The 62,010-nt window shown below is 39.7% G+C and overlaps 1 protein-coding gene and 1 long non-coding RNA gene across 2 annotated transcripts; one reads left to right on the forward strand and one right to left on the reverse strand.

The window, feature by feature from the left end:
* The first annotated feature begins 27,944 nt into the window (after positions 1-27,944).
* klhdc8a (kelch domain containing 8A) lies at positions 27,945-49,059 on the forward strand. The gene is made up of 7 exons (XM_022745502.1): positions 27,945-28,300; positions 29,117-29,327; positions 32,181-32,345; positions 32,488-32,706; positions 43,794-43,895; positions 46,465-46,613; positions 48,911-49,059. The coding sequence occupies exons 1-7, from the start codon at positions 28,136-28,138 to the stop codon at positions 48,962-48,964; spliced, it is 1,065 nt and encodes a 354-aa protein (XP_022601223.1). The 5' UTR covers positions 27,945-28,135; the 3' UTR covers positions 48,965-49,059.
* A 7,596-nt stretch (positions 49,060-56,655) lies between these two features.
* Positions 56,656-60,400, reverse strand: LOC111221796. The gene is made up of 3 exons (XR_002665099.1): positions 60,169-60,400; positions 58,810-58,935; positions 56,656-57,577 (listed from the first exon to the last, which is right to left on the reverse strand). It is a non-coding gene; the product is annotated as an uncharacterized LOC111221796 (long non-coding RNA).
* Between the last annotated feature and the right edge of the window lie 1,610 nt (positions 60,401-62,010).

Genomic DNA, 62,010 nt, shown 5'->3' on the forward strand with positions numbered 1-62,010 from the left:
TGTCTTGGTCCTGTTATTGTATGGTGATTGCCTGCCCCACCCTAATGTGTTTCACCTGTGTTCAATCACCCTTGCCTCCCTTGTGTCTATATAGTCTTTGTGCTCCCCTTTGTCTGTTTCGGTTCATCTGTTCATCTCTGGTTTTTCCTCGAGCTGTTCATGTTGCCTGGTCTGTCGGCTGTGGTATCCCCTGTGTCTCTGGTTGTTGTTCCTTGTGTGCCCTCGTGCTTCGGTTTCCTGTTCTGTTTGTAAGTTCTTCAGTTAATAAACATGTTTGCACCTCATTCCCCTGTGTTGGCTGCGTTTGGGTCCAGCCTTATCCACACCATGACAAAATTTGCTTTGACTTCCCTTGCTTTGACTTTAATATTAGGTTAGGCCTAATCCTATAACAGAGTTAAAACTAGACGTTTTAACCAAAAGGCTTTTGACATGCGACTACATTAGAGTGTTATTATTTTCTATAAAACTGTCCCATTAAGCCTACATTATTCAGGTTTTTGGCCACTTGGGGCAGCAGAAACAAGCTGCGACTCCAACACTGACAGTGTTATCACCTGAAGTTAACAGGTTCATAAAAACATTTTGCCGTTTTACATATTCATCAGACGAGGAGCAATATAAATATTTATTGGGAGTTTCTGGTAAGCTGAAAACTGTAAGTCCAATAGCTAAATGCTCCACTATGTTCACATTTATGTGGCTAACTGTGCCTGGTCACAATCAGTGGGTTTATCACATTTTTGCTGACAATAGCTGCTTCCTGTGCTGGGCAAAAAATGCTTTTGAGAGTGAAGAAAAACAATAAATTTCCATACCGTAAAACCAAAATAATGAGCTGAAAGTTCCATTTAAGACACAATTCACATGACATTTTTTTTCAGTTGTTAATAAAGATATTGATTTGTGCAGCTTTAAAGCAGCAATGATGAACGTACGTAGAAATCACATGAATTTGCAGCTCCAATCAACTTTATGGAGCTTTGTAGTGCAGAAGCAGGGTGGTAATCAGGAGGGTCTGGAGAATTCCCAGTGGGCCATTAGGGTTTGGAGGCTGGGCTGGGGCTGGGGCTGGGGCTGGGGCTGGAATGATTATGGTGTAGGCTATAACCATTGTGTTATACATTATAAAGGTGGGCTTCCTTGCTGCGCTATCCGGCCAGCCTAAACTAGGCGCTCGCATTATAGTGTCCCACTCTGCCCCTGTTGTAATGTGTTTCAGCTAATTGTTTGGCTGTCTGTCCCACAACTCTACTGTTTTGGTTCACCCTCGCTGCAGCTCACAGCGTTGTTTTCAGACACAGCAGACAGCAGTTTTCAGCAAAAAAGATGATGTACACTACCAGCTCAACTCCAAACAGCAGGCACATAATTAGAAACTAGCTGGTAAACATAATGGACCATATAATGTATTTCCTCAGGAGTTGGTAGAGACCAAAAACAGAGCTAAAAGAGTGTCAATATTATTCACCAGACTCTAAATGAATGGTTATACCTGCTGGATGTTTAAATAAGCAACTGTTAACCATATCCACTTAAAAGGTGATGATATGTTTCCGCTGCCCCCTAGTGGACAAAAATCATTTTAAGTATTTGAACATTCAGTTTAAACTATGTGCATGTTATGTGATTCTTTTGTTGTAACAATTATGACGGATGAGTAAGAGCAGCTGAAACCTCCTCACACGATATCTGAAAGAGGCTTCGACACCGAGGCGGCTGCTGTGTGATGGAGCACATCAGATCCCAGTCTGCCGTGTCTGTCAGTCCTCACAGGGACAGGCAGAGCAGTCTCAACTGTCAAATTACTTTCTCAAGTCAGATTGGAACAAAAGCTTTGTGACTCAGACTTGAAGGTCATAACTGAGGAATTTATTCTTTGTTTCATCACCGCCTGGGACAGAACAGTTACTCCTGTATATTCTAATCTTGCTATGCATCCATGTACACTTCTGGCAAACTTCAAAGTGTTCCTTTGAAAAACAACCCCCACCCCCCCCACCCCCCACCTCCATAACAAATTACCATACAAAAGTCTCCCAGCACACAACGCTACACTACACTGAATCTCTTCACAGACGGAGCTCCGCTGGATGATTGAAGTTGAGCTCTCCTGAATTTCCTCAGCTCGCCTGCGTGATCAAAGTGGATGAAGGCAGGCGGTTAGCAAGACGGGCCCAGAAGTGAAGCTCTGCCTGGGGCTCACTCTGTTCTGTGCATGGGGAAAGACTTCTCTGCCTTGTACCCTTCACTCTGCAGAATATGCATTGTCTACAGTTCACACATTGCACACCTCGCCTCTCTCCATCTTACTTTTACTGGTTGCTGCGCTCAGTATTAGTTGAACTTTTATTGGTGTTTTAATGCTGCCCACGCAGACAGATTATATAGTGTATGCTTCTATAATAAGAGTTTAAAATGCAGAAAGCGGCATTAAGATGCCCCCTCCTGTCTCATTGTGGCTCAGCAGTGGTCCCTCTGAGACATGTAATGTGACTACAACATTTTATATAGCCTGATCCATTCTGCAACTTTGCAAGATGTGGTTTTGGCCTCTTATTTACAGTTACACGTGACCTTTGCTAACTTCATTAGCCTAAGGGAAGAGTCCTGTTCTATGCAGCTGGATCTTTATGCTGTTGTGATCGTTACATTAAATGGCTAAATGTATGTTGACACCTGCACATTAAACCCACATGTCATAGTAGATATAGCCAGAGGCGCGCCGTGAGGAGAGGCAAACCAGGCAAATGTCTGGGGTCCCAAGGGGAAAACGGGCCCCTGATGGCCCCTCATCTTGGCATATTTGGCAATAGCAACTTTAATCCCCCTCAAACCTCCCATAAAGAGATTAAACAGTGCACTGCTGCTGCCCCCAAATACCCCCCCCTAACTAATAAAAGCTAATAAAAGCCAATTAACCCCTTTTCCACTGCCATGCCATGATCGGACTGAGGACACACAGTGCAAGAAGGGATGTCATCACATGCATTTACAGAGCACGCACACAGATGCAGTGGAGAGACAGAGAGCTGCTAGGTGCTGCGCAAACTTGTAAAACGGATCTGTCACGTCATCCACGGGTTGTAGCTCTTGTAAATGTGTCGGAGCCTCCGTGTGAGATGCCTCGATCTGTGATTGTGTGTTTTTAAAACCTATTTCGGAGCTGCGCTCACTCTTTCATCTTCAAGTGCAGTGTAGCCGCGGTTTAACAGCACCGTGCTGGACAGGTGACAGGTCTGTTTACGGTGTCTGTGATCTGAAAAACATCACAATGGGAAAAAGGACGAAAATTATCATGTTCACCCAGGTGTTGTTTTTACATCAATGTCGATTGGAGCTGATAAATACCTGCTTCTACTGCAGAGTCATTTGACCTAGGTGTGAATGCTCGCAAAAGCTTGATGTTAGTGGGTCTCAGCAGATATTTTGACAAGTGGAACAGGGGCTTACGTTGGGCCCCTGATGATGTGCGCTGTAGCTGCCCTCTACCGATTGCAATGCATGCGATGGGTTTAGGAAACATCAGTAAACTATCTACCGATGGCCTATGTGTGGGGTGGAATTCTTTGCCTGGGGCACAACTATAACAGCCTCTACCCTCCTGTTTTCAGGCTTTCCACCTGGCTGCAGGGATTTACTCCACATGAGCATTATAGCAAGGTCCAACACTGATGCTGGGTGATAAGACCCGGCTCACAGTTGGCATTACAGTTCATCCCGAAGGTGTTGGATGGGGTCAAGGTCAGGGCTCTGTGCAGGCAGGTCACTTTATACCAAACTTCTTTCTTCATGGTCCTGGCTTTGTGCATGGGAGCATTGTCATGTTGTCAACTAGCAATGACAATTTTATTTACATGCACATTTCATTACAAGTAAACTCAATGTGCTTTACATGGAAAGAGAGAATATAAAAAAAGGCATACACAACACTTAAAACCCCAAAACATTAACACAACCAAACTGAAACCACTGCTGCACATGTAACAAACATGTAACAATAGACAAGTGCTGTACAGCTACACACACACAACCACACACATATGCAAGGCACACACACACACACACACACACACACACACACATACACACACATATGCAAGCGCACACAGTAATTAACCATAAGCCCGAGAGAATAGGAAAGTTCTGTGTTTGCTTTTGAATGTGGAAAGACTTGTGATGGACCTCAGGTCAGCAGGCAGCTTGTTCCTTAGGGCAGGACCACAGTAACTGAAAGCACCCTCTGAAGACTTGGATCCAATTCTGGGTACAGCTTGTGGACCACTGCCTGCTGACCTGAGAGGCCTGATAGGGTTATAATAAGTGAGCAAGTCAGAGATGTAATTAGGAGCCGAACCATTAAGTGCTTTATGGACTATTAGAAGGATTTTGAAGGTGAGTCTGTATTGTACCGGGAGTCGTGTACATTTCCTGGAGGTGTAAGGACTCTGTCTGCTGCATTATGAATGAGCTGGAGCCGTCCTACTGATTGTTTGGATAATCCTGTAAATTGAGCGTTACAGCAGTCTAACCTGATGGAGATGAAGTAGTTAGTGAAACACACCAGTCATAACGTTGGAACTGATTTGATCCAGACAGTTTTTCCAGAACTGACCATCACTAGAGTGTTTTACTAAAGTGTCAGCACTGGAGCCAGTGATTTGTCACATAATTTTTTCTCTTTAGAGCTCATCATTTCAACAGGTCAGTTGACCAATAGAGCATAGACTCTAGAACTGAGTTTTCTGATGTTGAAGGTTTAGGAATTGATTTGCACAATCTGAAAAAAACACCTAGCCTCCATTACTGCTCCCGTCGACCTGGTATGAAACAAACCCCGGAGTAACAGTTCCTTGCAGAATTCATATCTGTGCCAAGTACTATAAGATGCAAGTTTTGCCAAGTAAAAACTGCTGGCTGTAGACAGTTTGAGTCTCAGTTGAATTATAGATGTAGCAGTGGATTCCTCTCACCAGGACCTGTGTTCTGCTCCAATGGAAACATCAGGGATAGAGAGTGACATGTCGACAGGCCAATTATGTGACTGGCTAGCTGTCATCGACAACAATATCTCCGCATTCATGTCTGTCTCAGGCTCGCATTCAGAGAGGCCGAAATGCAGTGACAGGAAGCCACACAAATTCAAGGCTCTAAGAAAATAATAATGCAGTTGAAAAGGCATATTCAATGAGCTGTAAAGTACAGATGTTCATCGGGAGAGCAGCGCCACAACTGTGTGTGTGTGTGTGTGTGTGTGTGTGTGTGAGATGTGTGTGTGTGTGTGTGTGTGTATGTGTGTGTCCAGGACTAAAAGAGCGAGAATGATGGTGCTGTAATCAGGCTAGGTCCCTGGAGGGCAGAAAGCAGTGCTGACAGCAAGTTGGTACCCATCTTCAGAGCTGGATTTCTGGGCCATATTCCCACTGTCTGGCTTTTAAAAACTAGCGGGGGGGGGGGGGGCAGGAGGATGTGGAAGCACAGAGAGGAGACAAAAAAAATGACCCAGGCAGAGAAAATAAGGCACTGACAGTAACACAAAAGCTGGACTGTCTATCAGACAAAATCACAGAGCCTAACTGACACAGTGCAGCTTCTGGACTCGGATGATGTGTATGGGGATGATAGTGGCCATTACTCAAAAGGCACAGAGCAGTAATTACAGAAACAGTGAAGTTGAGAAAAAAGGTTTGAAGTTGGACAAAGTGTAGAAAACTTAACTTTATGCCTTTTTAGGCTGATTATTAATCATTGTCACCGCTGTCACAAGATTAACACTGGAGACAGGATCACAGCACCCATGAGTAGTGAGAAGTCATTAATACATTATTACATGAGAACAGTGCTCATGGGTCAGACCACACCCCCCTTTGAACTCGGTTTTCATTTTGAGCTCAACTACGCATCTGTAAAGTTTTGTGACTGTATCTTGTGACGCTATTGAGCCGAAAAAATCTGTCCACAGTCTTGCAAATTTTACATGCTATTTCCCCCCAAGAATTACACATTTCTATAGCATAGTATTTTTATATGGTAAAACACTTCAAACATTCTGGTCTTAAAGGTCCCATATTTTCCTCTTTTCCAGTGTTTTGAAGTGTTGATCCATAAGAAGATATATTTATGGTTTTAAGAACCAAAAACCATCTCAATGTAGTTTTACACCTCCAGGCTTCTCTCACTCTTCTCTCTCACAATCCAAATTGTCCGAGGCTTGATTTCTGTTTTGACATTCTGACTATCCATAAACCGCCCAAAAACACTGAAAAAAACACTGTTTGTATTTGTAATTAATGAGTCCATTCAAATACCGTGCCAACTCAGTGATGAAGAGTTCAAGTGGCTACGTAAATCTAGAGATCTGAGTGCAGCGCTGCCACGCATGGATGGCCACAACAAGAGTAGACACAGAATTGTGTAATTAATGGAGATAGATGATCAGAAAATGGTCTGTAATGAGTCAAACAAACACACAACACTGACATATTTAAATTATCATTTGTATTTCAGGAACCTTAATGTATGGAAAAATAAAGTATAATCTGTGACACAAAAGTGAACAGTTTTTTAGAGCTCCCGCTAAACATCTCAGGGGAGGCTTTTAAGGGAGCTTGTGTCCTTTTCAGGGGAGCAGATCTCCCCTTAGCTCCCCTGTAATTCGAACCATGTCGGTGAGCCTGAACCTATAGCAGATTTCACACTCAGAGAAACCAAAGCTTGCAAGGTTGGATGGTGGGTCCAGGTGGGTGGGGCTTGGAGCGTGGCTGAGAGCTGTGACTACTTCTGCTTTACAGAAGTCCTTATGACTCGTTTTAAGGCTCAGTTTCTTTGGATGGTGGGTCCAGGTGGGTGGGGCTTGGAGCGTGGCTGAGAGCGGTGACTCCTTCTGCTTTACAGAAGTCCTGATGACTCGTTTTAAGGCTCAGTTTCTGAATACAGGCTGTGTGCATTTCTCTGTGGACTGAGCACTTGGATACTTTCACAGTATTAATATAGAACCTAGACCTGATCTATAATCAGAAAAGACACAGAACTCTACTTTTATACAATATGGGACCTTTAATTTAATTCGTTACAAAATATGTCACTTCTGGATTTTGGCTGTGGCTTTGAGTAATGTGTCAGTAATGTGGTCCTTGGTGGTGATTGTTACTGAACACAGCACAATCTGACCAATTTCTAATGAAATGTGTTGGCCTTGCACATTTATTAATCATTGCTTTTGTCTGTCTGTGAAGATTCTCAGTCCTCCAGGTCATAGTATTTCCAGTGCTTCAAGTGCTGTACAAAGGCAACTGGCCTCACTTGAGTTCTTAAGACTTCAGTCCCTTTTAAACAGAGATTCCACCATATCGCCATCAAGACCCTTCATTATGTGAGTCGTTAAATGAGTCCTGGTGTGATTGGGTGTTAAGCTGCCTGGGGAGGTCTATCAAGACTGCATTGTAAGTGGGCGAAAAAAAAAACAAGGATCTTTAACAAACACCGCATCCCTGTATGCTTCAAGCCCAGTAACACTGAGGCAGAAGCTTCTCTGCCCTGAGGACAAAACATCCAGACATAAGCAAACCAATGTAGCGTACACAGTTCAGTGCAGCGAGGAATGCACAGACTTGTACATTGGGGAAACAAAACAACCGCTTCACATGCACACGAGAGCCAGCTCTTCAGGTCAGGACTCAGCAGTCCACCTACATCTGCAGGACAAGGGAGACTGATTCCAGGACAGTAATTTCACATTTTAGCCAGAGAGGACCAGTGGTTTGTAAGAGGAGTGAGAGAACCTATCTACGTCAAACTGGAACAACCATGACGAAACAGAGGAGATGGTCTACAACACCACTTATCAGCTGCTTACAATACAGTCTTGACATCCCTCCCCACCCCTCCGTTTGAACTGAAGAAGCCTTCTGGATGAGAGGTGCTACATCTTCAAGAACCTCAAGCAGGTTCAGCTGCCTTTGTGTAACACTTAGAAACATTGCTTTTGTAATGTTGTAAATGAAGTGTTAATGAAGACTTACTTAATCTTCCCAGGAGCCGGTTTCACAAAGACAGACTTTGACTATGACTTTAGATAGACGTCTAAATTGATTCATTGAACAAAGCAGTTTAGTTCTTGACTATCTTAAGCCGGGTTGTGGTACAGTGAATTCTGGGTAAATTAAGACTGTTTTCAATATAAAAAATGGCCGACCATTCAACAGGTACGAGGACGTTTTTCTTGGGAAATTCAGCGAAGAGTAATCAATAGTAAAACAAAAATGTGAATTGGAAAAAAAAACTCTGCAATCTCTAAAAACTCTTTCCCCTCTCTTTGCTCTCTCCATAACAATGATAGCAAACCACAAATTATGAGCAATGTTTTCCTTTTTTTTTGTTGTTGGGTGCTACTGCTCAGCACAAGTTTCACTGATTACCATGTTACCATGGTAACATTGGTCTTAGACCTGAGTTAGCCTGGGGATAAGGTGTCTAATTTTTTGGCTTATAATTGGTCGCTCTTTATTTTTGTGAAATGGTCTGACTTCACTCAGACTAATCTATGAGCAAAATTAAGACTCATGTTAGTAACCTGGTTAAGATCTGATTTTTTGGATTATCCCTGAATGTTAATATGTTTTGTACATGTAAAACAGCACAAACTGGTTTCAGAAGCCTGGTTAGGCGTTTTTGCAAGATTTGAAAAACCTGAAGACTGCAGGATGGAGCATCAACAGAAACCAGGATACTGTGGCACATGAGCACCTCATTCATTTCACAGGTGTATCCACAACTGAGATTATTTTTAGGTAGGTTATTAGCAAAGGAAAGAATATGATAATAAATGATGTAATGATGATCTACACATCTCGCAGGCGTGCTCTGGACATGCAAATTTAGTTTACCAGTCTACCTTTAAAAGTCTTTCATACTGATCAATAAACCCACTGCTCATACTGGAGAACGTACTGTACAGGAGGGTTCTACAGGCTCTGTAAGAGGACTTTTATTAAGGGCAGACACTCATTTTCATATAAATGAAATGTCTGGCTGTCACCTCTTTTGTGATCCTGTGGTTCATTCACTCATACAGCTGTGTATGAATCATACAGAGATATGAAAGACTATGATTTCTTATCTGACATGTATTTATTTTGTCAATAAGAATAAAACCAGGAGACATAGACATAGCAGGGAAACAAGTGTGCATGTGAATGTAGTTTCAAGCAGACATTTTGTCTTATCACAGCAGGAAAAGCACAGTTGAAACTGGATCTGTCTAGTGAGCCAGCGTGTACCAAGGCCAAACCCTGCTTTTTCTGCTCAGACATATCAAAATGTCTGCTGTGAAAAATCTCTATTGACAGACTATGTGTCGTTGAGACCAAAAGATGAGTGATGTGAATAAAAATAATAATTGAGTAAAAATAAATGATTATAGTAGCCTATCATATCATCAGTGTGGGCCCATATCTGACCTATCATACCAAAATAATATAAACATAGAGCTTCTTTTTCACCTAGATTTAGGTTTAATTAATTTAATTATTCAGTCCTCCTAATGGATTTGTATACCTAATTTGTGTTGGTACTGTAACTTCAAATCAACAGAAAGACCCACTTTTAATCCATAGCATATCCTCTTCATACATGAAATAGTGTCAGTGGGCTCCCTTTTACTAAATATAGGTTATCACAACACACAGGCTCTCTCCATCTCTCTCCGGATCGTACCATCGCAGGGATGAATTTTAACTTGTGCGATGAAAGCCGGAGATGAATACTTCATCTCTGACCCACATAATGGCGATATATCAAGGCTCGGTAAAGCAACGGTGCCCTGTCGTGTTACAAGCCCGCTGCTCCGCTGAGCGCTCCCGGTGAGGCGGGAGCTTTTCTAGCAGCGCGCCTTGCCTCCCCATCTTCCTCCGCCTGGATCCGATTCACCTCCTCTCTCCATCTCTCTCTTTTCCAGAAAGAGGAGGAGAGGAAGAAGGAGAAGGAGAACAGCGCACACCGAGAGAAAAAGAGAGAGAGAAAGAGAGAGAGAGAGCGGCGACGGGAAACGGGAAAAGTAAGTAAGCTGGAAAGGGGACATTAATGGGGGATGTACGGCTGTCTGTAGTCACTTGAGCGGTTTACAAGACTCCTGGCTCAACTGAAAAGTAATGCTAGTACTTTAGCCGGCGGTATTTCGTTACTCGTTACATGAGGCTACACGGTGGAGGAGGAAACGTCGAGAAAGTTGGTGTTTTCTACTCTAACTTAAGCTAGTTGATGAGACTAACGGTCAGTTAAGCTAGCATTGTAATAAGGTTACTGCAGGCTAATGTTAAAACTATTTTTAGAGGAAGGTGACACTTTGTTTTACCTTCATTGCTAGCTGTGGTTTTAATTAAAATATTACACAAAGCCATGAGGCCAGAGGAGGTGTTATACAATGCAAATGTTACCTTCAATGTGAAGATAAACAACAATATGGAGTTGTCTGAATGGGTCTTCCCATCCTGAACTGCATGATGGTATTTCAATTAAACATTTCAGAGTGATGGAGATCAATGTTTCATGAGTATTAGCTATATAAACCACAAAGTGCCAGTGAGTAACACACACCACAGCTGCCATTTTATTATGTCCTCCTCTCTAAAACTAATGCAGTCCCTTCATGAAGGAGCTAACATTTAGTTTTTGGAGATATTTAGTACATCCTCATTGATATAAATGGGGTTGACAAAATATTAGAAACTACAGCACCACAAATTTCAATAACCATTGAGTTGAATCAGCACCTTTTTAAACCGTTTTAACAACAACAACAACAAAAACAACATTACAACCATCATGTGGGCAAGATTTATAGCAGGGCTGTTGTAATAGATTTCATTAGTTTAAACTCGGTCTTCCTCATAAACTGGCAATTGAGTTCAAGTCCCTGTTTGAATATGACCGCATTGTTTACAGCATTTGTCATAGTTGAGTCCTTCCTCGGCCCGTGGAATGATGATTGATGATGATGGATCTATTGTTAAAGTGCTCATGACAGGGAATATAAAGACCATCCAGGCCTTATCTGAAAGGTCACTTATTCAATATTCACCACACTTGTCTGTCTTGAGTCTGTCTAGGTTCAGGCTGAGCACAGACGTACAGGAGGAAGAATGACATTTCTTTCTCTTCCCTTCTCCCTCAAGGAGATTCTCTCTCTCGTCTACATTTCACACTTTTCTCAAAAGTTGGAAACTGTCAACCTTACCTGCAAGTACATAACGATAAAAGTGCTGCAGTGGTCCTCATCAGTAAAACCGGGGGGGGGGCATGAACCCCAAAATATGCAAACTGTAACAAAAGATTATATCGATGATATTTGGTAAACTTAGCTGACTATTAATATATAATTTGAGCAGCAAAGTGCAGTTTCATATTTTAAACCTGCATGAGTCAAATGTTGGTAGGAGGCATGAACTCCAAAACAAGATGACACACACACACACACACACACACACACACACACACACACACACACACAGCCAGTTGTTATGGCTAATGTGTAAGCAAACAATTGCCTAATTATACATGCACCAAACAAACAGCAACAACAACATTAGTATTCACTTGGAGTCACTACACGATTTGCCGTTTAGCTGCTAGATGTTTGACTTTCTTAAGTTTGCTAGTTGCTAACTTTGTTGCTGTGCATGTGGCATACAGTGGTTTTTATATTTTTAACTATTCATTTGTGTGTTTTTGTTGAAAACTGTTGCTAAAAATCAAAACTGGTTCCAGTACATTGCCCTAGTTCCTGTACCATTACAAATGTATACTTTGAGAAATATGAACACTTTTTTCTACAAAACCCTTTTTTCATTATTGCTGTAACACCAGCAGCTGTACAAGACTTACAGTCAAAATGAAATAGTCTTAAACAGGCAAAATTCGGATTTCCATGAGAAACACTCTGATCAAAGAAAGTAAGTAAATAATAAAACATCTGAGGAAACAGCTTTACTTGACAGATTTTGATACTCAGTGCTTTGTACACATTTTGTTCTGCCTTAGTCAAGTCTACAAGTGAAACATACATTAAAATTGGTGGCCACTGATCCTTAACAATGAGCTTAAAGGGGCTAAAAAGTATTAGTAATAGTCGGGTGATAATTCTTTTTGGTGTAGAGTTTTAATGCTGTCTTCTTGAATTCACAGGTAACTAAATCGCGGAGCAGGGTCTCTTGTCCAGGACTTCAGTCTAAAGGTACAGTAGTGTCATTAATTTTCTACTAGATGAAGAGCCTCAACTCCTCTCCTTACCCCACACTTTCCTTTCCACTGCCCCCCTTCTCATCTCTACTTCCCGCCCTCATCCTTTCTCGTTTCACCAAGCATTGATTACGTCCTTCCACATGCACTGATAAATACCATTTTAGTCAAATGCTATGCATTGTGTGCCGCGGTCATGTGAAATCAATGTGGTTCGATGCTGGCCTTAGTGAAATATTAGCTTGCTAGTTTACTCGTTAGACAAACAGGGGATGCAGCTCCTTCCTGTCAGAGTTAGGAGGAAGTTTGAAACTGATACATCGGTGTGTCTGTCAGTCAGTGCTGCTGGGATGATGGGCCATCTCTCCCTGACAAGGCGAATGACATTTTAAGATTTTGAACTGACAGCAGTACTGCAAACTAACGGCTTGATTGACTGATGGCACATGCTTTGTATTGTTTCGTCTTGGTACAAAACATTGACTAACTAACTAACTAACTAAAGGTGCACTGTTTACCTTTTAAATTCAAGCACATTTGCTTCAGCGTACTTCACCATAACAGATTTGTTTCTCACAAACACAAATACATGGCAAGTCTAACATAAATCATGTGCAAGAAAAAAAATATTACTTTCCTTCAACCATAAATGAAACGTCTGAAATGTCACTGCTTATTGTGCATGAATAAACTATAAATTACATAGTCTCATCTTGTAGTGCAACACAAAGCATATATTCACATATATGACATATGAATATTTCATTTTGCCCAATGAGACACTGTCATGAGCTGCTGTAACCCTGCAGTGGGCTGTAATCCTACTTAATTCTTCAGTAAAGTGAAAGAAACAAACAGAAAGTATTGAAATCATAAAGACCTAAAGACCTGTTCCACTGCACCTGCAAAATGCTGTTGTTCTGAAATAATGATAAAAGGTGATAGTTGGTACAGATAATTCATTGTCTAAAATTTTAATGGTTTAATGCCCCACAGTATGAGGATGATAATAACCTTGAATTCACTAAACTAAGCACATGAGTAGGAATAGTAGTAATGAGATTGCAATTAGTAGAAATATGGAAAATATGATGCAGATACTATATAATTTCCTGTTTTTCTATGAGGGACTGATTTTCATGTGTTTACAGAGAGCTGAAGGGTTGGAGCTTCTCTGCAGCTAAACATCATTGCATGGCTTTGAAATATTTCGTTGCTCAGCAGGTCCAAAAATAGGTCTGGCTAGATCAGCTATAACTAATAACAAAAAACAGGAACAAACTTTAATTTCTAAATGCTTGTTAGCATGCAGTACAGGAGCGAGTGATGCACAGGGGCACATAATGTTGGTGTTTATCTTAACAATGCGAATGTTTTCATACCAGACTGAAGGCGAGCGGCTTGGGTAGTGTGTATCTGTAGGACGGGTAGATAAAAGCAGCCTGCCTGCTGCGTTAAAGGCCCAGAATATACTGTCCAGACCTCCCGCTGTCTTATGATCCACACACAGAGGAGGGGAACACACATTTAATATATTCCTATATCCATATACTCATCTCCTAACCTTAAACTAACTCTTTTATAGACGTTTAAGCCTGGGAGGAAAATTTCCCTCACTATGCACAAATGCTCTCACTCTGAAAGTCAACCACTCAAATCTTAAAAGGGTAGGAGTACAGGAAACATGCACTCTCACACGCATAAAAGCGTGGTGCAATGAGGGAACCGTTAGGGAGTTAATTCCAATTCTGCTGACAGTAGATAGGTCGTACCATTTTCTCTCTCTATCACATAGTAATTACTTATAAGGCCACAGGGATTATGATGTCCCCAACTCCCCTCTGTAATAGAGCGCGTGCTCCATATAACCCTTTAGTTTTGCGACCCAGTCTCTATCACCCCCCTCATTAAGCTGTCCCTCCCACTCATTATCCCCTCCATGTAATATCCTCCATCCATTAATGTAGCCCACCCCCCCACCCCACCCCCCCGCTTCTCCTCCATCTTTCCTGCCTTTCCTTCTTCCTCCTCTGCTCTTTTCTCCTCTCCAGCCTTCACAGCACTGCCACACTGGATCAGCTCACTCTAATTTGACTCCTACACAGCAGTCAGTGAAAGGGAGCAGCACTATGCCCTGAATATATAAGTATTCGAGCTGGGGAGGTGGTGGTGGTGGGGGTGCTTCAGGGACACAATACAATACAGTGGAAATTGAATATACATTGTCCTTATGCAACTGGGCATGTTCTTTGGTGCAGGCACGACATGTTCGGGCATACATCAAGCTTCATTTTCTCAGCTCTGCTAATGTTTGCTTTTTCCTAAGCGCCAGTATCTATTTCCGTCTCGTCTCCATGGCTCCTGGCGCAGCAACATGCAAAATGTAACCACGGCTTCTGATTAGCTTTTCTGATGGCTACAACTGCTCCCAGCTCTCAGATAGGAAGTTAAGATGTTTGTGCATCTGTGCATCAAAGAGCAAATGTGTGTGTGTCGTGTAAATATGTGTAGATGTAGTTGTTTTTCAAAAGGAGGTTAAACTTTCACCTTAAGTCAGTGATCATCACGAGGGACTCTCAAAGAAAGGACATTAACCTCTATGAAAAAGAAGTAATTTGTGTTTTTCTTCTTAACCATTAGCACATGTAGGTATTACACACACCGCTGGAATCAGCACACTGAGATTCTCCACTGACCTTTGAGACCAATGTCCGTACATCTGTTTATCAACTAGTTGGTTTAGGTCAGTTTGGGAGCTAATCAGATTTCACAAAAAGTAAACAAATATTGTTAGTGTCCAATACCTGACTGCATATTTGCTGGAGCTTTCATGAACATCTCATAGTCTTCCTCAGTGGATGGATTTTGCTCAGTTGTCTGAGAGATATCACACTTGTCATCATGTTACTTAAGTATGGGATTTTTTTCTTCTTATCTTTCTCTGGCCGTCCATTGACTTCTGGTCGATGACCTTTGACCCCTTGCCAGTGGATGCTGTGAGCTGTTTTGACACAGCTGTCTGTTTCCACTTTTCATTCAGTCTCTTGTCCAGGATGCTTGCCGTTTCACTGATGTAGAGTCATCTGTTGCATGTGATGTTATGATGATGTCAGTCTTTCTCTCCAGGGGAGATCCTGGCTTTAGAGTGAACCAGCAGAGATCTTAAGGTTTCCAGGTTTCTCATCATCCACTGCTTGTACCTATTGGCCCACATTGCCAACACACCACAACATCCTCTCTATGTCAACCTCACTGACAGGATTTTGACAGGGTCCTCCCCTTTCACATCAACATAGCTGTCTGCAGCACCTCACCATCCTCTTCCTGTATGTTGCGTTCTCAAGCGTCATCAACTTTAATGCGGTGGGAACTAAACACAGTTCAGCTAAACTCATTTACAGTGACAGTGGAAGCACAAACTCCAAGGATAACACAATACTGTAAAACTGGAATGTTGACCAGGAAGTGTAAAAGAGTACCAGCTAGCAAAATATATGTGGGGTGGTAGCTGCACGTTGGCTCAGTCAAATGGTCCCTGGTTGGTACCTCCATCAGTATGCTGCTGAGAATGTCATCAAATCGTGAGGGTTTAATGGGGATGAATAAAAGTAAAATTGATTGGGGCAGTTGCCCGTGGATTTTACTCCTTTATTTTTTACTATTTTACAGAACAGAAAAGTTCATCTATTAAAACTGGACTGAATGGTTGAAAGATAAATAATAGCCTTTATTTTAATGGCATTTGATGATTAGATTTCAGCACTACAGGATCTCTTAGCAAAAGTGGTTAAGAACTGAAATCCTTGACGTAGCCTACATTACATTACTCATTACAGGTGAGATGACATCGCAGTAATGGTGGTTTACTTATATATAGGCTAAGAAAACAGGGCTGAGTTGTAGCTCACAGTTATCTGAGTAAGTCCATAGCAACATTACTCTTTCTGTTTTACATCACCCAATGCATGATGGGAAGTAGTGCTAAAATTGTAGTGCTAAAACGTAAGGCAAGCAATAGGAGTGACCGTATTGTACATTTTTTTAAACATAACACATAAAATGTCACCAACATTGACATTGTCCTTTACCACTTTTATAAAGGGATTAACTGTCTTGACCTACCTGTTGATAAAAACCCAAATTATTTTAAATTGTACAACAGTTTCACAATGTCTTTTCTTTTTTTTTTCAAGATGACAAATAATAATAAATTGTATGCGTAGCTGGAGACATGTGACTGTGCCATAAACCAATAAAAAAGAGAAAAACAGCCCAGGATTCAGAGGATTAAATAATGTCACACTTTCAGATAGTATCTGTGGAATTAACATCAAATTAATTTATGTCAGCTTTTAAAATATGATGAATCTTCTCAGATTATGTGTATTTTCCCTGTGTTACCCAGTGGAACATCTTTTTACAGGCTGTGAGATGGTCAGTGTGTTGATACAGTGACATGAAAACCAGAGCATGACAAAGAAATAGGCGTGCTCTTCTTTTCCTCTTTGACATGAGTTGCTACGGTGATAATGTTCTCACTTTTACAGCATCTGTCAGCAAAACACACAAATAAAAGACACACAAAAACACATAAGGACAAGCCAGAAGGGGGAAACAGAGTGAGTTGTTTGCCTTTTAAAGGCAGATAAGAGAAACGCCAACTGCTCCACAACAGCCTCAGCCAACAATCAGCCACAACCGATTTAGTCTCAGCTCTCTCATTATAGGACCTGGACCCTGTGCTGCCAGATTTAGCCCGCTAATTTACTTCATCAGTACCAACACAGACACAGGAACAGCTGGGCTGGAGCATTTTGCCATTTCAATCTTGTGTAAAATATGTAAATGACAACATTCGTAGTGAGGTGCCCTGCACCAGCTGAGCTAAAAGAAGCTCTGGTGACAGCAGCAGGTAAAAGTGGTGCTCCAGGGTTGTGGCAACATTATTAGTCTGCATTGTTACTTTTCCCAATAGAGTCTTTTTGTCTGCGGAGGGTGATTTATTATAGATAGCACACTGTGAGTTTATGTGTGCACAGTAGAGATAAGATTAGCAGAGAGAGCAGCCATTGGCTCCCTTTGCTCTCTGGAGGCTGAGGGATGCCGTCTCTCCCTCTGGCCTATTGATCCAGAGGTCAGCTCTGATTCAGAGGAGAGTCTTGGTTGAGCAACTTTCTGCAGCCCACAAACTGTCAGACTTTAGCTTTCTGCCCCGCTCTGTTAAGGTAGCATATTCACCTAATCCTGTCTGGACTGTTAGATCAACCCGAACTGGGCAGCCAGGTAACTCAGAGCTTCATTTAATCTTGGAGCTGACCAGCAGCAGGATGTCTGCGGCTGCTGGCGGGAACAAGGTTGCGATTCAGCTGGCTGAGAGGAGCCAAGCTGTAGATCTGTCAGCCAGAGAGGCTGAATGTGTTCACACTGGAATGTTCTATATGTTCACATGGTGAAGAAGAGCTCCTGTGCCTTGAGCTGCTACAGCTAAGAGGCTGTCTAAATGTCATGCACTGTGTATTGTAAAGCAGAGAACACAAGGGCTGCTGTCCTGTTAATCCTACCCAATAGCAATCCACAAGTTCCACCTCCATCTTTTGTGCTCAGCTCCCTTTGTTGTGGTATTGCTGCTCTGCACTTTGCTGAGATCACCTGTCAATAATACTGTGTGGGCAGTGCTTTTTTTCTTTGCATTTTCTTTTGGAGAAGTTTGAGTTTCTTTGGGTTTCTTTGGTTACTTTGTTCAGCCATGGTAAACTTCCCTCTCAGTTCTTCTATTAATTCCAAAGAAGCCAGACACCAAATGTACCTGTTTCGGCACTTAAGAAGAGCCCAACCTGACTCTACTTCTTTGGAATTACACTTAACGTCTAGAAGCTTTTAGCGACTGGCAATTGTGGTGCTGTAGCTGAATGACATGGAATCCATAACGTCAAGCTGCTTCATTCAGAGATACGTGACTGATAGTGTATGTAAGAGTTCTTTATGGTTTTACCCAGACAGGGCATGACGTTTACACAAAGAGACGATGATATTTGGCACCTCATGCATGAGAGGAGAAAACAGTGTTGTGGAAACACTGCAAAGTAACATAAAGCAACAAAAGTGTTTTCTGCTCTTTCACAGGATGCATCAGTGAGTGATTTGAAAAATAATTTTGCCGTTCAAGCATTAATTAATGAATGTCTTGAGCATAAGGGACGCTCCTGCTTTTCATAGTGAATCTAATCTATTTCCTCATCAGTTTCCTCACGTATTAGGTAGAGCTCTGCTGGTTACTTAATAATGTCATTACAGTGCATAAGCATTATATGACAAGATGTTAAGTTGGACCCTCATTTGATCTTATTCTGTATATGCAGAGTTCTGCTGGATATTCATTCATTCATGCATGCATCAGGCTTGCAGAAAAATTGAAAATACATGTATAAGGCAGGAGAAAGCTGTACTGATTACTACTGTGTTTGTATGAGGGTGTTGTGTTTTTTGACCTTTTTTACTGTGGGAAAAAAAGGAATAATTTTTATAAACTGAGCTGACAAGAAGATGATAATTCAGTGATAATTTACGGAGAGCTATTAGTAAGGTGAACAAGATACATTACATCTCTCTTGGCACATGTTTTACCTTGTCCAGCTGTAATCTGAGCATTAGTTTGAGGGCGTTCGATTCAGACTTTGGATAGGGAAGTGCTTCTAGGTCTGACCTAGTAAGATTACTGTTGTAACATTTACATAAATGTCACTCACACATTTAAGATGTGAGACCAAAATTTAAAATTTTCATCAACATTTACATAAAGATGTACACGTCTGAGAGTCAAAGTATAGTTCTGGTCTGTTTCATCCATCCATTAGCTGTCATTAGCATGCATCACGGTCCATGTAGATAAGATGTGCCGCCCTTGGTTTATATGAACCCGGTGCATTTCCCATAATACAGGCTCTCTGGGTCACGCTAACTTTGACACACTTCACACCTCCATTAAATAAATAAGACCTGTAGTGCAATCCACAGTGACAATAAGGTAGCTAGGTTCACATGAGATATGAAATGAGATTTTAAGAAATTATTGATATCTGTGGTGGTGTATAATACACTGCAGTGTGTCTTATGTTGAAAGGTTGCTGTGGGTTGTGTCACAGAAAGTAGTTTGAGTGGGACCACTGTCTGATAAGTTTACAGGGGATGCAGGAGTATGACAAGTGCAGTTGGTTTGGCGAGAGCAGGAGTCTGGAGAGCCATGCCCAGCAACGTACACACACACAGACAAACACAGACAGAGACAGACTGGGGACAAACAAGAAACAGAAGGATACTAACATAATTTAACACATTAAACTTTATTCAAATGTGCTAAATGCTAAATAATGTTGGACAGTTTTCTTTGTCACTTCAGCCATGTTATGCTCCTATGAAGCTTGCAGCAGCATAATATAGACCTTTTTCACAGCAGACATTTTGACTTTCCTAGCAGGAAAAGCACTGGTAAAGTTAATAACTACAATAATGGCTCATTTACTTTAATTTTACATTACATTACCTTCATTTGCAAGAGCTAGAGTTAGGTACCATTCACAGTTGTATATCCCTTCTGACATGTTCAGTGCTACAGTACAAAGCACTTAAAGACAGAGCCTTGACTAAGATGAGGGACCACAGGATTGTTCGTGTGTTTCACATACCTGGGCCAGACATGGCATCTGTTGGCACTGTGCAGTTGGAAATGGGATGTAGATGGAAATAAAGTAATGTTGATTCAGCACATGGTGTTGGAAAACCTAAGGAGATTACAAGTGCCTGGATGAGCGCACAGGCAGCCTCCCTGGTGAGGAAGGGATGTATCCTCCTGATATCCTGGTTTGTATCCTGATATGAATCAACTGCAGTGTTTGCTGAGAATGACAGTTTGCCATCCAGGGTCACTCCCAGGTTCCTCACTGTCCTAGCTGGCACCAATGAGGGAGTCCTTTCCCCTGCAGTACCAGAAACTCAGTCTTGTGTCCAAGCAAATTATACCAGTGAGCCATACACACATTACCAGGACCTCCTCCTTTAAGTGGAATGCAGCCATCGTTAATGTTATTAAATACACCTGTGTTAAGTCAAAGTGCTGTGAAAAAGGTCTATTTGCCATAGCATTAGTCACATTAGCTAATTAAGAGGCAGATGGGGCTGGCTGTGTTGGTTAAACCTGTTCTCATATCTATATAGCAGAGAGGTGAACATGTCAGCAGCTGCTAGTTATATTTACTGTATGGTTTCGTTTTCTTTTTTGACAGAGGAAAGTAATGAAACACATTTATTGATATGAAAATGTCATATTATTTACTCAGAAGTGATAAACAAGAACTGCTGCGCCTTCACTTTCCTGTGTATCTTTACTCTGCAAAGAGTTTCTGCCACTCTTGAAGTTAAATGGATCTGTATCAATAGCAGGTTGTTGCCAATGAATTAGCTGGCTTGTTCTGAACTTTAACCAGATAAGGCTTTTGTTTGAGCCAAAGCAGTAGTGATTGTATCAGACTCAGGGAGGTGGAACTGCTATTGAAGCTACAGGGCACAAATTCAGCATTGTTAAAACCAGGCCAGTGTGAAAAGCTGTTAGTCTGATAAAGCTCAGGCACCTTCTCCTGCATTTTTATACACTTCTCCACACAAACACACATTTAGATAAGTGCACACACACACACACATGTGCACGCACTAACAAATTTTGGCAACTTTGGTGGTGTACTGAAGTCAGCCACAGACTGCAGCACAGATGCGCTATTTGAATACTGCAGACTAATTAAATACAAGTCAATAAATGATTCCTTGGTGAACTGCCTGCACCCACAATAAGAGAGAGGGAGGGTCAGTTGTAGAGCAGAATAAAGCACACCAGGCATTTTATCTGACCTCTAAATAATGAAAAATAGGTTACTGCGCTAAAAACAACCTGGTGTAGGAGGTTATTAAAGCCTTTCCCCAAATCACAGCCAAACCTGTAAAACAGACTTGAAAGGAGGATTAAAGGATAGATAGAGGGAAGGAGGATGTTTCTAAAGAATTCAAAACCATCCAGCAGGTTAAAGATTGCTGCTATATTTGTAATGTGGTGATAAAAAGCAGATTATGGTCCTTTTCATCCTTAATATTGAAACCTTAGTGTGTTGTTGAAAACCATAATGTCCATGAATGCTGTTTACCGGCCATTTTCAGGATTTCTACTCCCAGATAATCCTGTAAAAACAAGCTCAAACAAACATGTTAATGCAGAGCGGGCATGGGAGCGGTGTAATTTTGGCACTTGTTTTGGCATCAAATTGGGTTTCCACATACTCAGACCACCTCTTATCGCAAACAAAAGTACAAACAGCAGTTTTTTTGGATTTTGCTGGCAGTAGTGTACTCACAGACCTTTCCAAAACACCCAAAGAAGCCTTTAATGTGCTGTATATTGAGTTTTTCTGCATTCTCATGGACAAATATTTTGTATTTGATGGGGTAGTGGAGCGTTTTTAGTATTGCCCTTCCATAAAGTTAAGAGTTTCACAAGAGACCAAATAAAAATAATGGTCAAAATAGAATCAGGAGGGCCAAAATACTGGATCCTACATTTCCCATAGTGCAACACAGTAGGGTCTTTCAGAGGTTATGATCGGCAGGGTTTTAAAAATTCCATCATAATCTATTATTTTCCATCATTTTCGTTTTCATTTTAAATGATAATGAAACATACTGTAGCCTATTTAATAGAATTACATATTTTTTAAAAACTGCTCACTATGCATCTATAAGGCCATAGAGAGAAAAGATAACCAGAGACACAGACTGTGCGGTCACTTTTCATGTCAACACAAAGCAGATGAATGAATTTTTTTTTTTTGTTCCTGCAGTGACAGCGGAGGGCAATAAAATGGCACGGCCATTGTGCCTACACAGGCAAATGTGAACAATGCATTTTTACAGAATTTGATTATTGCAATTAAAATATGAACAAACCATTGACATGAAATTAAATTGAACTCAAGTGACTTGCTTTACCTGAACCTTAACATAACCTTCCTCCATGGACTTAACTAACTAGGTGCTCATGAGCGTAATGAAATGCATCAAGGGAAGCTGCTGCAGAGGCGATTGTCATTAGGTTTTGTGTATTGGACTCAGACACATGATTCTCACAGTCATAATTTTTTCTGAAGGCAGAACCTGCGCTCTACGACATCACTGGAAACTGGAACTACCAGCACTTTTTTCCCCCATCGTTAAAAAGAATTCAGTCACTGACAGAGAATCTTCTGTTAACACAAGCTCTATAGTCTTTCATTAGACCCCTTCTGCCTGGTCTACATGTCCAGTTTCTAATGCAGGCTTTCCGTTATGACGTCTCTAAGCCCAAGCCAACATCAACAGGGTTTTTTTTTTTACTTGCAAAAATTAGTTGATCACACCTACGGGCTTCATAAGTGTTCACCAGTGATTACACAGTGGTGTTTTTGAAGGTGTGTCTCTCTAGACTGGTTGTTCAGGCATCATGTAACTATCTGCATTGGCTGCTGTGGTAATGACCTAGATATGTGTATGTGTGCTGACTGGTTGTGTAATTTTCTGACATAGAACAAAAACAACAAGCTGCTGTCTGTGTGGAAATGTGTCCTCTTAGTCTGTTTCACAGTGCAGGAGTCGTCCATTGAAACAGACAGCATCGGGGACTGAGGAGATTGGCACACTGTATTCAGCCATATTTGAGCAGTAATCGTGATAATCTAACTGCACTCTGAATGTTAACGTTGCTGTCTTTGTGTTGCAAGTGAAGGTTGAGTGGCCAGGCTGAGGGTGTTTTAATGCCTAACCTTTTGATTCAGTTCAGTCTTGTTTGCCTGTTTAGTACAGTTTGACACTCAAGAAAATGAGTCTTGGTCTTTTTATTTGTGTGGTTCGTTTGTGCTGTTAAAGCAACAGACCAGCCACAGGATTCATGATATGATATGTAGATATGTTCATTTAGCAAGATTTTAAAAGCTAAACTTTTGAAGTATAAGCACAGTATAGATTTATGGTAACCACTGTAACATCATTTCATCAACTGCTTCATTCATGCTTCTCAACCACTGGCTAGGACTGCTCGATTATGGCAAAAATCATAATCACGATTATTTTGATCAATATTGAGTTCATGTTTATTTAACATGATTACTCATTGACTTTGGAAACACTGCATTTATTGAACATTTATTTACATTTATTTAACAGTGGCCTTTCTTAAACTTTAAATACAATTCAACAAAAAAACAAATATAAAAATAAATTTAAAAGGTTTGATAGACAGATAGATTCTCCAGGCAAACTCGACTGGCAGTGTAAAAAGAGAAACCTGCTTATACCTGCTCATCTCTGTGGTAAAGGGTATAAGTTAAAGATATGAGTGTGTAGAAAGTCTCTGAAATGGCACAATAATTGCTAAATCTGGATCATCTTGTTTTCATAATTGTTGGAAGCTAAGATTGTAATTGAAAATTAAATAGCCCTACCACTGTCTCATTCATTAGCTGATAGGCTACCACCTGACAGATAAAAACAAAAGAAAACATTGATTCACCTAAGTACAGTCCTGAATCTATAATTATTTCACAATTTTCAGTGAGCTAGTGTAATAACAGCTAGCAGCTATTAGTTAGTCTGAGAGCTAGCCAGATTAGCCTGATAGCATCAGGTGGTGTGCACCAAAGAGCTGTTTGTTGGAATGGCGGCCAGAGGTCGTGAAGTGAATAAATCCTCATGTTTAATGGTGCAACTGACTGGTAATGGGGTCTGAAAAAGCTATAGGCTAGTTAGCCCTCGAATTTAATAAAATTTTAACTAAAGAACATGCATTTTGAAAATGTTATTCATGAAACATCTGAAAACAACACCATGAGAAATTAATAATATGAAACTATAAATGTGACAGTTAATTCAATCTGACTCCCTAATGTGAGTCTTTCCTGCGGAAGAGTAATGCTGGATTTCTTCCTTCCAGGTCTGATTAATAAGGGATTAACTCACATGGCAGTGCAGTTGGATCCAGTTAAGTCATCTCAAATATTCCAATTTGTTGTATCAAATGTTATTACTGGCTGGATTTGTGCCTTGGCTTCAGGTTAGCTTTTGCAATCTCAGTATTAGCATATTCATGTGTCTAAGGTCCATGAGCAGAAGAACCAACAGACTGAGTTCAGATGTTTCTCCTCCACTACAACCTGTTATTGTCATTTAGCCTTGGATGGAAGGTTGATAAGACACTTATCAGTGATAAGACATGATATGAAATTAACATTCATTTCATTATCATTTAATGACTTGAGCTTTCTATAGCTTTACATTTAAAGAGGGAGGTCCCTGAATGCAAGCAGCGATGGGGGGGAGTAACTACGCAACCTAATTAAAAGTTTCAAGTTGGAGGCTTGCTGATTGTAAATGACTTTAGATGATGCTGGTGGGCTTACTGTTGATCTCAAGCTGTTCATGCAGTTAATTAAAAAAAACGATGTGGCGAACCAAATCGGTTACAGATTGCAATTAATGCACTCTGTGAGCTGGGCCGGGGGAGACCTATCCTGCCTCGTTAGCAAGTGCACGCCTGCCGGGGTCAGCCTATCGGAGAGCAACTGCTTTTATTTGTTTTTCATCCTTTTTCATAAGCCATTATTATTAGCAAACCAAGCGATAAGCAATCATGTGCAAAAGAAAAAACAAAAAAAACAAAAGCCGCGCCTCTTGGGAAGAGCTTAACTGTTGCTTGGCAACCTACCCGTGCACATGTGAATGAGGGAGATTTTATTTTGAAGGACAGTCCTCTCTTTATCTTCACCCTCTGTCCTTTATTCCTCCGTCTGTGAGATGATCAAAGGTATGACAGGTAGCTAAAGCGTGGCGGTAAAATGGACGGAGAGGTGGGGAGAAAAAGGGAAAGGGGTGGAGGTTTGGAAGGCGGGAGGGCACGTATTGAAAAGAAATGTGAAGCTTTAAAGGATCAACTGCTGAGAGACTTTGTTAAATCACAGCTGGGTAATTTAACAGCAGTCACATTTTCATTTTAAATCTACTCTCTTTGACCTCAAAACACGCCTGACTTTGGCAGTAATGACTGGTATTATTCCTCCCCGTGTGACACATAAGGTTGTAGTACTGGGTGCGTTTAAGGTGATGTGGTCTGTGATATAGTCAGAATTAGGTTTGCAGTGCATCGTGTGTTTATTCTGGGTGCTTCCACCCCCGTACCTCGCTGGAAACCATACGCAGAGCAGGAGAAGTGGGTTACACGCAGGAAACAGAAAGCTCCTGAGGGAGAAAAACAGCGGCGCCTGACATCACAACGACGAGGAAGGAAACTGAAACATGAGAGATGCTGCATCAGTTCAGTCACACTACACCTGCTACTCATCTGAGGAGAGCATGGAGGAGGAGGATGTATACATCCAGTTGCACACACACACAGGCACAGTGATGTAATGTTGAAAGGAAAGGTGGGTAAACTGTATCTAAATGTCAGTGATCTCATACTGTAAAAGTCTTTGATGAGAAGCTTGTTACAGTTTGTCATTACACTGACATGACAGGACAATCCAGTATGTTCACCAGGTTAGCATGATTCTCTAAGTGAGAGGATAAGAAACCATAGCTGTAAGGCTGGATGACTCATTTTAATGATACACATGTGAACTTGTCAGATTTGTTTTTTCACTCTAGTTCAATAAATCTGAACAAACAAATGACATAAGAAGGGAGCGTTTCCATGTAATTGGGTGTGTGTTGTTATACACGGAATATTAGCAGGGTCGGCTGAACTTTTTTTGAGCAACTGATGTGTATTGGACTTTGATAATGATGATGATGGACAATTATCTCCCACAATTTATGAATGAATGAAACTAGGGCTGCACAATTAATTGAAATATAATTGAAATCGCAACATGGCAAAATGCAGAATCCAAATCGCAGGAGCTGCAAGTTTTCTGATAAAGATAAAATATGTCACAACAGACCATAAATTAAGCATTGTGGTGCGACAGAGATGCCTCGGCCTACAAATCATATTCACTAAATGTAAAAAGAACAGGCTTGTTTGATATAAACCCCTACAAAAGTCACATCACAAAATTTTTATATTGTTTTCAGGTAAAGTGAAATTCAAAAATTACCTTTCCAACGTACGAAATCGTAACTGCTATCAAAATAATCGCAATATTTTTTTATTTTATTTTATTTTTTTTTGCATATTCTTCAGCCCTAAATGAAATCATTACTTTGGTTTAGTTGCATGATAGTTCAGCTCTAAATTAAACATAAGCTAAAGTAGTAGTAGTATTGTTTTCTCAAATGAACTTAAATATGTTTATACTCTCATTTCGTTTTATTCTGGCTTTTTTGATCTGGCAAAAAAATTAGTACAGGAGTATTTTCAGCAAAATGTATGACAACAGTTAATAGCCGATTGTGATGATATGTAATCATGCAATTAAAATTTGTTGTACAGAGATAAGATCTCACCACCATCATATTCTTAAGGAACCAAATATATAATGTCTTGTTCATTTCACTGACATTTTTTGTAAACTCTTTCATAAAACTAGTGTTTTCACCAACATAAATAAAAAATGATCAATGATCATTCAAGTTTAAATAGTTTTGGCAAAGGGATCAGTTATGTAGTCATGAATGATCCAGTGCTTATTGTTATGAAGATCAGATCTACATCTGATTAGAAAAAAAGAAAGAAATGCACTTCTGGTGTGAACAGCCAGGCTACTGCTCGCATGACACAGAGTGGGACTGGCGTTAGACATCAGGCCAGGCCTAGCTCGCTCCTCAGCAGCAGACAGCTTGACCTCTTGACCTCATCTTGACCTTCTATGGGGCAGTGGGTGAGGCAGTAAGATGGTACCCAGGTCCCAGGATAGTTCACTAACTGTTCAAGTGACAGTATTAATCGGTCAAAATTCTTATTGTCAGTTAACTATAGGTCAGTTATGACCAACACTTATCTTCATGATTTCTTTTGTATTTGCAATCAGCAAAGAAACTAGTAAATATAGCTGTCAGATAAGGTTGCAACTTTATTTTCATTATCAAACAATCTCCCATTTATTTTCTTGAATAATAAATTTGTCGTTTACTCTATGAAATATAAAAAGACAACATATAGTCCACAAGCCAAAGACATTCAATTTATTATGATATAACAGAGGAGAACAGGAGAAACTGTAACCACATAATGTTTGGCAGTTAAAAATTTACTCAATACATTAATTGATTATCAAATTAGTTGCCATCTAATTTTTCTTTTAATCAACAAATTTACTACTTGTGTAGTAATTGTTGCAGCACTACAGATAATAGAAGTGCAGTTAAAAGTACAATATGTTAATGTGAATTGTAGTGAAGTAGAAATTTAAAGTAGCATACAATGAAAAGTATTGGAAACGGTACTGAAGTACTTGAGTATGTAGTTGTTATCTTATAGGCTACTGCAAATGTTCACCCTTGTAACTCAACAGAAAATGTGCTCACAGCTCTTCACTGAAGTTCTTAAAATTTGATTCACTTTTTCATGCTCTGCTCTGCGGCTAAATTCATTTCCACCTCGTATCCTTTCCAGGGCCCGGCTTGAGGCAGCAAACCATCCCATGGGAGGAAGAGTTCAGCTTGGTCTTTAACTGATCCGACACTCACACCGCTCGCCTCCGCTTTACCTTTCCAATGAAGAACTTCCTCTCCACCCTGGGGCCCTGACTCCACATTCTTCCAGCTCTTTTACATCTCCATCATCTCAGCTTCCCTTGATCAATCCACCTGCAAAACTTGCCAGACTCTCGACTTCCTCCTCCTCCTCCCTCTTCCCTCCCCTCCCCGGTGAGTCTCTCCCTGGGGTGCTGAAGCCATGGCGGTGCCTTCAGCCCATGAGTTTCACTGGCAGAACCTGGCACGACTGCCCAGTGGCCGCGTCTACCACACTCTGTCTGAGGTGGGGGGGCAGATGTACATGCTGGGGGGCTGCGACACCGCGGGGAGGCCGTGCCCCGGCATGGAGCTCTATTCTCCTGAGGTACCAAGCAAATCCAACCTCATCAGATACAACGAAACATCAGTTACAGTGTGTATCTGATGTTTCACTTTCCCCCAAGGAGCAGTAGGCAGTAGAGGAATGACAGTGCTGGTAGAAGTGATGTCAGTGCAATAATAAATTGGTTAAAATGTTAGTTTAAGCAGCAGTTTATGTTTTGTTTTTTTTAAAAGCCACAAAAAAATCTGAACTTGTGAACATTCACACATACAGTCAAATATGTACATTAACATATATGTTAATTTTCCCACTGCAGTGAGTACAATGAATGGTGGGTATAAAGCTGGAATATTAAGCTTCTAATTATCTTGGTAAATCAGCAACAAAGTACAATCTGTACAGTATCTGTGTTTCAATTTCCACCTTACGAATATATCATGACTTATTTGAATATAAATTACATTTGAGCCTCCTGAAGACACTGTCACAAATCGATTTAAAGTGGAAATATATCTTTATTTTGCTCTCTATATGAATCCCGGCACTGAAGAGTAAAAGAAGGAAAACTCGAAAACCTCTGAAACACAGAAAACCTCTGAAATGTTGCCTGACATACTGTATGAAGAACACTAAAAGTTTCAAGTATTTAAACTCATTGAAACATTGTTCTGTCCTTTATGTCGTTGTTATTATGTGTGTTATATATGTGAGATAGAGAATATGACCTGTACTTTGTATTATAACCTAACACTGTTTTCTCAACGAAGATGTAACCAGATGTTTTAACAGCTGACTTGTCCCTTGTTTGTTTGTATGCACGTGCTCTGCCTGAATGCATCTCCTTGTCCCTGTTTGCAGGGGGACCGATGGATAAGTTTGCCCCCGATGCCCACCCCTCGTGCTGGGGCAGCTGTGGCCGTTCTTGGGAAGCAGATCCTGGTGGTGGGAGGAGTGGGAGAGGACCAGAGCCCCCTGAAGGTGGTGGAGATGTACAACACAGATGAAGGGAGGTGGAGGAAGAGGACCTCTCTGCGGGAGGCCCTGATGGGTGTATCCATCACTGTGAAAGGTATGAATCACAACATATTAACTGTTCACAATAATGCCCAGGGCTAATAAGTTGTGTCTTAACAGGACACTAATACTGTTACACACAGCATAGACTTTAGGTGTCAAGTGTGTGGTGTGGTGCTGTGTGCAAAGCTGAGAGAAAAAGGTAGAGCTAATTAAAATGAAGCTGTGGTGGATAAATCTCTTATTAGTATAAAATAACTTATCCGTCAAATTAGTGAAAAACTATTACAGCTATAAAGCATCTTAAAAGAAGAAGATATGCCCACTACTCAGCCATAGTATCTTATTATGTAGCTCATTTAACAAATTCATATTTCATATGCATAAAAATACCAAACCTAAACATGAACTTTCTTATTGTTTTTTTCATAAAGGCAGCAGGGAATGTTTATATTATTTATCGGGACCGAATGAAACAAGAAAGCAGCACGTGGGAGGGAAACACTGTCACTTTCACAGTTTCCAGAACTCTAGAAGAACAAGGTTTTCCATAGATTCCCTGTAGATAACAGTGAAAAGACAAGGATCATGGAAGTCCCAGCAAATATAACATAACTACAGAGACACTGATTCAGATTTTTTTAGAAGTCTAACCAGCTGATTCCAGTTTTCTTTCTAAAAACATTTTTTTCTTTAATGGACAATTCAATTGCATGTTCATAATAAAACATTGACTATTACCTATTGAATAATGAGGTGAAGGTCTCTCTCTCTCTCTCTCTCGCTCTCATTCTGAACGAGGAAAAAAAAAATCACCTGACTGTTTTCTGGTTACTTCTCTTCACTTTTGCGACCGTTCATCAAAGATGGATGATTATTATTATCGGTGGGCTCTATCCAAGGCATCCACACATGCGTGCAAGCCACAGCAGTAGTTCACTGATGTAGCCTTAATGCACAGGTGACATAAGCAGTGTGGCACCAGCTTTAGCCACTTTGCCTTTGATAGCTTCTTGAAATGTTCAGCTGGGTGATGGTGTTTGAAGTATCAGGAGATTATGTTTGTTGTTCTGAATATTTTCACAGCTTACTTTGGCGTAAGGTTTTACAAGTTGCAGGCCCACGGTGAAACTTCCACACCAATGGCATGTCATGTGTGTGTGTGTGTGTGTGTAGCTGTGTCTGTGCTGTTGTGCGTGCAACGTGAACCAACGTGTGGCGCATGAGTGTAAATGTGACCGGCACAGAATCTGACATCTGAGACTGACCTGCTGGTCACTGATCACAGCCGATAACACTAAAAATCATGGCAACGTTTTCTGATCACCAGCCGATCGATCGATACATCTGTACTGATAATATCTAATCCTGCCCCCATGTGGAAAGAGGCATGTAAACCACAGCTGCTGTTCCTCGTTCCACTCCACGCTATTTAAACATCACATGGTACTGAAATTATGTTGGATATGCTAATCAGATGAATTACACAGATAAATAATTTAACATTTAATATATGTGTCATATAAAAGAAGCACCCGGAGAATTTAAACACAGCTTTGATTCCTCATTAGATTTTTGTCTCACACACAAATAGCTGACAGTGATTGAAAGAAATAAACAAACAAAACATATTGAGTAAATATAGGTGTGTGGTCTCTCCATGTCTCCACAATGCTGGACTCTTGGTAAAGTTTAAGTTTGAACATACTGTATGAGCAACACCTCAGTGCACTTAAAACTACGCAGCCTTTGAGGTAAGCTTTCCAGTTTGACTCCAGTGGTGCAGTTTTTTGGTCCCTGACGCTCAGATTTATTCTCAGTTTGGAATTCATCCAGTGGTCTATATAAAGAAACAGTCTTCTCGTCAGCCATGGATGAGTTTGTGTTCAGTCCACTGGTGCATTTGTCAGTGTCTGCAGGAACACAGATAGATGCTGTACACACACAGACTTATTGGCTGCATATAGGCTTCATCGTGCTACTCTCTCCATCTCCCTGACCAATCTTCGATCCTTGGCCTTTGCTTGCAGTTTCATCCCGACACTCATCCCCAGCAGCTGGAAAAGAGACAAATAGTCTGACAAAATGATCGATAGGGCCAAATTAAAACAAATATGGTATTTTTAAATGGATAGTCAGTCACAGAATTGACTAGATTATGCCATTTTTATTGACATTTTTGGGATCGTTATTTTCCAGATATTAGATGATGAACTTTAGGTAATGAGCTTTTCTTTTCCCTAGAATGAATGTAACCTGTTGGGAAAACTTTTTTTCCACTTTTGTTATTTATGTAACATTGATGCATGGAGGTTAAAATTTAAAATAAAAGGCTGAGTAATGAAAAACATGAAAAATTGATAAAGTAAAAACATAATAAAAATGCAGATTGTTTCCCTGCAGCTCTTTTTTCTCCAGTCTGATGATTAATGCTGTATTTTTTCTTTTGTTTTAGTGCTCTCACCCTCTCACCCACCTCAATTCTTATGCTAGAGGTGTCATACCAAAGTGCCAGACATGAACTCTGCATTTTTATTCTGCTGCTGCACACGCCCTGTGCTCCTCATGTCTGTCACAGTCTCTTGCTTCGTCACGAGCTAACTTCTCAGCCAGCTCCGTAGCCTGGCAGATTTTTAGCACTTCATAAAGTGCCAGTGAGGTGTTTCCACCAGCTGGGATTGTTGTTATTGTTGGAGTAACATTTTTGGAAAAATGTTGTGACGGCCAGATATTTCTCAGAATAAACTTAAATCCATAAAATGCATTTGATGAAAACGGTGGCCTAACTATGCTGTAAATTATAAATATATAAAATCCCTGTGCTGTGTGTGTGTGTGTGTGTGTGTGTGTGTGTGTGTGTGTGTGTGTGTGTGTGCGCGCGGGTGCGTGTGCGTGTGTGTGAGCGCAGATGGACGGGCTCTGGCTGTGGGTGGAATGGGTGCTGACCTGCTCCCTCGTAGCATCCTGCAGCAGTATGACCTTCGAAAGGATGTGTGGGCACAACTTCCTTCCATGCTGACCCCACGTTACGATGCCAACATTAATCTGCTTGGGAACAAGCTCTACGTGGCAGGTACAACTACCAGCGTGGCTGTGTTTATAAAACTGTTCTTTCACTTTGTGTGTTAAACAGCACAATCTTTATTTGCAGTTTCAGTTCACACTCTGAGAACATCGAAACAGCTGTATACTGTTTGTTTCACCTAATCTTTAAGGTGGACGGCAGTGTAAGAGACCGGTGAAGGCCTTCGAAGTGTACGATGCAGAGGCGCGTTCTTGGACTACACTACCCATGATGCCCTGTAAACGTTCATATGGTGGTGTGGTGTGGGACACAGCTGGGAGGCTGTGTCTGCTCGGAGGACTGCGTCAGGGAGGAGGACACCAGAGCTCCAAGTTCACCAAGAACGTCAACATTTTCGACACTAACCAAGGTACAAAAACATGCCACACACACTGCCAGACAGTTAGTGTTACTGTTTTTAATTTATTTTTTATTTTTTATTTTTATTTTTTTATTACCATGGTTAATTACCATGGTTAATTTAACTCATGTTAGGTACTGTAACGCATCGACCAATAACCAGTCTCCCAGACACATGCGAGGCAAGCAACATGGGTTTGTTTTGTGTCAGTCGAAACATAGCGGAGGCTGTGACATAGTGGAGGTGGTGACAGAGATCCTCCAGGGATTTTCAGCCTTCTAGCACCCTTTTTACAGAAAAATTACGGGGTATAAACAGGTTTTTTAAACGAGGGTGAACCCCTAGAAAAGGCAATTGACTCCTTTTACACTGCTGGACGAGTTTGCCTTTCTGTCCAGAGAGGATATGCACACAGAGCACACACACAGATGCACGGGAGAAAGAGTGAGCTGATAGGTGCTGTGCAGATTGATGCTGAGACACGGCTTATTATTTATTTGTGGTTTCCATTTTAAAACTTGCTGAAATTATTTCAGTTTGTGGGTTATTAACAATATAACACACACTCTGATAACTCTGATACATTTGTTCACTATAATAGATTTAGTTTTTGTACTGTTTCATTTCTTTTGTTTTTATAGCTTTCAATTTATTTTAATCTCACGATAATAGTTTTGATAATAGTTTAATAATGATATATGGAATTTTCTGACCTTGCTCATGGAGTCAGAGCAGAGACAAAAACTGATTTAATTCATAAATTAGAACACACACACACATGTACACACAACACGTGCTCTGTGTCAAAGGGTTGTTCAGAACTTCATTTTAAATTCGACGTTTCTGAAGATGCTAAATAGTCAGTTTTAATTGCACTGAAATGTATATTGAAGGATGTAGCTTCAGTGAAGAGCTGGAATGAGAACAAAATGTCAAGATGGCTGGAGGACTTTAAAGACATGTATACATAATGCTGCTGCTTATATGCAGCTCTGTGTCCAAAACTATAAATGTGTAGATTTGTTGACTTGGTGTAAAGGAGTAGTTTGCATATGCCAGAAAGGGTTTTAAAGGAATAATTGTATATTTTGAGAATCTTTATTTGCTTTCTTTCCAAGAGGGAGATGAGAAGATCGATATCAGTCTCATGTCTGTGCATTAAGTGGAGCATGAAGAGTGGAGGCAGGGGTAAACAGCTAGCCAGGCTTTTTCCAAAATTCAAAAGCACTTCTACTGATTTGTCTAGTCTTGTTTCACTCATACATAAACAGAAGTGTAAAAATAAACAAGACTTAGTGATTTTAGGAGGAGTCTTATGTTAGAACTATTTCTTGATGAGCAGTTTATTCATGGGGACAGTATGTCTGTGCAGCGCTAGTTGCCAGATACGGTTGGCTAGAATGTGATTTTGGTCTCTGCACAAGCACAAAGATATCAAACGTGGGAACATCACCACTGTGACCACAACCCTTTGGGAGGCATTGCACAGTCACTGGGCCTGGCTGAAAAAGTTCCAGCACATTATTCCCCATAAAAACCACACATGTACTCATTTACATGCAGTGTAAATACAAGTGGCATACACAACACTAAAGGTGCACCACATTCATTCTGCACATCAAAGTGTGTTTACAGGTATAAGGGGGTTCTAAATACACTTGAAAAAAATGTTGTTGATTAAGGCTAGCGGAGCAAGGCTGCTTTAGCCACAGGTTTAATACAACTGGATCTCTAACTGAACTGTCTGTGGTGGAGTTGCATTGTGGACAATGTAGGCACCAGGTTTCAACAAGAAAGCAGATTAAAAAAGACATTGTCTCTGGTTCTGCTGCATTGATTTTCCTATGCTTTCTGTAACTGTTCATTGTGAGTCCAGCAACATTATAGGAGTGAAATGCTGAATCCGTGGAGTCCTCCTTTAAGCAGTCAGATTTACAGCTAGCTAGCAAGGCAAGCTGTTTCTACATGCTTCCAGTCTTTATGCTAAGATACGCTAAGTACTTCTTGGCTTCAGCTCCAGACATAAACACAGACCTGAGACTGAAATATTTTTTCCTTCTCTTTCCTGAGATTGGTATTGATTTTCTAATCCCACTCTGATAAATGATGGTATGATATGATATGCATATTTCCCTAGTCTGAATGATTCCTTTAACATCTTTTAAGTAATAAAAGACTTGTCTATCAAGTCTGCAATTCAAAGTCATTATGTTAGAGTTGGTTAATTAAGAGATTGTAATCAGAAAACAGATTATGGGTATCCCACAGAGGCATTTTTGGTATCAGCAAATGTATCATCATCTTCTTTTCCACTGACGGCATCCATCTTCATTTTGACTTAACCCAAAGCAGCCATTTGCATCAGCCTCACCATGAAGAGAAATGGCTTTCTACTCAAACAGGCTCGTTCCTTTCTAAATTCTGTGCACACTCCGTGTCCCACAACACAGCAAGATGACTTATCCCTTTATCCCACAAAGACACCCTAGAGTAACAGGTGAGCAAATTGAGGAGGGACCGGAAGGAGAAATGAAGGAGCAAAAAATCGATAAGTCATTTAAGACACGTGGGATATATGGTCACACATCGGCGTCGGTCGGATGAAAGCCAAATAAAGCAGAACCCGGGAATGATAATGTTAATTTATGATAATGTGGACAAAGTTTGCCTTGTGCGTGTTTAAGAGAGATAAATGAAGAAAGAAGGGAAGAAAACGGCTGCCAATACACACAAACACAAGCGTTCATGTGCATATACTGTTGCATATCCACATGCATGTGCACGCGCACACACACACACACACACACACACACACACACACACACGGAGAAGGCAACCGTACACTGTTTCTCCAATCTAATTTTGGTGGAGATGAGATGGGAGATGAGCTGCAGAGGGAGGGCCGGGGATGAGCAGCGCTTTAAATTACAAGATCCAGAAACAGATTGCTTTATTATCCATCTGCAGCAATATCTCTCCACACACACGCGGCCATGCAATCTGCTGTCACACAGTGATATTCTATTACTGTTCCATTCCATATCGCCAGTATTGAGACGCATGACTGTTCGGGGATGTTTCAGTGTTGTTGACAAGCTGCAACAAGTACAACAGAAAACACAAAGAATCAAGTTGTGAAAGAAAATTAACATGAAGAATGAAAAACCGTGGCTTTAGAAAATTGCTTAAGGGGTCAGTTCACCCAAATTACTTGAAGATATTTTCTCTGTTTCCTGTAGAGGTATCAGTTTCCCAGATACCTGCCTCCACCACAATACAACAGAGATTTTAATGTAGTGGACAAACATAACCAAAACTAGTGCATGGTTCTAAGCTGTTTGAAAAAAATTCCAACATTTTGTTTTCACTTTGTCCTTATGGGATATTGAGTGCAGATTGATGAGGGAAAAAAATAATTTTAGCATTTTTAGCATGAAGGCTGCAACATAACAAAATGTGAAAAAAGTGAAGAGATCTGAACACTTTCAGAAAGCACTTTATTTTCATAGCTCAGAGCCATTGCTTGCATTTTGACCTGAGGAATCATTGTCTAAATTTAGTTTAAAATAAATCCCTGCTGTGGAGGTAGTATTTTTGAATGGCCCAGGGTTGTCTACATTGGTTAGATACAAGTCTCAGGCTGTTACAATTTATATACAACTTCATTCATACAGTAAGGAAGAACTGACATTAAAAACTAAATCAAAGGTCTAAAAATTACGATACAGAAAGAGCGTGAGTGAAGTCATGAGGGAACAAGAGTAGCAAAACTTAGTTTTCTATTTAAGTTCAGTTATGTATTAAGTTGCACTGAGTGCATGGCTTTACCTAATACCTCATGATAAGTAGCTTCCATCTTTATTCCTAGACTGCAACAACCTCCCCCAGTAAAATGGTGCACCCTTTATTGTGCCCGTGAGACGAAAACTGGGGCAAGGTTAATTGCTGAGCGCATGATAATAATTGAAGGGGCATAAATATTTAACAACTCCTAGATTCTCCCGTCTGGTTGATGTTGAGGCTCTGTGACACACCTGCATTGTGTTGCAAATTTACTGGGCCCATTATAAACAGCGGCTACTGCTGAATGACAGAGCAACAGCCCTAGTGACTGTGCTTGTGTTGCATCTCACCACATTTGTTTGTTACTCTGTTTTCAGACTAGTTTACCACAGACACTGTAGAAAGGATATTTTAGATTTTAGTTCTCGGTGCTCCTCAGTACCTGGTACTATTTGGTCAAAAAAGAGGCCTGTGTTTTTGTGATTTGGTTGAACCAACACACACAATTTTTAATTCAGTTGCTTTTCTGAATTAGAATAATGAATTCTGCTGCTGTTACTGCATCTAACAGAAACACTCATCAGTCCCTCATGACTGAGCATGTAGAGCCCAGGCAGACAGTAACAATAACCACAAATGATGCAGCCCTCCTGGGGCCAACTAGTAACAAACGTATTCTTGTGTTGTATATTTGATTCATGACATGCTTGAGATGGTAAAAACTGCCCAAAAAACAAAAATGGAATGAAGCAGAATTGGGAATGAAGCAAATGCGGTTGTCTTTCGGCCATTACTGTGGATCAATTTGTAATTATTAGAACGTAATGGTGAGATTCTGTCCTAAAGGATCATCTGTGTAGTCAGCGGTGTCTGAGACTTCACATGACAGACAGAATCCATCAAAGATGAAGAACCAATCAACATCCCTTTCTAGTTTTAATCATAGGGACAATTACAGAGGAGAGCTGTGGACCAAATTACCAACACAGACTACAAAGCCTGGTCTTCAGAGGATCATCTCATCTCTTTCATTCTATTGTCACTCCCTCTCTCTGTATTTTCACTGTCTCTCCGTCTCTTTATTCTCCTCTGCCATCTCCCACCAGAGTAGAATAATGCATGCTGGTGTTTTCCCTGCATCCCACAAAGAAAGTCTTGGCACAAAGTCTTGTGTAATCCCTCCAAAGCAAATATGAATCAGTCCTGCAGTCGCAGCTCAGTCTCAAAGGACTGAACCATAAGTCTGTAGTGTGATGTGTTGACACAACTGTAATTTAAAGAAGAAAATCCAGCCTGTAACACTGTAAGTGCTGTTTAAAAAAAGAATTACTACTGTTGTTGCTTGCATTCTGCTTTCGCTTTGTAGATAGATTTTGTATTTTATTTTCTATTGGTTGATAAATGGAAAAAAATAGATGACATCACACCTTGTTTCCTACATCTGGTACAAAGTGAAAAAAAGAAAGACAATAATGTTGGTGTCAGAATCAATTATGAGGATTTTTGTTCTTTTTTAGATCCATCATTTTTACACCAACAATCATCAACAGACAAATCAGTTGCAGTGAAGGAAGTTAATCTTATTTCTTAGTAGTAACCTCAGGTGACCAGAATGCAATGCAGCAACAGGACACATCCTAACCAAGAGATCCAGGTTTCATTTTGAACACATGTTTGCTATCCTTTGCTTGCATGTTAAAATGTGACTAACTGTCTACAGCCATGCTGTAACCATGGCCTGGACCAAGAGCTGGGTGATGTACTGAGTCAGGTTCATTCTTCATTGAAGAGTTGTCAACACATTTCACTCAACACCACATATGTCATCCTCGTGGTGGCGCTAGAGTAAAAGTCAGAGGATCACCAAAGTCAGTTGAATAAAAATCCAAGGCAATCCATCCAGCAGCTTTTGAGAGTTTTCTAATTTGAGATTTTACACATGACTAAATTATCGTCAGCACGCTAACATGCTACATAGAGATTAGTTGTTACTGAATATTTACACCTACTAAATGTCAGGTGGAACTGTTGGCATAGCTGACCAAACCAACTGAAAAAACTAGTTTGCTAATTTATATGACCCAGTGAGAGTGAAGAGATAGACTATGGTCAACATATCTAACCTGAGGCTTCATCAAAATTAGTTTAGTAATGTTGTGAAATGGGAGTTTTTATATTACATTTTACAATATTAAGATAATATTTCTAAAATTAAAAATTATGTAGGCCAGTAACAGTAGAAAGAAAAACTGTGTTCACAGATAGCGCCCCATTCATTCATATTAAACATGTTAAGTGGGCCCAAATGCTGAGTCAGGTTGCTCCCTGCACAAATGATTTGGATTAATTCGTTTAATGATAATGCTCTTCTGAACTAACCAGATTATATTGGACTGAATGGATCAAAATCTGATTATACAGAGTTCTTTCAGGGTATTTGTGATGGTCAATTAGTGATTAGTGATTATTTTACAGATGCTCTTTTAATAATGATTGTGTATGGGAAAACATCTTTTTCGGCAATTGTGCATCACATGATCCAGCAATACCCAGTGTTGGGGACTTTTACTTTGAAAGAATAACTTTGCAAGATACCAATTACTTTATACCGGAAGAAGTTGAGCTACAGCGAAGCACGAAATCTAGTTTAGTTAACTAGAGCTACTTAGAAGAAGTAGTTCAAACTACTTATAAAAAAATGACAATGTACATGTGATATGAAATTACAGATTTAAAAATTACAAATTATTTTAAAAATTACAAAAAAAGTCAAATGCCAGCAAAAAATTCCACTCAATGGAGTTTATTGCAAAAGGTGCCTAGTTGCTCACAGGTTCACATATATAAAGCAAAAAAACAAAATACCTCACTATGTTTGGGAAGGAGCTGGAATGTCAGCTTTGGTTTTTTTTTATACAACTACTGCTTAAGTATGGCCACGGCGATTCTTACTCAGGCTGGGATTGTGGAGGTTTATCCATGATGACGTTGTCGCTGTTTGATCACTGGCTTTTACACATGCACTACACAAAGGTCGAGTGTGTGGTGGTGACTGCCTGACAAATGCATTGTCTGGGTATGTCTTCACAGCAGTCGGGGCCGGACAGAGGGGGTTCAGTTACATTAGAGAAGCAATGGTTAAATAAAAGTGAGGGAGTTCTTTAAGAGATTTGCACAAATTTTAATGGTGCAACCCAGTTTAGTAAATCATCAGTTTGAAACTACTAAGAACTTAGGGAGTATTTTACACATGGATTTAAGGACAGCTGGCGGGACCCAATCAAAGGCAGTGGCTCACAGTACCTTGAAAGGCATTTTCCAGAAAGTAGAAGGACTTACAAGAGGCAGATTCAGTTAAACTAAATACCAATTCTATGTTACAGCTGGTATCATTTGAATTTTTTTGTACTAGTATCTGATAGCTGAGTTTTGGGTACTTTTTTTCTACATCTTATATAAAGAAAAATATGTATGAAATATGTATATTTTTCTGCAAAATCCTTTATCTAACAAAAGAAGATAAACTTTGCAAGCAGCTGACCAAAAACTGTGCCTGAAATATTGACATACAGTTTAAAATCCTTATTTAAATCAGTGACGTTTGACCAAAGACGATATGAAGAAGAACATGAGTCTGAGCGAGGATTTGATGCTTTCGATATCTGATGGTTTCAGGTCTTGAGGTTCAGTAGTCTTTTTCTTTTCCACAAAATAACTGCTGAGATTTATCGAACCTCACAGATTGATGAAACACAAGAGTGAAAAAAACACAAAGAGCATTTTCCTCTGAGGAGCGAACAGAGCAGAGTGGACGGCCAGCTGTGATCTCTACTGCGTTCTCCTCGCTGTAACTTAACCAGGCTGGAGAGGAAGACGCAGCTCTTCATCACACTGCTGCAACATGCAGGAAGCATCACCATCTGGCTACGTACCTTTGGGTTGCTCTGCCTCTATTTCTTTCTCTCAACCTTGTTGCCTCTGTCTCTTGTTTAAGAAACAGATTGAAAATAAATGAGGAAGAGGGAGGGAGAATGAAAAGAGGGTGAAGACGGCGAGGAAGAGGAGGCAGAGAAAGAAAATGGAAAAACAAGAAATAGTAAGAGAAATAGAGAGATTCAGAAAAAGGAGGTAGACAAAGACATAGAGCAAGACATTTTGTACTTGTTCTCTCTTGCTCTGGCTCTATCTTTCTCTCTAATTCTGTCTCCCTCCCTCCCTAATGAAGTTATCTTTCTTCCTCTGTCACAACTCTCTCCAGTCTGGGTTTGCTTCAGATAAACAAGACTTGGCAGCAGCAAAACCTCAAAGAAAAAAGAAAACTTCAGGAGAATCTGCTGGGGAAAGAGACACATTATTTTGATGGCTATGTTTTCATTTCCTCTACTCTCAAGTCCACTTTTTATCATCTGGAGTGCCACAGCTCTGAGTGTGAAGGAAATGTCACCTCTGCACTGTATAAGGTTTGTAGAAAACAGTCTTTATTGTCAGTGTTAAGTGTCAGCTAATTAGGGAGATTAAATTAAAACTAAAACGTCTTCCACACCTGCGGCTGGACAGATTTTTTCCTTATGTTTTTTTGAGGATTAAAGTTGCCAGTGGCTGCTTCAGTGGTAGATAAGAAAAAGCACTTGCTCACCACTGCACCTGCGTTTAATTCCCAGCAGTGAGGTTTGCATGTTGGCAGTAGCAGTGTTCTGGGTGGGAAGATGTTGATGGATCATGTATACCTCACTGCACTAGCAGGCCCTACAGGTTGGTCGGGATATCTGCACAGAGGAGTGAGATCTATGGGATGAGTGTGAACAACAGTGTGCGTTAACAAGCATTCAAACGGTGCAGGGAGCTGCGTCTGTGGGGTTGTTGTTACGTCCAGGAACACATGGATTGCGACATCTTAAAACACACTTACGTTATTGCTGCTTGCGCTTTCCGACAACCCAGCTGTAACATAACAACAACCTCCTTTACTGCAAAACTGCCGTAAAACTGCTGAGTGTCACAGAATCTACAGTCACAACAATTGTGGCTCATACACAACAGTCGTGTTGTCACTTGCCTGTCTTACAGAACAGACATATCTCCCTTTAATGTACACTGACTCTGTGGCCCTTGCATCACCCTGCACTCGTAAACATGATATCTCATTAACGCCTTGAAAGAATTTTTTCAAATCGGTGCAAACATTCACTTGGACTCAAGGATGAACAAGGGATGACGTATTTTTGTAAGCCAACCTGGAAGTTATCATCACCCTGGATCCTTCGACAAAAAGTCTATGGGATTTCTACACTGGCTTTTGGATTACTGCAGAAAATAAACTCTGTGACAAACAAAAGTTTATGATACTTACACATTTTGCACAGCAGGATGATCTTCACAAATGAACACACTTTTATGTTTTTTGAAGCCTAAACACAATCACCAAAAGTAAGAGGCTAATGTCAGGCTATAAACAAACTACACCACAGTCGCATGACCACTAAACTTCCAATGTGTCATTTGGTTTAGTTCACTCCCCTCTTCCACAAAAGCCTGTCCTCTTACAAAGTTAATGCTAGAGCACAACTATAAACACAGTGAAGCTGTAAGGGTGGACTGGTGAGTAGATCAGTTTTCGTGTTCAGTGTGATGACATAAACATCCCCGACAACTCTCATTTAGACACTTGAGACGTAAAAGAAAACATCAGTGGGATACTTACTGACTTATCTCAGGCATCTGACCAAAAACCCATAGACTTCAGGAGGGAACTAGAACTGCTAAAATGCCAATTTGTTTTTGGTTTGTAGGACGCATACCTGCAGCACTCTATAGGATAAAATGATAAAGTGATGACATTTTATATCCAAATGGTTAAAGGTCAACTTCACTGTGACATCATAATGTCTTCAAAAACACTTCACACACGCCATTATTCAACGCCGTAACTCAGGAAGAAGAGATTGTGACTATATTTCCTGCAACCTAAATGGTTGCTGGAGGCACTTAGGTAAGGATAATCTCCACAGACACACATCTCCTGCTCTTTATATGATATGAACTTATTACGGTTCTGCTGTCCAGTAAGTTTCTACTGTCAGTCAGCCCGGCGAAGGCAGTCTGGTCTCTGTCCTTTACAGCTCCTTACAGACAAGAAGTTGGTTCTGACAACAGAGACGGCTGAAAGGAGGTCAGAATCAGTGTGGATCGAACAGACTGAATGTTCCAGTAGCACTGATGAGCCACTGTGTCATATTGTAGACAAGGGCCATTCTTCCCATTCTTTATAACAAGACACCAGACATGGCAACAGCTGAACTTCTCTGCAAATTAGAGAAACTAAGGATCCACAGAGTCTTTCTTGTGCTTGTCTGTGTAATATCACAAACAGCTGCAGAAAGATGCACATCTCAGTCACAACAACAGCGTTACAAGCTAACAGCAGCACGACAAACTTCTCTCCTAATTAACAGATTCATGCATCAAAATAAATGTTTACCTCCAAAAGGTAAAAATATTGATACATGCACTTAAAGTAACTAAATGTCACATGTACAGCAGAAGCAGAAAGCAGTAAAAATACATTAAGATAAGGAAGTGTAGGAAAAGTAGGAAATATTGTATATTATTGGAAGTGTACCTTTCAAAATAAAGCTATTCACTAAATAAATATTTAGGGTTTTACAGGAATGTATATTGCCCTCTTAATTTAGCCCAACAACCTATACACTACTAAGCAGGCAGTCAGACTATAACCAGTTACCTGATGTCTCTGATGGTTCTCTGTAGCTTTGCAGGACGCCAGCTGAATTTTAATGCTACTGTACAAACCTCAGACTTCAGAGATCACAGTAGCTATCTTAGACCCAAGACCTAGTCCTTTCCATGCTAAATAGGAAGCAGTCTGAGAAACAGCCATTTGAAGTGATCCTGTCAACATTGGTGTCAGCGTTGTTGTGTCTCCCATTAGTCACCAATTCAAATGTTTCATCCTCACTTTCTCTCCCTACTAGTAGTCGTCTGACTCCAGCCTTCCTGTCCCGTCTTTGTTTGTTTCTAGTCAGTGTTTGTTATAACCTCTTGTGTGTCCTTGCCAGGCGTGTGTGTATATTTGTATGTCCGTGTCCTGAGTGCAGCTGCCTTGTGGATGACCTGTTTGTGCAGGTCACTCTGAAAACGAACTCAGACGCATCCTGTCCAGCTAAAGTCGGACTCCAGTGCCACTTGGCTACTGTAAAAGCTTGTGCTCACACATTTGCTCACTCCACTCCATGTTTCTGCTTCTTCTTCTTCTTCTTTTTCTTCTTCTTCTTCTTCTTCTTCTTCTTCTGTAGGTGCCTGGTTGAAGTCAGAGGAGACAGTGGCACTGAAAACAAAGAGAGCTGACTTTGCTGCTGGTTTCCTGCGAGGCCGGATGGTAGTAGCAGGAGGACTTGGTAAGACAGATGAGTGGTAAACTAAAATGTCTGCTGCTCAAACATGTTTGTGCTGCATTCATGTTGTATAATTCATGTCAGAATAGATACAGTCTAGAACAAATATCGCGATATACTATATTATTGCAGAGTGGGGGGTTATTTGAATAATATAAGATTGTATTTATTTTATGTTTCAGGTGTAAGAAATGCCCCAAGCCTTACGTCTTTGACATAATTTCAAAACTGTTATTTCCTCACATTCTGTTGATAATTTTGGTAAATGAATGGTTCAAACTAAAATACTTAGATATACGTAGCACCTTTAACCCCCTTTTGGGTGTGGATGTGCACATCAATAATAGAAATAGGCTTTTTTATGCTGTGTAAGTTAAATATAAAGTTTTCATCTATGCAGAAATAGGAGACAAGTTTCAGTAGTATACCACGCACTGTACATGCAGTGCTTTCAAAAATGACCACAATGACCAAAATCATTAACGTCATATATATTACATGTTCACATTCAAGTAACTTTTCATAGCACTAGTCTGTGAAAGTTCGACATGCTTGTGTCCCGCAGACAGAACTGTTGAAGAATAGGCTGAGTGTGAAATATCATGATATTCAATATTATCGAATATTGGCCCAATCCCATTAAAGTACAAAGAAGTGTCTACATGGCTCCTTTGAATCAGCCAAGAAAACATACTGTCAGAATAATACTTTTATGGCTTATGTGATCTCATTCCGTTGCAGGATCTTGTTACGGTACAGAGTGACATTATTTTAACAAACAGGTGTGTAATAGACTGCTGCATCTGAATAACCCCTCAGGCTGTGGTCACAAACCCCAGGGAAGACTCCTTTCCTGCTCCGGGGCAATGTGGTAGCAAACTTCAGGATTAATTCTTGTCATTTCACTCGACTGCTGGTCAGCAAAACTCAGTAACTCTTTCTTTCATTGGCTGCAGCCTTTATATTCTTGACTGTTACTGACTCCCTTCCATTATCCAGCTCATCTCCCTTTCCTGAGCACAACCATACATTCACCACACATACCACAGCCAGCATTTCCACAGAGGCTGCTCTACCAACAGTATTTACATTTAGCTTAATTTTGTCTGTATCGTGTTGAATGAAGGCAAAGTGACCTCACGTGACCGACGTGGCGTCTTTTCCTGTTCCAGCTCTTTCTCATCTGCACCGGCTCCCGGCTGCATCTCTGCAACATTTTGTATTTTCAAGTTACATTGGACACACATGGTTAATAACATCTCTGAAAACTGCTAAGTGGAAAAACGCCTCTTAGATTTATGAAGCCTATCGGGTTACATTTGTTGTTGTACTGTCAAGGGGTCGGTGACAGCCTCCATGAAGGAATGAATTTATTAAAAATACTGATGTGTGCGAGTAAAGGTAGGTCAGTTAAAGAGTCATAATGTTGGTTTTAGTAAGTTTTCAATTAATCAAGCAGCCGCACACTAGAAAAGAAACAGGGAATTATCAGACACATGATTTTACAATGAAGGGAAATGATGCATTTGTTTTTATCCGGGGTTAAATTGAGCTGGAGACCACGGGAGCTGAGGTCTGCCTTCTGAAATCAAATCTAACCCTCTCTCACACTTAAAACATCCATCCACTCTCAGACACTGTGCAAGCAAATGTTGAATTTCTCTGCTGTATCACAATAACAGGGTTGAGGCATGTTTCCAAACCGTTGTGAGACAGCGCTGTGTGCAACTTACACGTCAGAGCAACTGTAACTTTTTAAAAATACTGACTTAATACATACATACATGTGGCATTGTGAGTCCAGTACCATCAAAGCTGTGCATTTTTATTTTTAGCATGGCAAGTGTGTTTAGTTTAGGTCTTTACTGCTTAAATACAATAATATTTGCACTGGCATTACTGCAGACATGGAACTTAAAAATAAGGCATCAGAGAGTAATGAACCATAAATTCAATTCTCCTCCACTGATTAATTTATAGGGTCGCTTCACCCAAATACCTATAAATTTTTAATTCAATGAAATTTAGTTTTTTGTAAAACAAATGACATTTAACTCAACAGCAACATCTCTTTCCAGAAACAGGGCAACTGTTACTCTGGACAGTCAACATCAACGGAGCACGATGTCCGCAGTTTTAATCAAAACTACATTCTACTTAGGTGGTAATAAATCCCAATTGAACCACTGGTTGTATTTATATCACTGACTGCACTGGAACACAGGTATGATGATCATATTCAGCTAAATTCTGATGTAAATGTAAATCTGAGAGAAATCATATGAGTTTCCACCTGAAAAAACATCTGGATGGCAGCCTGTACAGTACAGAGCTGTCACTTTATACAAAATTCATTCATTTGTTGGAATGTGGGGGAAAGACTTCCATCCTATAAGCACAACAGACCTCTCTTCTCTGTTGACCTATCAGTTAACTAAGAAACTGGTAAATGTATGTTATACCTTTATTAAATTTGAATTCATTTGAATGAATTGCATGTTATTCAAATAGTATCACAAGTAGGAATATTCATAGACTTTTAAATGTTTAAATGTCTTCCTTCATTCTTCAGGTCATGAGCCCTCAGCACTGGACACAGTGGAGGCCTTTCATCCTCAGAGGAAGAAGTGGGAGAGGTTGGCGACCATGACCTTCCCCCGATGCTCCGCCTCCTCCATTGTCATCAGAGACCGCCTCCTGGTGGTGGGAGGAGTCAACCAGGTACATTAGGGCTTCATGCAGTATTTACAGTTAAACAGAAGATGATTACGGTAACTCATCAGATGAATGAACCAGTCTCTGCATTGGCAGATGCTCAGTGTTAAAAAAAGACAGTTTACTTGTTTATTTATACCCTCATTCGGAATGTGCAGTGCCCTCTACAGCTGCTCAGTCTGATTTCATGTGGAGCGAGCAGCTTGTAAGTGGGGATGTGTTAAGAAAAGGCCCTGAGCTGTCTGACTACCTGCTCGCTGCATGTCTGTCCATCAGGATCACGCCTACACAGACCTGTACCTGCGGTACACACTGACACTGACAGTGATGGACAGTAACGTCCTACTTTTCCCAGTAATGAGCAGCTTCATGAAATACTGTAAAAATAATTGCAGTCACAAAATGTGTGAGTGTGCCAGAATGAATGACCAATGGTAACCTCTCTACTATGCAGTCAGTTCACATCAAAATGAACCCTGATCATCCACAGCGTTTGAATGTGGGGATTTTACACATAAATATTCAGTTCACACCTGGCTTTAAACTGCGTCTCCACGTGTCTCATTTCTGAGCGGATCTCACTTCCCTGCTTTATATGCAAATAAACAGATATGCGTTGTTGTTGTTGTTTTTAGCCAATCGACAGCCGGGTTCATTGTCAGTGTGTTTGTGAGGGAGAGAGAGAGTGAGGTGGGGCTGAGCAAATCAATTTGCTGTGGACAGCTCTTCAGTGAAATAAAGTTTTATCCATTTGAAATAGTAAAATATTCTCAGTTCATTATAAACTGTTGGGACTAATCAGACTGTGTCAGAGGACGTCAGTAGAGTAGTTGCTCCTTCATTGTGGCCCAGGACTCATTCACGTTCACACTGCGCAAAGAATGTGGACACATGTGGTCCAGAGTCCAGACCACCTCTGAATGTGGTCTGAGTGATCGGATCTTAAATGTGTACGTTCACTGGGAAACGATAAGAAGAAATGTATTCGTTTAATGACCAAGTTCTCCTCAGGAGATTGAGTTTACTGAAATGCCAAGAATCTGCGGATGTTCAAGCTTTTTGTGGTGCTCAGAATCATGATTCAATCTCCTGACTGAGACTGTTAAATGCCGCTGAAAGGTCCAGAGCAAAAGAGTAAGTGAACCTTTAGTTGAAGTTTGTTTTGTCAACTGTTGTTTCCAATTTCAAGGATGAACTGTCAAGATCAACATATGGTAAAAAAAAAAGTTCAGTCTCCAGAGACCACTGTTACTACAGACAATTAATACTTGATCTGATGTCACCAGTCTCATGGTCGAGTACCTGAAATCCCTTGATATTAAGCTGAGTTTATAGATTAAAAAATAAATATATTAAAGATAGTTAATTCACACATTTTCCAAAACGCACATCTACAGACTCAGACTAAGTTGTATTTCTATTAGTTTATTTAAAGCCCCTAAACACTTGATTACAGATCTTGAGTATTCACTATAGCATCAAATATCCATCACTAAATTAGTGAAATGCACAGTTAAAGTTTGAGACAAACATTATTAGGTATTATTTGGTATTTATTTAAGAATAATTTAAGAGTTTAACACATTCAGTCGGTCTGCTTAATGAAGGCTGTCTGAATGTGGCAGCACCACACAACAGCATTCGCATGATGATTCCGTTAATTGAGTAACCAAATTCTTGGTGCACAGAAAAATGTGACACTTCAAAAAACAAAGATACAGAAATAATGAAACCTGCGTGAACTTAAGTCGGAAATATTGTAATAATTCAGTCCCATCCCTCGCTGATTAAGAAAATATGTTTTCAGGGGCCTTTGATATTCACTGATCATGTGACACAAGAATGTTGAAACCTTGAACCTTGAAACATGAGCACAAGGAAAGAAAAAACAAAAATGAACCTGCGACTTTAAAAATGCAGCACCTCTCACTTCCCTTACCTGTTGGTACTAACATGACTGAACAGCTTCCCCTTGTGGAGAATCTTCAGCCCACTGAAAGTGACTGTGTTTGCATGAGGTCCTCTGTATCTAATAATGGACAGTATTTAATATTGAGTGCATTGTCATTCTTATATCATGGCCACTATGAAAGGAGAGAAAATGAGACTGTGTCTAAATGATTGCGTTTTTACTTAGTCGTTGGTTGGTTAGTTTCTCTGTAATTTAACTGGTTATGTTTCGTAAAGTGCAGTGTTGTTAGTGGATATCTGACACACTGATTTAAAACAATGGTTCAACTGTTGACACAGACCATGTTGAGTCTTTCCAGACCGTGACTATCCATCCTTTCTCTCTCTCGCAGGTTCCCAGCTCAGCCCATGAGATTCTCTATGTGAAAGAAGAAGAGTATCTGTAGCCTGCGGCGACGGACACCAGATGAACACAGCAGATCAGAGTCCACTTCCTCTTCTCTGAACAACCCTCCTAAATGAGACTGTAGTGCAATATGTAGGAAGCAGTGAGAGCACTGAGAGAGATGGAGCCCGAGTCCCTGACTTTGTCATGCCATGTAACAGATAACGCTGCCCCCTGCTGGGCTGTACTGACACTGAGACCCACACGGAGGCACACACATGCACAATGGAGGAGCTGGCTCTTTCTTTATACCAACTTATGTGTCTTGATACTTTTAGTATGTGACACTTCTGCGTTGTATGTCGTAGTGCATACTTGGAGAAGAGGATATTTTGTAGCTTTCATGTTTAGTTAATGTAGACAGAAAATGTATGGAAGACCTATTTTATGGCATATTTGCATTTCATGTTTTGTGTCTTTGGTTGTGTGTTTATTTGTATGCAGCTTGCTAACAACTGAGCATAAGTAGATAGTTTGATTTCCACATAAGATTTTCATTTAGTCTGATAACATGACATGCAATATAACATAGCAAAAAAGTCATTAAAAACTGCATTTACACTCAAGCAGTTAACACTGAGTGCAAGTTGATATTACCATCAATAACTTCTAGTGTAATGTATTGTAGTAATTACACTAAGAATGCTGTGCTGTCACTCTTCTGTGCTGTAACAGTGCACTTTTGTGATTGTTGTCATAGATCTGTTTTAATACATTGCATATATGAAAAGAAAAGATGCATTAAATGACATTATGTTTGGGTAAGTGATCACCAAAGTGCTGGTGAAGGCAAAGAAGAGGATTCTGATTGATTCTGATTGTACACATTTTATTCCTGAAGCAATACAAAGTTCTCTTTTTTTCAGTGTTTCATTAGTGCAGCATGTGCTGTGTAGTAATAATCATCACTCAATAACGTTTCACTCAGGTTGTGATGTTACAGATTTGTTTTTGTGACTTCCTGTTTGCTGTCATTATAGCCAACGTCAGACTCTTGTCTCTTTGGCTCAGAGGAATAAGCTGTGTAATATTTTCCTTGTGTTAATCTCTGTTCTGCCCTTCACCCTGTCATAACATGTAATACTGAGGACATGAGTCGTCATATTCAGTGGAATAAATGGGATCTGTGGTTTGTATTGCACTTCTTTTGCACTAGATGGCAGTGATTACACGCAGCTTCAGCAGACTTACATAAGTGGGTATGATGTTGAAGTCAGTCGATTTCCTTTAATTATGTTTGAATAGAAATGACACAGTTTCATAAATGTAATATGTAAGTTATGATGCCAAGGGAGGGAAGGAGAAGAAAAGGCCTAATTTATTTTATGAAAATTCATTTTATGTACTTATAAGTGGCTGTAATGATAAATGACAGGAAATCCTAATATTTTAACACTATCACATACAACTGATGTGATGATGAGATGAAGAACACAAACCAGATTTATGAGGCTTATGAGGAGATCAGATGAACCATAATTTTTGTGCCTTAAACTGCACAAAACACAAAAGTAACACATGTAAAATGTTCAGTTTCCCATCCTAATAATGTACTCACACTCACTTAGCTCACAGTGCATAGTTAGCATGTAGCAATCTGGTCAGAACACTGGATTTTCATAAGGTAGTGAGTAGCCTAGCACAGAAACAGGTGGGGAAGAGACAGTGTGTGAGACAGATCACACTGTTTCAGTGTGGTTACTGGTGACGCTGGTGGCTTTGCATGGAAAATGCATCACAATCTGTGTGTTTTCATGAGCCCCTGCAGCTGATAAATAATAGATATTAAATCACATGGAAACAGATTGTTATGAGCGTAGGAATTTCATACATGCTAACGTAATCTTTTGTATGCTAACGTTACTTCTGTTCTGGACACACTTGGTTAATTTCTCACCACCTGCAATGTAGAGTAGACATGTCTTTCAGTGTGAGGCATGTTTAGCATACATCATATAAATTCACCACTAAACAGTAATTTTACTGGTTTCTAGCAAATTGCCCCATTTACAAGAGGTTTTCAGTACATTTACGAACAAATCCTCAACACAGAATCTTCAAACTGAACTAGTTAAATATTCAGTATCTTCTAATCTTTGAAGTGAACTGAAGAAAACAATTCTAATCATGAAAACGATGTGGAAATCCCTACCATTCCCTGAGTATGTCCATATGTATATACAGCATATTTATATATGTATGTATGTCATGACATTGAGGCAACATTTTTCCACCCACCTGCTGTTTGATTGTTTGTAAATTGGAAACCTGTCTCTAGGACATGCATTTCATTTTGAAACTCCATAGTTGCAACTTGCAATGTCATATCAGTGGTAGATATCTAGTACTGCTTAAAAGCTGTAAGTTAATAGGCACTAAAGGGTTGTAATAATGGCTGCACTCAGATTGTTACAGCAGGTTTACTAATGGTTGGTAAGGCTCTTTAGGTAATACATATTCACTGCCTACTCTACATCCATACTGGTTTCCTGTGTGAGGCTTTTCCTGCTGCCAACTAAGGACTGAATTCTGCTCTATAAATGACTCACCCCACACACACACACACACACACACACACACACACACCCATTTTAGACATCATCCAATCTAAAATGGGCTGATTGCATTCAAGTGAGGCCGGCTGCGTGTTTGTGACCGCTCTCCGTGGCTGCTGTATTCCTCTCTGTGTTTTTTCCACATTAACTCAGTCAAACTAATTTCCCTGACAAAGCAGCAGACACTCAAAGAGGGTGGGGGGGTGGGTGGGGGGGTCAGTTGCCTAAACTAGTGAAACTTGCTTAACCATTTACGTAACAAGACGATTAACAACATGAATGATGAAAATTAATTTGTCTTACGTGGTATTTTCTCTCCATTGGAGTCTAAAAAGGAAAAGATATGCCTTTCATTGATGAGGCCTATATTGAGTCACTATACACTGATACACTGAGGCAATTGAGGTAATCAAGTTACTTAATCAAAATATCAATGATTAGATTGGCTCTCAGTTCATTGTCAAATTAGTTTTATTATTTTAAGTTGAAAAAGATCAAAATGATGTTGCATTTAAAGGAGCTATTCATAAGTTTTGGAATTGCTACATAGCTAACGTTCGCATTAGCAGCTGTTTACTTAGGCTTACCAGTCTAGAAGAAACATTTTGAGTTCAGCATCAAACTTCATTCCTTTACTCACCAAGAGCTGTCTCCAGAGGTGGAAAGCAACGCTAACCAGCTAGCCCCGGCCTATCTCGCTACTTTCCAATAGCCTCCACTCTGCCCTCAAGACGTAACGCTGCTCAGAGGACATACTGTTACCTCTTGTATTATTAGTAATGATGGTCGAAGCTCTCATCAAGTGATAATTACCATCACCCGCTACCAGCAAGAAACCAAGAAAACTTACAAATAGCCCATTTAAAGGTTACCAGTCTGGTGAACAACAACCAGTTTTGGCAGATTATTGGCAAAATGCTTTTATCACTTCTGAGTATCTTTTACTCATCAGTATACATTACTGTGAAAGTGACAGAAATACAAACAAATTGAAAAGGAAGAAATGAACCTGCACAGTGTCGGTGAGGGGTCATATTTGATCTGAGCACAAGGTTTCTGAACCTGTTGCGTAATTTAGAGGAACAAGTGGATTTGCACAGTCAAATGCTACAACTTTAGAAGGAAATTCCCTGTGTGTGTGGGGGTTGGCAGATGGGTACATGGGAGGGGGCTGGGGGGTGGGGGGTGGGTGGGTGGGGGGTGTCAGCTCAGCGGATGGCAGTCTGGTCAAAGTACATTACTGGTATTATCTCACCCATCATTCCCTTCTTATGATTTGTGTTCGATAATTAAGTGTTAAGCAAAATTAAACATTTAAATAAAAAAAAGTTGAACTACAAACATACAGAATTTGTGTTGAATATGAAATATTGTATATGTAACCTTTTAACTGAATTTCCATAATAGTGCCAGATGTAATTGCTATGATAGTTGTGATGCCATTTGATGTTATCTTGAAAGTGAGTAAACTGTAAAACGCTATATATTGATTTATTATTATTATCCTTATTATTATGTAATGGTGCAAGACTGACACGTCTTCTGCTGGAGAAAACGGATGAGTCTGAGGGAAGACGCACACATGCACAAAAATAAACATGTATATACTACAGTATATTTGACAGTATGGTCACATGGATGCATGCATCGATATGAGAAGCCACTTAGGCCAAAACTGAATACTTCACTTGCACATACATATATACTGGTACTAAGCACTTACACATACAGTACACAGTATACTATTATGCATATACATACATATAGTTATGCATATATACATACTATCATGCATATACATACATACAGTTATGCATGTACATACATACATGTATACACATATCTAAATACTCAGTATGTATGTGTGAGTGTGAGTATTTATTTATGTGCAACCGTGAGTATGTATGTACCCAGAAGGCACCACACTTCATCATTTTTTTCCAAAGTTTATTCCTGGTTGAATTGGGAGCTGCTGGGTTGCATGGTGGTGTATGGTGGATGATACTGACGGTCTAAACAACCGACTTAGCTCCCTTTCCACATTGGGATGAACAGCACTTGATAACTGACTAGTGTTTTCAACATTAGTAGCGATGGCGCTGATAATATGCATGTATGTTAGAGTGCTTAGTACCAGTATACTGTATATGTATTTGCAATGAAGTATTCAGTTTTTCTCATACATCTACATGACCAACAGTAGCTAAGGTTGAATCAGCCTCCAGTTATTGAAATCATTGAAACATCATTCTAATACATTTGCATATTTACATTTCCCCTATACATTTTCCACAGACTGTCTTCTTCTGCTGTTTTCTTTTTTCACTGTTGCAGACAGCTGTTTCCAGTACATATGCTTGAGTTACACACTTAAGAAATCAAATGCATGTACTACTGCGCTACAATGCAAAGCCAACTGACAAATATTTCTGACATTTAGTGATATGGATAACCTCACTTAAGCAAGTCCTTGTATATTGATTTTCTAACTGTATTCTAATGAATGGAAAACATTGCATACACAAATGTAATATATGTACATATATGGAATTTCCATAATATGAAATATAATAATAATATAATACATTTAAAATAAGAACATATGTAAAGACTATATATATAAAACCTATAGAAAATTGGAACAATTTCATATATTGCATATATGTCTAGCCCATACAAATATGTATGTTTATGTATGAATGCTTATATTGTAGACAAATATTACAAAAATATATATCCATCCCAAAACCTGTCAATATATATTGATATTATATACAGTGGGTTCCAAAAGTCTCAGACCACTTTCCTAGAATGGGAAGATAGACATGTTTAAAATTAATAAGAAAAACATTAATAAGCATAAGAATGTTTTATATGAATGTTGTTTTAATAAACTTGTATATATAAATTAAACATATATTTAATATATATGCTTTCAACATGTATATACCATATAAAAAATATTCATAGATATACAGATTTTAATATGGGTAATTCATATATGGTAAACTTATATCTTCATACAGTATATCCATATACATGCCCTATAGATGACATATATGGCAACATCAGTCTTGATATAGGGACATATATGTCATATATTACATTTCTGTGTGGCAATTTTTACAGACAACAGCATATTTTGGCAAATCAGTATTGGAAACTATACCAGATATGTAACGTGGACAGTAGGTTAAAACTTACAAATACACAGGTATGACCTTTAACTCAGGGCAGGTCTGCTCCACACTCCTCTATGACCTCAGAGTATTTTTGTCTCCATTCTCCAGTTTCCATCTCTCCATGATGTGATGATGATGATGATGTCTGTTTTGTTTAATGGGTGAACCATGTGCTGCCTGCAGGAGGTTACTCTTCACCCACCCATGCACACACACACACACATAACAGCACACATGCTATATGAGGACAGGCAAGTTAATTGGTAAGGCTGTTTGTTACTCTCTAACACCTTCCTGTCATTTGTAAAAAAAAAAGAAAGAAAAAAAGATTTGGGTGTTGCCTAAGTAATTTTTGATTAAGTATTTTTTTTAATCTGATTTGATCATGTTTGACACACACACACACACACACACACTCACACACACAAAGACACACACATTTGGGTTGTTTATCTGATGATAACTGATGATGATATTACATGGCAACATCACTTTCATTGGGTAGGACACAGGAGCAGTCAGACAATCTGAAGCACTTCATTTGGAGGTAAAGTGCACTCCAAATTTTGCTAATAACCTCTCATTGCACAGTTGGGTCACGGCCAGGGTCAGCTTATCTGTTAGCATGTTTACTGCTGGTTGAGTAATATTGGCTGTGTGGGCTACTACAGTGTTATCTAAGAGATCTTCTACAAGAGTTATCTAAGAGAAGAGATCATTCTCTGGTTTTGTTATTTTAGGAGTTTTTACATAAAAATGTTATAATGAACACATTCTAGTAGGAACTACAAGTGGGTATAATGTACTATATGTGGTGGTAGGCTGGCTTGTCAGAACTAAATGGAAGTGAAAGAATGAAAAAACAAATTAGATTAAAGTTTGAAGTTTTACCATAGTTTACCCTCACTGTAGAGAACTTTACTCAATTGTTAAAGACAGTTGTGTTATGCACTTTTAAACTGTTTATTTTCGTCTACAGTACAAAGAACTAAAATTAGCCAGCTGCCGAAGTCTGTCTCTGTCAGTCACATGGCACTGGCCTTGGAAGTCTGTAGAGGTCTGTTGAGGTTAGAGTCACACAGAGGTGTGCTTAATTAAGTTGCGGCTCCTTTCGAAGGTTATGTAAGCACTGTTCCTACAGTGGCAAGTTTACATACATCAGTCAACCATGATAATATGATCAAATGTTAGACTGACTTTATGAACAGTTTCATCATGTTGAGAATACGATGCAGCAGTCAGCCAAATCCAGCTAAGTAATATTAGATACCATGAATGTAGTAGGTTGTAATTAGCATAGCATTAAGCAGCAGAAGAATGAACACAAGTAGTTTGTGTTTTGAATGATTTCATTGACTTGTGTGGAGCAAAGGAAGCCACATTGGAAACATCCATTCTGAGGAAGCTAACAGGCTAGACTATGAAAATGTAGCTAAGCTAGCTTTCATCTCCAGCAGCACAAGCTGTCCAAGTGTAACAGACTGACTCTGTCGTGTTTCTGTGTAAATGCATCAAAGATAAAGAAACTGTCAGAGGAGTGAATGATGAATAAAGGATGTTTTCTGTCTTTTCATCTTTACTAATTAACGATTTAAATCACTATGCAGCTCAGAGGCTACCGGCAGCTACTGGACACTTTTAAGGTGGAATGTTTTTGTTCCTGTTACTCAATGCATGATTGAAGTTTGGAAATCAGTCAATATACCTTGAATGTCAATATGACAACTTTGACCATTTCATTTGTTTTTAGTTGCTCTCTAGCTATATGACATACACTTTAGTGATGATCACATCTTCAGTGCAGATATTTTTTGTCATCACTTGGAGAAAAAAAGTGGCCAAGCGTCATTCTGGTACCACTACACCTATGGGGTCACGTGACAGACAGAAAGTTGAAGGCAGGCTGATTTTCAGTAGGCCTACCCTTGCTAGCTAGCTAGGCTTTTTGTATTGTAAGAAGGTATATCCACTGGCTATATGATAACAACAAAAAAATAGTAAAACTACAACAAAGGCACCAAACTTTGAGTTACTTTTTACTTCTGTTTAGTTTTGTCAAAACACCTTCAAATGCATGCAATGCTTTTCTCTGTCACAATCATGATTATTGCTGTATGTTCAGACAGAAGACAAAGTGGATTTTAGAGGCAACACAGTTGCTTAAAAAGTCAATGGAAAGATGCTAGTAGACACAAAATCACCAGGGCAGCACAAACTGACAGATACAACTTGAGCACAAATCTATTTAACAATTTGCTTTAAATGTTCAGAGATGAGAGGAAAAAGAAGAAACATTGGGGTTAAATAACAGAGAGAACTGGAGTTTCTGGTGAGTTCAGGGAGAGACTGAGCTGAACACAAACACACAGACACCTCAGACAGTCAGTGTGTCTATTGCTGGCTAGCTTACAGCCGATGCCTGTACAGTTGTGACAGCTCACATTCTCCATCTGAGGAATGTTGGTCAAAACTGCATGTCCCTAAATGTCCTTTAACTGAATGAATCAGATGGGATGAAGCGTCTGCATGATGTTAGCGACAGCACTCTCACTAGGGTTTCTAATGACTCATAGGAGAAGTGAAAACTCAAACTCAGGCCTGTCGCAGTTTTCTGCTGCAGTTTTCTGTGTGTAGAGGAGCAAGGCTGGAGGGGATGGGAGAGGGAGCGAGGGGGTGTGTTCGGTGGACAGCCATTCATCCTGAGCTAAGGGAAGGTTTCCAAATCTCCCCCCTGACATTCTTCTGGGCTCAAAGAAGCCCCGGCACAGAAGTGGCCCAAAACTGGCACAGACCGCCTCAGCGTTGCCAGGGACAGCCACTCTGCCGAGGTGTTGCTGGGGCCCAGCGCTGTTTTGTCTTCCATTCTCACCTCACTTCCTGGTTTGGAAAAGAAGGCTGGAGGATCATTAACCAGCAGAAGGACCTCATACTGCACCGTACTGTATGTAACCACGTCTCCATTTAGTTAGCTATTTCTGCCTTCACTTGCATGGCCTTCCTTTTTTTTTTTGCTCTTAAGCAAACATCCATCCAGTGTAGTCGTCAGGTAGATTTCCTAACCTGACGGAAAGATTATTCATATCTCACGTATTGCCAGGGACCAGTTTAGTGTGTCATATTGTTCCATGTCCTGTATTTGACACTACAGTGCACAGTGTAACTTAAATGTTACATCATGTCTTTTCACTGGATGAATACCATCTTACTGACCTTATACAGTTAAACAACAAAGAAGCTCTGTGACTTTGTTCTTATGTCTTTTTACTTCCTGTCTATACCAGATGTGGGAAAGTGTCGCACTGTGTAATTTAACATCTGCTGCTTGTAATCCCATTGTGCCTTAATTATTGGAAATATCTCATAAGTTTCAAAAAATGACATGCAGCGTTGAGGACTATTTGCATTGTACGTAACTTTTTGTTATAGATGGTCTTTCTTTGAAATTTGTAGAAGGCTGTGTGAATCTATCAGGGTTGTGACTTTTGTTTTTGCTTTTGTTTTTTTAAGAGACAAACCTGAAAACTGAAAAAAGAAAAAGGAATCAGTAGTGCCTTCTGATTTGATGGCAGATTTTCTGGTACCCTGGTGAGTCTTAAAACAAACATTCCCCAAAATTCAATGTTGCAAAATGTCCTACTATCCACTATAAAATATATCCATGTCCATTATTTTAACATACATTCAGACAAAGTATTAAAATACAACCAATAGGTTAAAATGTGTTGTTCTGTGACCCTTTGTATCTGTGCTTTTTTCATAGTTTGTGGGTAGTTGTCCTTGAGGTGGAAAAACACTAAACTGCCCAGTTTCTGATCTGGAAATGACTACTTTAAGAGGATTTTTTAAAGTTAAGGTCCATATACCAAGCCCTAAGGCTTAATCCATGTCTACATGCAAGCATAAGAATTGTGACATGTTATGAGGCTGAAAATTCCTATTCTATTTTTAGTGTAGCATATTTTAGTACACATCTTTCACACTCACCAGTATGTGTGATCAGTATCTATTTTGTTAGTTTCATAGTTTATAGACATACAAAAGGGAAATCCGGTTAGTGATGAATAAAATTAGACTCATAGTTTGTCTATTAAATATTGTATCATGTGTACTGAATCTGAGAATGAATCCTCTTAGCTCCTGAATCCTCTTAAGGATAACCCGTGAGTTTCCATTCTCCATACGCTCGCATTCCTGCAGGGCCAAAGTCACTGTGCAGCACCAAGCTGGTGTAGCATCTGGAAACACAGAAAATCCAATACAGATACATTGGTATTATACAGATATAGTGCACCAACTCCTTGAAGATCATTATGGAGCCTTGTAAAAATTATATAAAGAGGAAATTAAAGAAGTTAGGGAGGCTCTGGAAATACCATATTACATGGCTCCAGGAGGCACCAATAGACTTTTTGAAATTAAAAGATGTTTTTAAAAGACATTTTTCTCTAGAAATCATGCAATAACACAACGTAGTAATTAGAGCATGATAATTAGAGCACTTTGAAATATGAGAACAGGAAAAGCACAGGTGTAAATAAAAAGATAAATGAAAGCTGATACTGCTTCAATTTCAGTGGCTGGTATTGTTCATGCCGGCTCACTGTCATACTGTCTCTCTTAGTGCAACGTTTCAAAAGAACAGAGCCATCATTAATGTTATTAGTAACCTGTGCTTTTTCTACTATGAATTGACAAGTCTCTGAGGTGTCTAGATGTACTTAAAAATGACAGAAAATAATGGATTGTTTTGGTCATTTTTGGTAAGTTTTGCTATTTCTATATTGCTGATGTTAGCATTTAATGCTGTTTACTCACCAGTCTAGAAGAAATGTTGTGAGTTCAGCATCAAACCTAATTCCTTTACTCACTAGGAGCTGTCTCCAGTGGTGGAAAGCAACCCTCTAGTTTTACTTCTATTTATTTCACTTCTTTTCTTCTACTGAAGTTAGTATGCTAGCCCATGCTTTCCAATACTGAGTCACTGTAGTTTCCAGGCTGCCCTGAAAAAGTAACACAGTAAAAGTGCTCAGAGGGTGTATTATAACCTCCTGCCTTGTAAATGCAACAATGCCTGAAGCTCTTGGCAAGACTGGTAAGTAAACAACTGTTAATGCTAATGTTGGCTATGCAAAAATAGTAAAACTTACAAATAAAATAGCTGTGCTTGGATTCACAACAGCTTCAATGGATATTTTCAAAATATTTCACAATAGACATCTTTTGCTTTACGCTAGTGGTTAGCAGCTAACCGAAACTGTGAATTTTGAAGTATTTAAAATATAGCTGTGAAATCTTTTTATGGTGACCTGGATGTGGTGTAAAAAGCTGTAAAGATGTTAACAAACATGTTAGCCAACATGTTAGCCAACAGTTGCCTTCTCTCACTGAGCAGACACAGAGCAACATTAGCATTCATTTGGAATTGTGTTTCTTGCCATGTGAAGAAATTAACTCCAATATTCACTCACCTTTTAGTTGTTTCTTTAGCTGCAAAATGCTGTGCTATGTTCACCTGCTAGTATCTGGAGTCAGCTAGACAAAAAGCCACAGGACATATACAAATCATTGATTCATGTAACTTCAAGATTTTTCCAGTCCCTTCATATTAAGAAATAGTACATGTAAGAATTTTGACAGAAGAGTTCTGTGGTAGTTATAGATTCATTCAGCACTGTGCTCTTGCTGTTTGACAGGAAATAAAAAAAACTTGTACTGCAGTTAGACTGTAAATCCATCCCAGTGAATGCATGTTGTAACAGTGTTGGTAATCCCTGCCAAACAGATATCCTGTCTAATCAATGAATGACAGAGATGTTCAGCTCAAATGGTGGCTGTGACTTTATATTTACAAATGATTGTGTGTGCATTCAGTTGGGATGGTTAAGGTCAGGGTAAGGGGCAAAGGAATGTATTATGTCAAAGACAGGTCCCAACGAATATATTAAATATATGTATATTTATTTTAAGCAAGGATGACTTACATTGTGAACGGTCTTTGTGTGATTATATATTAACTAAACTTAGCTTCATCATCAACAAAACTGTTGGATGGATGAAACATTTAAAGATGACTTTACTATTTTTAGATCTTCTTCACTGATATTATAATAAGATTTTTACCTGGATGTTGTATAATTGTATTTAAATTTGGTTTTCAACTATGAAAAAACCTAAATGAATGAGTCAGAGTGATTATTTTCTATTTTCAGCTAGATAGCCTACTAGATGTACTGCAAAGTAAATATTTGTAAATAAAAGCTGTTCCAATATTACAAAAGAGGGTGCTAAATTAAATCCATTATTGAATATGTAAGTCGTCTGTCTTTTGAAGCGTCCCACATTGGTTTATGTGTATTGACAGAAGATCATATACAGCTTCTGTTCATGTCCATAAAATATTTACCTATTGGTGGAAATTTTTTGGTTTAAAACATCAAATGATCAGTGAAGAAGAGGGAAACAAAGCCAACCAATCAGATCCTGTGCCCATGAATATTAAAAAGTTCTTTTTAAAAAGTTCTGTTATTAATGGTGTGGTCAGGTTAGGTAAATTCAAGTCAGGGCAATTTTATTCATGTAGCCCAAAATCAACAAATCATTCTGAAAGGATTTCACTATCTATACAACCGTCAGATCAGATGAGAAAAATTACCCAACAAAACCTTTAACAGGAAAAAAACAGAAGTCTTGAGAGGAGCACCAGAGGGAGGAAAGACAGACATATAGCATATGTAGGTGTAAACAGAAGTAACAATGAAATTATTATAATTTCAAAGATAAATTATGATAATAATGTAGAGAAAGAGAATGACACTACTCAAAATAGTTATTTTGCATTTCAAAAAATTATTGTTAAATTCTCCTTCACAGTAATAGATTGCCTTTACTCTATTTGAATTTAATGGAAGTCAGTGAGACTAAGATATTACACTCAACTTATTTCAGATATCTTTGATTGTGTAACTTGCATGAAAAAATCGCCACATTAACATTAACATTAAATGGTTAGAAATAATAAATAAAAAATCACAGGGATTGTCCTTTAAGATGTCGTAAATGTACTTTATACAGCCTGAGACCACTTTCCCATTCACTTTATATCCCATAACTGCTTGATTGACAATGACAGACAGAATTTGAATTTGAAATTTGACTCTGTTGCAGTTGTTATTTTCCTGTTGCACTAACCACCAACAGACATCAGTTCCAGGAAGCAACTTTTCTGCGTTATCTGGAAATCTTTACTGATTGAAAACCAGAAGAATCCTCTCAAATAACTGAGTAAACCTGCTTCTCACAACAAGCCACTA

This window comes from Seriola dumerili, unplaced genomic scaffold, assembly GCF_002260705.1.
Source record: "Seriola dumerili isolate Sdu_G_001 unplaced genomic scaffold, Sdu_1.0 BDQW01000088.1, whole genome shotgun sequence".
Lineage (NCBI taxonomy): Eukaryota > Metazoa > Chordata > Actinopteri > Carangiformes > Carangidae > Seriola > Seriola dumerili.

Bases quoted from the DNA above. Each gene is read 5' to 3' on its own strand.
- klhdc8a (XM_022745502.1), top strand. From the start codon at position 28,136: ATGGCGGTGCCTTCAGCCCATGAGTTTCACTGGCAGAACCTGGCACGA. The intron at 28,301-29,116 runs GTACCAAGCAAA...CCCTGTTTGCAG, and splicing joins TGGAGCTCTATTCTCCTGAG to GGGGACCGATGGATAAGTTT. The intron at 32,707-43,793 runs GTACAAAAACAT...CTTCTTCTGTAG, and splicing joins CATTTTCGACACTAACCAAG to GTGCCTGGTTGAAGTCAGAG.